Source organism: Puma concolor, chromosome B4, assembly GCF_028749965.1.
Source record: "Puma concolor isolate L17-30 chromosome B4, mPumCon1.1.hap2, whole genome shotgun sequence".
Taxonomy (NCBI): domain Eukaryota; kingdom Metazoa; phylum Chordata; class Mammalia; order Carnivora; family Felidae; genus Puma; species Puma concolor.
In genome coordinates this window covers 61242891-61314979 of record NC_141673.1, presented here as the reverse complement: position 1 = coordinate 61314979, position 72089 = coordinate 61242891, and the positions used below count along the sequence as shown (strand labels likewise).

The 72089-nt window shown below is 35.8% G+C and overlaps 3 protein-coding genes and 2 pseudogenes across 3 annotated transcripts; 3 read left to right on the top strand and 2 right to left on the bottom strand.

Annotated features, from left to right (window-relative positions):
- Positions 1-16512: 16512 nt before the first annotated feature.
- Positions 16513-17451, top strand: LOC112863848 (olfactory receptor 9K2-like). Its single transcript, XM_025926964.2, has one exon. It carries the CDS (start codon positions 16513-16515, stop codon positions 17449-17451), a length of 939 nt encoding a protein of 312 aa, XP_025782749.1.
- A 10686-nt stretch (positions 17452-28137) lies between these two features.
- LOC112863724 (olfactory receptor 9K2-like) lies at positions 28138-29115 on the bottom strand. Its single transcript, XM_025926869.2, has one exon. It carries the CDS (start codon positions 29098-29100, stop codon positions 28138-28140), a length of 963 nt encoding a protein of 320 aa, XP_025782654.2. The 5' UTR covers positions 29101-29115.
- Positions 29116-37925: 8810 nt separating this feature from the next.
- LOC112863925 (glyceraldehyde-3-phosphate dehydrogenase pseudogene) lies at positions 37926-39115 on the top strand (annotated as a pseudogene).
- A 3603-nt stretch (positions 39116-42718) lies between these two features.
- LOC112863489 (olfactory receptor 6C75-like) lies at positions 42719-43657 on the bottom strand. Its single transcript, XM_025926610.1, has one exon. The coding sequence runs from the start codon at positions 43655-43657 to the stop codon at positions 42719-42721; it is 939 nt and encodes a 312-aa protein (XP_025782395.1).
- Positions 43658-69493: 25836 nt separating this feature from the next.
- LOC112863725 (olfactory receptor 9K2-like) lies at positions 69494-70371 on the top strand (annotated as a pseudogene).
- Positions 70372-72089: the final 1718 nt, after the last annotated feature.

Genomic DNA, 72089 nt, shown 5'->3' with positions numbered 1-72089 from the left:
TCTACTAAAACAATTAAATTTTTATTAACAATTTTCCCATGAACAATGATTCTCTTGTAATTGGCTCCACTAGTGTTTACTACTAAACATTTAAGAAAGAAACAAGACCATTGTTACAAACCCAAGAACGATCATAAAGGCAATATTTCTTAGCTGTATTTATGAGTCTCTCATAGTTATAATTTAGAAATTAAAATACAAATTATAGTTGTGTCTATCTCATAAATTTCACTCCAAAACCCTTAAACAAAAATAAACAAATAAAATATATCAATATATAAAGAATAGTAAACTCTCACTGAAATGTCTATTGACATTACAAATATAAATGTCTTTTAGTATTTAAAAAATAATGAATTTAAGGTATTTACACATCTAGTCATTTTTTGTGAATTTTTATAGAGTAAAATTATTAAACACCTGCTATGGAACATATTAATTAACTGAATATTGCATTGGTTAAATGAAAAAGAAATATATCAAGGGACAAAATAACCTGTCCAAAAATAAACATATATATTGATATGTATGTGTAAATAAGCCTATCTGTCTATCTATGTTCAAATAACTCTTGATTCTGTGTTTTTTACATTTGTTTATTTATTTTGAGAGAGGGAAAGAGAGAATTTCAGCAGAGGAGGAGTGGAGAGAGATGTAGAGAGAATCCCAAGCAGGCTCTGCGTTAATCTTGCAGAGCCCGATGTGGGGCTCAAACTCACAAACTCATGACCTGAGCCCAGATCAGGAGTTGGACACTTAAGTGAGTCACCTAGATGCCCTTATTCAATAAACTTTTGAAGTAGGTGCCAAGGGAATTCAATGACAACACATTATTTTTCTACAATTGGTCCTAGAAAAATAGGCTTCTCTAAGCAAAAGTCTGAAGCCTACATGTTTCACGAAGTACAAAAGACAACTCAAAACAACTTCTTCCTAAATATGAAACCTGAAGTTTTATAATTTCCATCAACTGGTGAATCTGTGTATCTGTGCAATGACGTACTACTCCAGCAAACAAGGAATAAACCAATGATATATACAAGTACATGGATGAATCTTAAAAGTATTATTCAAGGTGAAAAAAGGGACACTCAAAAGCTACCAACTATATGATTCTTGTTCTGTGACAATACCAAATAAACAAAACCATAGGACAATGTGGGTTTTTCAAGGGCTGTGGGTGAGGAGTAGGGATTGACTACAAAAGTACATAAGGAAATGTTTTGGAGTCATGAAGAAATTATTTATTTTGACTTGCCAAATTTATAAAAGCATGCAGCTGAAATTTACTGTTCGCAATTTAAAACCCTAAACCTGACCAAAAACCCCCAGGAAACAAAACAAAACCGTAGTGTAATTTTGGTGGTGTGAAAAGTCAGTATAGTTGATGTGTCTTTTGAGATCTATATTTTTGGGGACAGAAAAACTGGGAGTTTCTGTTTTAGTCTGGTGTTTGCTGTGTTAGCCTGGGAAGTGGATGGATGTAAATAGTTTTTAGTTATTTTAATTAATTAATTAATTAATTTTTAAAATTAATTTATTTTTAAATTTATATTTAATTTTTTAAAATTTATATCCAAATTAATTAGCATATAGTGCCACAATGATTTCAGGAGTAGATTCCTTAATGCCCCTTACCCATTTAGCCCATCCCCCCTCCCACAACACCTCCAGTAACCCTCTGTTTGTTCTCCATATTTATGACTCTCTTCTGTTTTGTCCCCCTCCCTGTTTTTATATTATTTTTGTTTCCCTTCCCTTATGTTCATCTGTTTTGTCTCTTTGAGTCCTCATATGAGTGAGGCCAGATGATTTTTGTCTTTTTCCGACTAATTTCACTTAGCGTAATACCCTCCAGTTCCATCCACGTAGTTGCAAATGGCAAGATTTCATTCTTTTTGATTGCCATGTAATACTCCATTGTATATACATACCACATATTCTTTATCCATTCATCCATCAATGGACATTTGGGCTCTTTCTATACTTTGGCTATTGTTGATAGTGCTACTATAAACATTGGGGTGCATGTGCCCTTTCAAAACAGCATACCTGTATCCCTCGGATAAACACATAGTAGTGCAATTGCTGGGTCATAGGGTAGTTCTATTTTCAATTTTTGAGGAACTTCCATACTGGTTTCCAGATTGGCTGCACCAGTTTTCATTCCCACCAGTAGTGCAGATGTGTTCTTCTCTGCATTGTTGCCAACATCTGTTGTTGCCTGAGTTGTTAATGTTAGTCATTCAGACAGGTGTGAGGTGGTGTCTCATTGTGCTTTTGATTTGTATTTCCCTGATGATGAGTGATGTTTGAACATTTGGAAAAACTATTACAGTGTGAACATTAAATACAGGCATAAATTCTTTTTGAAAGCCTCTAAAAACATGACCACCGACATATATCTGATACATTTCTCACCAAAATTACATTTGCAATGAAAAGTTCATTATTTTATAAGACTTCTAAATAATATTTCAAGTTAAAGCATTTAATATTTATTTTGGAAAGATTTATAGGGATTTTATCTTACCGATAATGTGAATGTTAGAATCAACTTCTTTGGAGAGTTTTTTGTCAGTCAAGGTTTTATCCTCTTATTTCCCTCCTTCTCTCTGCTGTCTTCCTACTTAGCTTCTATTATACTTACCACACATATAATATATATTTGTTTAGTTAACATTTGCATGTTGTTTTTCCACATTCCTGTGTTTCACTTTTGCATTTCTGCTTACTTGGTATAGTCTCACAAGGGCAAACTTGTATAGCTTCATTTCTTTACAAATTGATCTAATAAATAATTTGTAATCAAATAAAATCAGTTAATTTTCACTTCATGATAGTATTGTGTTCAGTCTGTTTGAAAAAACAATGTAACTCATTCCATGAAACTACAGTGGTAAGAAATAGATGACTGCTCCCAGAGAGTCTCATCAATGAGCAATCAGGAAGGAAAAGTCTCTACTTAGAGACTTGTATGGTAGAAGTCTTTACATTAACCTATATATCAGACCAAGCCGGAAATCAAGAAACTAAAGTCAAATCCCCTTACCCAGTATGTAGTTAGACTCATAACTATTGTTCCAAGACAGACATTCTTGTTAGTGATACATTGGAGCTGAGGAGATCATTGAGTGCAGGAACCAGGCTTGGACACATTTTTACAGTTACCTGCCAGAGCCTTTTTTTTTTTTTTTTTTTTTTTTTGGACATGGATGTGGGAGGGAGAGTCTGCTGTGAAAGAGGCAATGGACAGATAAATATAGTATGTAGATATGCTAATAAAGGAAAGCTAAGGCATAAATGAGTCATATGTCATTGTTTCCAAGACAGTTTCTGAAGTCTACAGCTCACAGTGTTCAAGTTGCTAAGTTTCCTGTTTTCTTCATGTCAGTAGAAAAGGCCATTTTTTGTATCAATTGAAAAAATATGATTATAAAAATGAATTTTTAAATTTGCCTTTATAGACCATGGTTTTCGTTTTTAAATATGATTGGAAGAAATAGGGAAACCTTCAGTGAAAGATATTCTTCTCTTGGTGAAAAGAAGAAGAAATTTTTGGGATACTAATTAAGATTCACATTTTTACTTATTTAACATAAAATAAATTTTGTATATGTATATATATTTCGTAAGCTTTCTATTGTATAGCCATTTGCATTTTATTTTATTTTTTATTTTTTAATTTTTTTTTAACGTTTATTTTTGAGATAGGGAGAGACAGAGCATGAACTGGGGAGGGTCAGAGAGAGGGAGACACAGAATCCGAAGCAGGTTCCAGGCTCTGAGCTGTCAGCACAGAGCCCGACGCGGGGCTAGAACTCACAGACCGCGAGATCATGACCTGAGCTGAAGTCGGCCGCTTAACTGACTGAGCCACCCAGGTGCCCCGCCATTTGCATTTTAGTACATGTTCTTAGTTATTTCTAAAATAACTTAGCAGTCCCTGCACAGATTATTTTTTTCTTGAAGGGTAAGAAAAAGGAATAGTCCAACGTTCAGGCTAAGTTTTGGGAAGCTTAGTTTATTATTAATTTTTCTTTTATTTTTGGTTCTAATACAACTCTGGGTGTTATTCAGGATTTGTTTGCTTTTCCTGTTTAAAGTTATTATTTTCCATAAAAGCTTTAGATGTGCTGTCACCTAAGATCATTTTTAAAAAATATTTAACTGTCCAGACAGCCTGTCTATGCCTGTATTGCCTTATTCATTTTCTATGTTTCAGAGGTTTAAGAGTTTTCAAAAGAAATGATGTTTTCTGAGGGTTTGCCAATTAATTTAATATGTTAATGAACTTACTAAAATCTTTTACCTGCATAATTGCTGGGTGGTAATAATTCCTACTTTCCATCATGTGTCCTCTTTGTTGTCATAAGATATGCATTTTTTTTGGCTTCTGCCTTTACTTGACAGATGCTAACTTTTAGTATGTATAAATTCACATTGTGTAAAACTAAAACATAAGGTATATCTGCTCAGTGTTAAGATACATGAATTAAACTGTTTTGAATCTTGCAGAAAAAGAATACATTTTGTGTCCTGAAACTGATTATATTAAAATGATATTTGGGGCATCTGGCTGGTTCAGTCAGTACAGCATGTGACTCTTGATCTTGGGGCTGTCAGTTTGAGCCCCATGTTGGATGTAGAGATTATTTAAAGAATAAAATCTTGAGAAGGGGCAAGATGGTGGAATAGCATCAACACCAAACCATCTTGCACACCTAGAAAACTGATCTGAGGGTTACCTCAACCATCTGCACAATGATCTGAACCACAGAACTTGCCAGGTATATGGTGGGGAGAGGTGAACTGGGGAAGAGAGAAACCATGAAGGGTAGGGAGCTGTTTTTGCTTGCAGAGAGAGGATGGAGAGAGAGGGGAGAGTACAGGAAAGGCACTCCCCCTGAAAGCAACTGGAGAAAAAGAGAAAGAGTGGAAAACACATAAAAGAATTAACAAGAAAGAAAGAAAGAAAGAAAGAAAGAAAGAAAGAAAGGGAAAAGGAGAGGATTTGGATACCATTAAGACTCTTATGAACAGGGGAGCACAGAGTATGAAACTCTGCAGCTCGATAACCTGGTAGAGCTCTGGTGGGAAAGTGAGTCTCCGGCAGCAAACAGTGAGGTCCAAGGGGTCCTTGTGCCACACAGGGAGAAGTGGTTCCCATGATGTGAAAGCATTTGGTAGAGGCTGTGCGGCTCCCCAAAGGCCAAAGACCCAGCAGACCAAAGATGTTATGAGGTGGTGAAGCCTGGCATCAGATGTTGATGTGATGTACCGTAAGCCCTGAAATGCTGCTGCTACACAATCCCATAAAGTTTTCTGGGAGGGAGCTGGCACAGGTCTCAGTCTCTGGGCATCTGCAATGGTGTGGTTCCATGAACATTCCTGGGGGTGGCCCAGCACTAGTCATTGCTCGGTGAGACGCTCCCCAAGAGGGTCTGAGTGGGTCGAAGATGCAGGGCCCTCAGAAGTGAGGGGTTTGGAAATGCAGCCCCATCTGAGATAAACTTGGGAGGGAGGTGCTGCCTGAAAGGTGATGACTTGGTCCCTGACAGGGTAGAAGCAGAGAGTGGATAGAGGTGGGAGACAAAGGAGGGGTGGGTGCTTGATTGCCAGTTGGTGAGAGCACAGAGTTCTGAAACCAGAGACTGGGTAGTTGTATGATGAGATTTTCACCTTTTCTGTGTATGTGCATACACATGTACCAGTGCCATAGTGATCCACCCTAGTGGGCTAAGCAGCACCCTCTAGTGAAGAATGGAGCCGTTACACCAAGCCCCATCCAAGGGTGTAAACAGTGCTCTAGAGAAACACCACAAGTCTCACTGAACCACAAGTCTAGTTTATGGATTATAAAGTGCTTCAGAATTTGACTTCTAGGGGGAGTGATGTAATTTCAGTGGTATTCCATTTTGTTTTCTGGTCCATCTATTCAATTTTTTCTTTTTCTTTTCTTTTCTTATTCTTGAATACAGAAAGAGAAAAAAAATTCTATTTTCCATTTTTATAAAACATATTTACCTTTCATTTTTCTCCTCTATTTTTTACTTTTTTATTTGACTTTCATCATTTCATTTTCTCCTATTTTATTATTTATTTAAATTTTCATCATTTTCATTTTTCCATTTTTTCCCCTTTTTCCTCTATTCTATCAAGTTTCTTTCAACAACCAGACCAAAAAACACCTAGTATCTAGCATCCATTATTTATTTATTTTTGTGTTGTTTTTTATTTTTATTTTTTATTTTATTAATTCTTTTTCTTCCTCCAAAATGATGGAACAAAGGAATTCACCCAAAAGAAAGGACAGGAAGAAATGACAGCCAGGGACATGACCAACACAGATACAAGAAGATGCCTGAACCAGAATTTAGAATCACGATAGTATGAATACTAGCTGGGGTTGAAGAAAGCATAGCATCCCTTTCTGTGGAAATAAAAGATGTAGAATCTAGTCAGGACAAAATTAAAAATGTTATACCAGATATGTAATCTCAAATGGGTGCCAGGGCAGCAAGGATGGATGAAGCAGAGCTGTGAATCAGTGATATAGAGTACAAATTGTGGCGAATACTGAAGCAGAAGAAAATGAAGGAAACTAAGGCAAATGATATAAGAATTAGAGAACTCAGTGACTCATTCAGAAGGAATAACATCTGAATCATGGGCTCCCAAAAGATGAAGAGAGAGAAAAAGGGGTAGAAGGTTTATTTGAGCAAATCACAGTGGAAAACTTTCCTAACCTGGGTAAAGACACAGACATCAAAATCCAGGAAGCACAGAGAACTCCTATTAGATTCAACAAAAACTGACCATCAATAAGGCATCTCATAATTAAATTCACAAAACACACAGACAAGGAAAGAATCATGAAAGCAGCAAGGGGAAAAAAGTCCTTAACCTAAAGAGAAGACAGATCAGGTTCACAGCAGACCTATCCACAGAAACCTGGCTGGCCAGAAAGGAGTGGCAGGATGTATTCAATGTGCTGAATCAGAAAAATATGTAGCCAAAAATTATTTATCCAGCAAGACTGTCATTCAAAATGGAGATGAAAAGCTTCCCAGACAAATAAAAACTAAAGGAGTTCATGACCACTAAACTAGCCCTGCAAAAAAATTTTAAGGGGACTCTCTGAGGGGATAAAAGATGAAACAAACAAACAAAAAAAGACCAAAAGCAACAAAGACTAGAAAGGACCAGAGACCACCACCAGAAACTCTACAGGTAACACAAGGGCAATAAATTCATACCTTTCAGTACTCACTCTAAATGTCAATGGACTAAATGCTCGAATCAAAAGCTATAGGGGAACAGAATGGATAAGAAAACAAAATCCATTTATATGCTGTTTACAAGAGACGTATTTTAGACCTAAGGACACCTTCAGATTGAAAGTAAGGGGATGGAGAACCATCTATCATGCTAATGGTCAACAAAAGAAAACCAGAGTAGCCATACTTACATCAGACAATCTAGATTTTAAAATAAAGGCTGTAATAAGAGATGAAGAAGTGCATTATATCATAATTAAGGAGTCTATCCACCAAGAAGATATAACAGTTGTAAACATCTATGCCTCCAACAGGAAAACACCCAAGTATTTAAATCAACTAATCACAAACATACAGAAACTCATTGATAATCATACTATATAGTAGGGGACTTTAACACTCCACTTGCAGCAATGGACCCATCATCTAAACAGAAAATCAACAAGGAAACAATGGCTTTGAGGGATACACTAGACAGATGGACTTAACAGATATATTCAGAACATTTCACCCTAAAGCAGCAGAATATACATTCTTCTCTAGTGCACATGGAACATTCTCCAGAATAGATTTTTTTTCTGGGACACATTTTAGCCCTCAACAAGTACAAAAAGATTTGAAATCATACCAGGCATATTTTCAGACCACAACGCTATGAAACTTGAAGTCAACCACAAGAAAAAATTTAGAAAGACAACAAATACTTGGAGACTAAAGAACATCCTACTAAAAAAATGAATGGGCTAACTAAGAAATTAAAGAGAAAATTAAAAAGTACATGGAAGCCAATTAAAATGATAAAAGCACAGCCTGAACCATCTGGCACTCAGTCATAAGAAGAAAGTATATAGCAATCCAGGCCTTCCTAAAAAAACAAGAAAATTCTCAGATACACAACCTAACCTTATGCCTTAAAGAGCTGGAGAAAAGAACAGCAAGTAAAAACCAAAAACAGCAGAAGATGGGAAATAATAAAGATTAGAGTAGAAATCAATGCTATCAAAAAAACCAAAACAAACAGTAGAACAGATCAATGCAATCAGGAGCTGGTTCTTTGAAAGAATTAACAAAATTGATAAGCCCCTAGCCAGCTTGATCAAAAAGAAAAAGGAAAGGACCCAAATAAATAAAATCAAGAATGAAAGGGAGAGATCACAACCAACAAAGCAGAAATAAAAACAATAATAAGAGAATATCATGAGGAATTATATATCAGTAAAGTGGACACTCTGGAAGAAATGGACAAATTCCTAGAAACATATAAACTACCAAAACTGAAAGAGGGAGAAATACAAAATTTGAACAGACCCATAACCAGTAAAGGAATTGAATTAGCAATCAAAAATCTCCCAAAAAACAAGAGTCCAGGGCCAGATGGCTTTCCAGGGGAATTCTACCAAACATTTAAAGTAGAGTTAACACCTATTTGCTTGAAGCTGTTCCAAAAAATAGAAATGGAAGGAAAACTTCCAAACTCTTTCTATGAAGCCAGCATTACCTTGATTCCAAAACCAGACAAAGACCCCACTAAAAAGGAACACTACAGACCAATATCCCTGATGAACATGGATGCAAAAATCCTCAAAAAGATACTAGCCAACCAGATGCAACAATACCTTAAAAGAATTATTCACCACGACCAAGTGGGATTTATACCTGGGATGCAGGGCTGGTTCAATATCTGCAAAACAATTGACGTGATTCATCACATCAATAAAAGAAAGGACAAGAACCACATGATCTTCTCAATAGATGCAGAGAAAGCATTTGAAAAATACGGCATCCTTTCTTGCTAAAAACCCTCAAGAAAGTAGGGATAGAAGGATTATACCTCAAGATTGTAAAGCCATATAGAAAGACCCATCGCTAATACCCTCCTCAATGGGGAAAAACTGAGAGATGTCCCCCTAAGGTCAGGAACATGACAGGGATGTCCACTCTTGCCACTGTTATTCAACATAGTATTGGAAGTCCTAGCCTCAGCAATCAGACAACCCAAAGGAATAAAAGGCATCCAAATCAGCTAAGAGGAAGTCAAACTTTCACTCTTCACAGATGACAGTATACTCTATATGGAAAACCCAAAAGATTCCACCAAAGTATTGCAAGAACTGATACAGCAATTCAGCAAGGTTGCAGGATATAAAATCAATGCACAGAAATCCTTTGCATGTCTATACACCTATAATGAAACAAAAGAAAGTGAAATCAAAGAATCAATTCCATTTACAATTGCACCAAAACCCATAAAATACCTAGAAATAAATCTAACCAAAGAGGTGAAAAATCTGTACACTGAAAACTATAGAAAGGCATTAAGGAAGACATTTGCTGGGATGAGCACTGGATCTTATACATAGGGGATGAATCACTGAAATCTACTCCTGAAAACATTATTGCGGTATATGCAAACTAACTTGGATGTAAATTAAAAATAAATAAATAAATAAGAAAGAAAGGAAGGAAGGAAGGAAGGAAGGAAGATTAAGATTGAACAAGTAAAAAAATAGAAAGGTAGAAAGGCTTTCTAGAGGACATAAGACTAACCTTCGACTTACTGAACAAAATAATTTTGAAAATACCTTTGGATAAGAAGTACTTGATTCTTTTTTTAATATCATAATTTTCATAATTTGCACAGAGGAATATTCACTATTTCTCATTTGAGTATACAGAAAACCTTACTTTTAGAAACTCATTTTCTTATCTCTACTGTTAATACATCATGCTGATATTAGAAGAAAATATTATACAGAGAATAATCTAAACAGTTGAAGCGTTGGGGAAAAAGGGGGAATTTTGAAGAAACACAGAGATTGGCAAGAGCAGGCAGTCATACCTCCATCTATGATTTCAAGACAACAGAAGAGGTAGCTTAAAATATCCCAGAAGCCTGGGAATTGCTTCAAGAGTGAGCACCAGGGTGGGGTGTGCCCAACTGTGCCAGAACCAACAGAGAAAAACCCGAGGAGCACACTGAAAGAGAAAGAAATTTCCCCTCCTCACACATCCTCAGTTCTGCTGTTAGTGTGAAAGCAGCATCTCTAGGATCCTAGAGATCCTTCCCACTTTTTCCTGGTAAGGTTTCCTTTAGTGAGGACACCTTTCTTTGGTATTTATTATGGTGCAAATTTGGCATGACACATTCTCTTAGTTTTCCTTGTACTTGTGGTTTGGTCTCCCCTCCTCCTAGCTGGCTTTTGTTTTGTTTTGTTTTGTTTTTTTGAAACACAATTTTTATTTATCTGTAATAAAAATTTTGAAAAGTACTAAAACATCATAGTTGAGGATATTACCTAACCTTGAGTTAAAAAAAAAAAGAAACACAAGCAAATAGTTTTAGTGAGGTATAATTTTGCACAATCTAATATCATCCATTCTAAGTGTGTGATAGCATAGTTTTTAGTCAATTTATACTTTTTAAACCAATATTACATTACAATATAATTGTAGAGCAATTTTATTATCCAAATTTTTTAAAATTTACATTTAATCCCTGCTCTCCCCTCCTCCTAGTTTTAAGTGCTTTAAAGACGTTGTTTCATTGTCTCTGGTTTGAATTGTTTCTGATGAAAAGTGTATGCTTTAACTTTTATATGCTTATGTGTAATATGCTTTTATATGCTCTCTTTTCCCCTCTTGCTACTTTATACTGTCTATTTTTCACTCATCTTCGGATTTTTATTCTGATATGCTTTATTTGGTTTTCTCTCTGTTTATCCTGCTTGGGATTTTGCTCATTTTCTTATATCTGTGTGCTTAAATTTGTCATCAACTTTGAAAAAATTTTTCCTTACCATAGTTTCTGTTATTTCTCTGGCCCCTCTTCTTCTGATTACATGGATATTTTCTTAGTTGTCATTGAGCGTCTGTTCTTTTCTTTTTTCCTTTTTAACTCAATCTTAAGTTTGGTTTGTTTCAATTGCTATGTATTCAAGTTTAAAATCTTTTCCTGGGGCGCCTGGGTGGCGCAGTCGGTTAAGCATCCGACTTCAGCCAGGTCACGATCTCGCGGTCTGAGAGTTCGAGCCCCGCGTCAGGCTCTGGGCTGATGGCTCAGAGCCTGGAGCCTGTTTCCGATTCTGTGTCTCCCTCTCTCTCTGCCCCTCCCCCATTCATGCTCTGTCTCTCTCTGTCCCAAAAATAAATAAACGTTGAAAAAAAAATTTTTTAAAAATAAGTAAATAAAATCTTTTCCTTCTGATTGTTTCCTGTTTCTTAGGAATTACAGTCATTCATTGCTTATTGTACAATCTCTGAAAATAGATGAGTCATATGGTTTCTCCAGAAATTAGTTTTTTTGTCACGGAAGGCAAACCTTGTATGAGTTGTTCTTTCATGTCTAGAAGTGGAAACATCTTAAATTCATTATTTTTTAAAAAATTAAATGACATTTCATTTGTTGTGTAAAGACACATTTCAGTGAGAGTTTGACATTCTTTATAAATTGACATATTGTATTTGTTTATATTCTGTTTAAAGCTTTTGAAGTGAAATTTATGAGTCAGACTTACCTATAATTTGTATTTTAGTTTCTAAATGAGACTTAAGACAGACTCATAAATATGGTAGGAAATATTGTCTTTATGATGATTCTTGGTTGTGTAAGAATGGTCTTGTTTCTTTCTTAAATGCTTAGTAGTAACCAGTAGTGGACCCATTTAAAAAAGAATCATTTTTCATGGGAACATTATTAAAGTTTAATTTATTTAGTAGATATTGTAAAATTTATATTTCTCTTTTATACATCATCTTGACCTATTTAAAAATTTTTTATTTTAAAAAATCATCAATTTTTGGTGAATGTATTATTTATTATACAGTTGAAACCCTGAGCAGGGGTTGGGAACATAGAACTCCCATGTAGCCAAAAATCTGCATGTAACTCTTGACTCCCTAAAGTTGAAACTGCTAATATCTTACTAACAACCAGAAGACTTACTGATAACAGAAACAGTTGACTAACATATATTTTGTGTGTTATATGTATTTTATGCTGTTTTCTTACAATTAAGTAAGCTAGAGAATAGAAAATTATTAAGAAAATCAAAAGGAAGGACAATACATTTGCAGCACTGTACTGTATTTATTGAAAAAAATGTGCATGGAAGTGGACCCATGCAGTTCAAGTCCATGTTGTTCAAGGGTCAACTATATATATATTTTAATATCAGGAGTATCTGTCTGTAGTGCTATTCCGTTTTCTTTCCTGATACTTGTGATTTAATGTTGCTGTTTTTCCACTGTTATATTGGTTAGAGTTTTATACATCTTACTAGTCTTTCTGAGAATCAATGTTAAGCCATATAATCACCTCACACCTGACAGAATGGCTAAAATCAAAAACAAAAACAAAAAACAACCAGTGTGGGTGAGGTTGTAGTTCTCCATGAAAGAACCTTCATGCGCTGTTGGTGGGAATGCCAACTGGTGCAGCCACTATGGAAAAGAGTATGGAGTTTCCTCAAAAAGTTAAAAATAGATCTACCCTATGATCTAGCAATTACACCACTGCATATTTTCCCCCAGAAAATACAAAAACACTAATTCAAAGGGATACACACACCCCTATGTCTATTGCAGCATTGTTTACAATAGCCAGATTAAAGAAGTGACCCGTTTCCATTGATAAACGAATGGATAAAGAAGATGTGGTCTACATATACAATGGAATATTATTCAGCCATAAAAAGAGTGAAATCTTGCCATTTGCAATGACATAGATGGAGCTAGAGAGTATAATGCTAAGTGAGATACTCAGTCAGAGGAAGACAAATACCATATGATTTCACATATATGTGGAATTTAAGAAATGAAACTAAGTAGCAAAGAGACAGAAAGAGAGAAACCAAGAAATAAACTCTTAACTGTAGAGAACAAACTGATGGTTACCAGAGGGGAGGTTGGGAGGTGACTGGGGGCATGGGGGAAATGAAGGAAGGGGATCAGAGCAGATACTTATCATGATAAGCATTGAATGAGGTATACAATTGAAGAATCACTATATTGTACACCTGAGACTAATATGACATGTATGTCAACTATACTGGAATTAAAAATAAAAACTTAATAAAAAATACTAAAATGGCCAGTAGAAAAAAAGTGTTAAGCCATGTGAATATCCTATATTCATATTTGTCTATTTCATGAATTTTTATCTGTATTATTTACTTTCATTTTTTTCTGTTTTGACTTGTTGTTTTTCTTTCACTATATTAAAATAGAAGATTAGTCTAGTTGTTCCTGTTTTTCTTGTTTATAGTATTTACCTATAGTGCTTTGTATATATTCCTCTAAGTACTTCTTCTTCTGTATTGCAGAAGATTAGACATAACAAACTGTACTATTTAGTTCAAAGTTAGCCAAAATTTAATTTGATTTCTTTTTGATCCGTTGAGTTTTAGGAAGTATCTTTAATGTCCATGGCAATAGACTCTTCTTAGCTAATTATCTAATTGGTTATTGACTTCTATATTAAGCTGACCTTCATCAAAAAATACACACTGAATGATTTCAACCGTTGAATCCATGGAGGGTTTCTTTATGCCCAACTATGGCACATTACAGTAAATGTTCTTACGTATTTTGAGCCCTAGCATATTTTTATTGCTAATGCCATTGTGGGCAGTTTAAGGAATTGGATTCTGGTACATTGTAGAGACTGGATAGCCAAGTCCTATTCCATGTGCTTTCTAGTTGGAGATGTTGGAAAGTTCAAATGTCTCCTGCTACTACGGTTCTTGGCACAAAATTTGTTCTACCAATGAGATCCCCACAAACTCAGAATTGGAAAGGGCAAAGTGAGCTGGGGATCAACTTTCTGGTCCTTTTGACATTTTCTATCAAGGAAGTGTCACCTTTGGAAGCTTGTGAATACATGTGGGTTATTTTCTGAAGCATTGTTGAGTCCCCAACGTCCTAGAGAAGCTGTTTTGATGGATGAGGAAACAGTGACATCTTTTTGCTTCCATGTATCTGATCCATAGACCACAGTTAAGGTTCTTTATTTTTAAATTGAATCACCAATGGTGGCCTATCTCTGTGAATTTTTCTATATTGTTCTAAGAGTCCTTATAAGAGTGTCACCGGGAAGTTCCTCCAGCCTTTCCAAATTTCACAGGCCTCAATTCACCTTAATTAATCATTTCCTGTTCAAAATACTTAAACTGTTTGCTCTTCTTACACTTACCAAACTTCTACTAATACTGCATTATAATAAGGAAAAGCTCTTGTCCCATATGATTTGCTATCTACACACTAAAAAAAGTCCAGATAATTCTAGAAATAATTTTTAAATAAAAAAAGATTTTTCTAAAAATAGAACTATAATTAGGTTATGGAAATATTCAGGGGAAAATGGCATTCGTATAATATTAGTTTCATTATATAGAGTATTATGTCTCTGGTTTTACTGTAGTCTTTAGTCACACATAATTATTGAGGATTTTTAAATGCAGATCATGATCTTTTATACAATTTCTTATTAAGAATTTCTAAAATATTTTTAAAACTATAATTTCTTCCATTATATTTTCTAACTATTTACTATTTACACATAAGAAAGCTTAGAATTAGTGAAACTTTATCTGGCTTTGTGACAGAGTACATTTGTCATATCATGAAATACATCGACATCAGGAAGTACAGGCAAATCATAATTTGGAGCTAATTTCTATCTTTTTTTAAAGCATGGTAAATGTAATTTATGATAATTTAATATATTCACTCATCTTAAACATATCTATATAGCACAAACATTTAAATCTGTTTCCTTATGCTTACCAATATGTATGCTTTGATAATTACCAGAAAGTTTTTCTTATCAACAAAGAAAATAAAATATAGAGAAGTTTCCCAAAGGAAACACACAACCAGAGAAGGACAGCTCCTTATATTTGGAATATTATTAGATAATTTGCTTATGTCTGAGGTTACTGCAGTCCTCATGGACAACAGCCCTTGAGCCTGCACTTCTGTCTCCATAATTGACTTTATGATTGCTCCTCTCCCAATGGAATCCGTCACAGAGGATGAACAAAACCTCAATGTGGAAAACTCCTGCAGATAAGAAGAAAGTAAGTACTGTTGATATTCTACCAAGTGATCATGGACTCTGGAGATCCAAGGTTGCTATGGTCCTCAAATATCCATGGTTATCCTATTATCCTTATATTAAGATATATAAGGCATAATAGAATACAAGAAAGGAACTCTCCTTCCTTAAGGAGATCAGAACAGAAGTCTGTTCTTCTGTTAAGTCTATATTTATGACTTAAGTCTATATTTATATATATATGTCTATATATATGTCTATATTATATATATATATATATATATATATATATATATATATATATATGTAACCTACGTCTGTTTTCTCTGACTAAACAGTGAAAGCCTTTGAATTGATGCAGCTTTGATAAAAAGTTATTCATTGTCATGTAAGGACTGGAATGGTTATCAGCTTATTTCTCTGCTTCAAAGAAAATAGTTAAGTTAATATGTAATATATTAAATCACACAACTAGCAAGGGAAAGAAAATATATGTAATGAGGCAATAAAAATGCATTTATTTGGGAGTGATATCCTCGAACTGAAAAAATGAACATAGGTTTGGAAAGAGCTTTAGAAAATGATATCTAGGTTTAGGGATTGTTTTGATGTTATTAATTTTAACATACCAGTAACTTATCACTTTTTATTCAATTTTTAGAGATGGCACAGTAATAATGGAAATCAAATAGATGGAGGTAAAAGAAGGTAAAAATATTTCTAATTATATTTGTTACTGTCTTTTAATGATTCAGACACTGACAGGCAAGTGATGGCTATAGCACTATCATACAGATCATATGTATTCCTTGTATTTTAGGTTATATTCTTTAGGTAAAGACAACTATTTAATGATAAATGTATTAGGAATAGAAATTCAAAATGTGACTAACATTAGACAATATATTATGTTACTTTCTTGGTGAATGCTCAGCAAAATAGTGATCTAAAATAAAATAACCCCTTAACTTCTCTCACTGCTTAACAGAATAGCAGGCTCATGGACCTAGTATTATGTGATTCAAACTCCTAATTCTTCATGACATTAACATGGCTTTGTATGCAATATTTAATTAAGATATAACTAATTTATTTTACACTTAAGAAAGTAATTGTGTCACTAGAAACAAAGCCCAGGTTTCATTTATTTTTCCTTGTGCCTCTCAGCAGGTTTCTGCCATGAGTGAAAGGGGAACAGACAATCACTCCGAAGTGACTGACTTCATCCTTGTAGGCTTCAGGGTCCGCTCTGAGCTCCACATTCTCCTCTTCCTGCTCTTTCTGCTTGTGTATTCCATGATCCTTCTGGGTAATGTTGGGATGATGACCATTATTATGACTGATCCCCGGCTGAACACACCGATGTATTTCTTCCTAGGCAACCTGTCCTTCATTGATCTCTTCTATTCGTCTGTTATTGCACCCAAGGCCATGATCAACTTCTGGTCTGAGAGCAAGTCCATCTCTTTTGCAGGCTGTGTGACCCAGCTCTTTCTCTTTGCCCTCTTCATCGTGGCGGAGGCATTTCTCCTGGCAGCCATGGCCTATGACCGCTTCATTGCCATCTGCAACCCACTCCTCTACTCTGTCCAGATGACAGCACGTCTCTGCATGCAGTTGGTGGCTGGTTCCTATTTATGTGGCAGCGTTAGCTCAATTCTTTTGACCAGCGTGACATTTACTTTGTCCTTTTGTGCTTCCCGAGCCATCGACCACTTTTACTGTGATTACCGTCCACTTCAAAGGATTTCTTGTTCTGATCTCTACTTTCTTAAGGTGGTTTCTTTTTTCTTATGCAGCATTATTATTTTGCCTACCATAATTGTCATTATTGTGTCCTATATGTATATTGTGTCCACGGTTTTAAAGATAAGATCCACTGAGGGACGTAAGAAAGCGTTTTCCACCTGCAGCTCTCACCTGGGAGTCGTGAGTGTGCTGTATGGTGCTGTGATTTTTATGTATGTCATCCCTGACAGATTTCCTGAGCTGAGTAAAGTGGCCTCGTTATGTTACACCCTAGTCACTCCCATGCTGAATCCTTTGATTTACTCCCTGAGAAACAAAGATGTCAAAGAAGCTCTCAAAAAACTTCTAAAGAAAAATCCTATTCTTTGATTATTATCTCTTTTTCTCCATGGATACATGGATTTTGTATTTCTTTCATACTCCTTTTGACCATTAATAACATTTATTCTATTAAATATCATAAATAGATTAGCAGAACCTTTTCCTGGAGAGGTACCTGGGACATTGTTCATCCTGATATTGGAGATGTCCTGGATATCAGAGAAGCATTTTTCAAGATTTCCCTTCCCATTATCTCAAATAACATTCTATTTCACAGTATTGATTTGTATTTACTTAATGGCTTGCTGCTGGGCACGACTTTTATATGTTAATATAGTGTATAAACTGTTTTGTGAGCTGTTTGTTTTGGGCTTTCTCCTTGCTTTATAACATAATCTCCAACATTGACAAGAATGTCCAACTTTTTTTTTTTTTTGAGGAGCAGGTAAAAATTTATTAGACTATAAGATTAGAAAGGTAGAATAGTAAGAAAGCTCTCTTTACAGAGAGGGAACATTCAGAAGTGAATGCCCCTCCAACTTGTTTTTTAAAATATTATGTTTTCTAATTATATAACTACTTTGTTTTAGCATGTTATATAGTTATTGAATTTTCATTTTGAATCAAGTATCTGAAATGTATTATATTAGGAGGAAGTAATAATAATAAAATACATATAATAATAAATAATAATAAATAATCTTAGCTATAAAGATTAATTTGGGAAATTTTATATCAAATTAACAGGCATTGTAGCATGTTCTGAGACATTGCTAGTTGCTAAATCCTAATGTAAAGAACCAAAATGGTAGACAGAGAACTACAAACATTTTTGAGCAACCAGTGACTCAGTTTGGGTTTTCATACATTGTTTTCCTGGGTTAATTATTGTGAAGAATATTTAATAAAGGTATAGAGCAAGTTAGCCATTAACATTGTGTGTTGTCCAAAATTTACTCATCTATACCTGTGAATATTCACTTATTTGATTAATTTATTGGGTGTGTAATATGTCTTGTGTAGGCTCAGGTATAAATAATCTTATTCTTTAGGGAGCTTATAGTCCAGTGTGAGAATCACATCCTGCATGCAAAACCAATCCAAATCCACAGAATTTTATGCCGAGGATAAACATACAGATTACAAAGTAGGGTGCTTGAGAGGGTGTCCTGACAATTAGGGAAAGTCTTTAGACTGTATTGAAGATCTATTTAAAGGGCTAAGTTTGGAGGCAGTACACTACTATATCAGTTCATGTTATTGATGTGGGCTTGAAGTATACCAATGTAATAGAAAAAAAAAGTTTATTTGGAAAAAATTGTGGGTTAAGTACACAAAACAAAGTAACTGCTTAGTATGTGAAGAGTACACCCAGGAGGTGTGTTTCATAATATTTGGTCTTATATGATGTTTCTGGTGATGGTGCCAATGGATAAAAAGTAAAGGAACTCTTAGCAAAGTAAGAATAAGGGAGCATTTCCTTAACTTGAAAAAGAACATCTATAAAAACCATTATATTTAATGGTGATGAAGTAGAAGCTTTCCCACTAACATAGGAATAAGGCAAAGATGTCCCTCCTCACCACATCTCTTCAGCACCCTGTTGGATGTCTTAGGTAACGTAATAGACAAAAAGGACGTAAAAGTATTATGGGCTGAATGATGTCTTCCTAAACTCATATGTTGAAGCCCTAACCTCCAGTACCTTGGTATGTGACTATATTTGGAGATACAGCCTTCAAAGAAGTAATCTAAATAAGGCTGTTACAGCTGGGTACTAATATAGTTTGGCTGGTGTGTTTATAAGAAAATATTAGGACACACAAAGAGACATAGAGGTGCATATGGACTCAGAGATGACCATATGAAGAGGGAACAAGAGGGCAGACGCCTGCAAGTCAAGGACAGGAGCCTTAGAATATTTACTTATGGCACCCTGATTCTATACTTCGAGTCTTCAAAACTGGGAGAAAAATATTTGGCGGTTGGGGAACCAAGTCTTTGGTATGTTGTTATGGCAGCCCTAGCAAATTACTATAAAGCATTATACAGAAATGAAGAATACATCAATCTTTGTTCACAGGTGACATTTGTCTATGTAGAAAATCTGAAAGAATTTCCCAAATACCCTCCTAAAACTAGTAGGAAATATAGGAGTGTTTCAGGATACATGGTTACTATACAAAAGTTCATTGCTTTCTGTATACTAGCAATGAGCAAGTAGAATTTAAAATAAGAAACACAATGCTATTCATATTATCACTTTTGCTAATAAAATACTTAGGTATAAATTTCACAAAATATGTATAAGATCTCTAGGAAGAAAAGTATAAAGTTCTACTGAAGAAATCAAAGAAGACCTATAAAAATGGAGAACCATTGAATGTTCATAGAGAGGAAGGCAATATTGACAAGATGTAATTTCTTCTCAACTTGCTCTACATATTCAATGCAATCCCAATAAAAACTCTAGCAAGTAACTTTTTGTTATTGACAAACTATATATTTATTTATTTATTTATTTTTATTTTTTCTTTTTCTTTTTCTTTTTTGTTTTTTTTTTTTTGACAAACTATATATTTAAAATGAAGCTATATGAAAAGGTAACAAGCCAGAATAGCCAACACAATATTGAAGGAGAAGAACAGAATTGGAGGACTGATGATACTGCACAACTTCAATTATACACAACTACACATCTACACTAATCCAGATAGTGTGGTATTGATGAAAGAATAAACAAATAGATAACTGAATAGAACAGAGAAACTAGAAATAAAGTCACATTGATAGACTCAACTGACCTTTGCCAAAGGAGGAAAGCAAAGAGGATACAATGGAGGAAAGACAGGATGTTCAATAAAGAGTACTAGAACACCTGGACAGCCACATGCAAAACTGTGAGCATAAACATAGACTTTACAGCATTCACAAAAATTAACTCAAAGAAGCCATAAATTTAAGTATAAAACACAAAATTACAAAACCCTTAGAAGATAATTGAGGAGAAATCTGGATGACTTTGTGTTTGGTGATGCCTTTTTAGATACAATACCAGGGCATGATCCATGAAAAGCATAACTGATAAATTGAACTTCACTAAAATTATAAAATTATGCTCTGTAAAAGCATTTTTAGCAATTAAAAAGAAAAGACATAGTCTCAGGGAAAATATGTAGAAAAGATGTATTTAATAAACGTTATGCAAAAATGCAAGGAGCACTTAATACTCAAGTATAAGAAAACAAACAACCCTATTACAAACTAGACAATGACCTTAACAGACACCACTCAAGGAAGATATGCAGGTGGCAGATAAACATAGGAAAACGTGTTCCATACCATATACAATGAGGGAATGTCATGTAAAACAACAATGGGATACCACTATGCACCTATCAGAATAACCAAAATGCAGAATACTGACAACATCAAATCATTGCATGTGGAGCGACAGGAACGCTTAAGCATCACTAGTGGGTAATGCAAAATAGTACAGCCACTTTGGAAGACAGTTTGGCAGTTTCTCACAAAACTAAACACATTCTTACTGATCTATGATCTACCAAGTATGCTGCTTGGTATTTATCCAAAAGAGCTGAAAATGTATGTCCATACCAAAACTAGCACATGGAAATTTACAGCAGCTTTATTTATAATTGCCAAAATTTGGAAACAACCAAGATTTCCTTCAGCAAGTGACTGGATAAATAAACCATGGTATATTCAGGCAATAAAACATTATTTAGTGCAAAAAAAAACCCCACATTGAATTATCAAGCTGTGAAAAGACCAGGAGGAATCTTAAATACTTACTACTGAGTGAAAGAAGCCACTCTGAAAAGAATACCTATGTATGAGTCCAAATATGGCATTCTGGAAGAGCCAGAACTATAGAGCGAGGAAAAAGTAAGTGGTTGCTAGGGCCGTGGGTGGAGGAAGGGATGAACAGCGGGGTAGAAAAGATTTTTAGGGCAAAAGATTGTATGGCTCCATCATTATGGATACATGTCATTTATATTTGTTCAAACCCATAAAATATATGACACCTAGGGTGAAACCTTAAATAAACTGGATTTTGGATGATGATAGGTGTCACCATAGGTTCATCACATACCAATCTGGTGGGGAATGTTGGCAATGGAGGAAGGTATGCATCTGTGGGGGCAAGGGATATCAGGTAAATGTCTCTGTACCTTAAACTTCTCTAAAATGTAAAGTCTTAAATAAAAAAGAAACAAAAAGAAAGAACAGTATACTACTACTACTACACCCCTATTAGAATGGCCACAATAGAAACCACAGACTCTACCAAATGCTGGCAAGGATATGGAGGAACAGTAATCCTCAGTCATTGCTATGGTGAATGCAAAATAGTATAGCCACTTTGGAAGACAGTTTTTCGATTTCATGCAAAACTAAAAATCCTCTTACTATACAATCCAGTAGTTGTGCTCCTTGATATTTACCCAATCAAGTTTAAAACTCTCATGTCCACACAAGATCCTGCACATGAATGTGTCTAGCAGCTTTATTCATAATTGCAAAAACATGGAAATAACCAAAATATCCTTTGGCAGGTGAATGAATAATGGACCGTGATGGAATAACATTCAACCCTAAAAAGAAATAAGCTAAGGAGCACCTGGGTGGCTCACTCGGTTAAGCATCAGTCTCTTGATTTCAATTCAGATCATGATCCCAGGGTCCTGGGGGTGAGCCCCATGTCAGGCTCTGTGCAGGGTGGAGAGTCAGCTTAAGATTCTCTTTTTCTCTCTCTCTCTATCTCTCTCCCTCTGCCCCTCCCCCGCTCATTCTCTCTCTCTCTCTCTCTCTCTCTCTCTCTCTCTCTCTTTCAAAAGTAAAATAAAGTAAAAAAATAAAAAAAAATGAGCTAACTCTCAAGTTGTGAAAGGACATGAGGTGGCTGTAAATGCATGTGATTAAGTGAAAGAAGCCAATCTGAAAAGGGTACATACTGCATGATTCCCACTATATAACATTTTTCAGTTATTGTACGTTTAAGCTGCCGAATATGTGCTTGAAATAACTTTTGTATTTTTTTGTGTTTTGGCTTGTTTAGTTTTTTACCTGTATCATTCAATCTGTTTGCTCTGAGAAATGCTTCGTGTCCCTTTCCAGAGGCACAAGCTTAGGCTTGTGTGTACTCTTGGATGACAGCGGATTTATTGGGTAAGCTTTGGCTGTGTCCTCCCCTGATCATTTTCTTGAGAGATGTGCCACTGTAGGTTTCCCACTGAGCATAGAGACTCCACAAATTTTCTTGTTCTATTGCTTTAACAAAATTGTGTGACATCTATTTCTCTATTGTCTCATCCAATTGTTTTGGCCCCCTCTGCAAGGATGATCTTTAAGGCCAGTCTTTGAGGTTTGCTCTAATCCCAGAAGGGCCTTCTTAGCTGTCTCCTTACCTGGTTCTCTCTAGTAAACATCTAGTTGGTCTGCAGTTTGTTTTTTTCTCTCATGAAGCTATCAGCCTCCTCTTAATTTCTTACCACCAAATATGCATTGTGTTTCAAAGTCACTTATGCTAGAATTTTCCCACACTTTGTTCCAAATAAAGTCAGTTCACCTGAGGAGAGTTTGGAGCCTCTGTTATTTTTTTTTTTTTAATTTTTTTTTCAACGTTTATTTATTTTTGGGACAGAGAGAGACAGAGCATGAACGGGGGAGGGGCAGAGAGAGAGGGAGACACAGAATCGGAAACAGGCTCCAGGCTCTGAGCCATCAGCCCAGAGCGCGACGCGGGGCTCGAACATAGGGACCGCGAGATCGTGACCTGGCTGGTCGGACGCTTAACCGACTGCGCCACCCAGGCACCCCTGGAGCCTCTGTTATTATTGCCTACCTTTCATTCCAGGTATAGCCTGTTCAACTGTTCTCGAACTGGAAAAGAAGCAGTGGCCCATTTCTCTCAGAGAGACACCCTGGTTTTATGAGCAGATTTCTGCTGAGTTCAGTAGCCTATGGTCTTCTAAGCTTATCTCTCCTGGCAAAAAACCTCTATCCTTTGAACCAATGCAATTGAAGTTGGAGCCTTATAATTCTTGGCCTATCATGCTTGGGGTAGACCTTCTATATTATGAATGGTTCCTGAGTAGAGGTAGAGATCTCTAGACATTTTAGTTACTCTTGCCTTGAGTAGAGCTTCTGCAGCATGGAGCTGGAGGGGATAAGAAATGTTTTCAGCCTGCCACTCTCAAGGTGATAGGGTAGCCCTTGATTGGGATCTAGGGGAAGAGGAGTCTGCACTTGCCTGTGTGCTTCTTATCATGCTGGGCTGGGAGAGGGGGGAGACAGACTAGGCCCTGGTTCAAATACATGTCATGTGAATGTTCATATTGCTGTTATTCACAATATCTAAAAGGTGATAGCACCTCAATTGCCCATCAGTTGTGGGAGGGGGGATGTTCTAAATGGGTAAGGGGCATTAAGGAATCTACTCCTGAAATCATTGTTGCACCATATGCTAACTAACTTGGATGCAAATTAAACAATAAATAATATTTTTAAAAAGCCCATCAATTGAAGAGTGCATAAACAAAATTTGGTGTTTGTGTACAACAGAAAATGGAATGCTACTGAACAATGAAAAGAATGAGTTACTTATACACATGACAAAATGGCTAAATTCAAATTCATTTTACTCAGTTAAAGAAGCCTGCCAGGAGAGAGTGCATATCATATGCAGACTAAATAGGTAGATAAATAGATGGATGTGCAAAAAAACCAAAACAAAACAAAACAAAAAAAACAAACAGATCACTGGTTATGTGGGAATGGGATTGGAAGGAGACATGATTTAAATAGGGACATGATAAATCTTTCTGAGGTGATAGAAAACTTCTGTATCTTGGAGTTCCTGGCTGGTCCAGTAGGAGGAGTAGGCAATTCTTGATCTTAGGGTCATCAGTTCAAACCCCATGTTGACTGTAGAGATTACTTAAATAAATTTTTAAAAACTTTAAAATAATAGTCTGGTATCTTGGTCTGGAGAGGGTTTCATGATGTATAAAACTGCCAAAAGTCAGAATTGTGTACTCTGAATGAATACAGTTGATTTCACACCAACTATTTCTCAATAAAGTGATTGAAGAAAGAATTGGGCAGATCTTTTTTAGGTTGAAGGAGTTGCATTTTAGAGCAATGACTCAGAGGTGTCTCTCTCTCTCTTTCTCTCTCTCTCTCTCGTATCTGGATTGAAGTTTTAATTTTGGCCTAAAAACAGGAAACTACTGAAGGCATAGAAAATGTTTATGATATAAAAAATCTCAATGATAAAGTAGGCACAAACCTTTTACTGTAATTGTTAGCATAGCAGGTGTGGAGTGAGGATTCACTACCATTAACACTATCATTTAAATTAAGAAAACTTTACTAGTTATTGACAGTGCAGTCATCTGTAATGATACTTTAATGGGAAGTCGTCAGATGAGTTTGAAGAAGTTCCTTTTGTGCATTATGTTTTAGACAAGAGGGTGGGTGAAATAGGTGAAAGGGATTAAGAGTACACTTATTATGATGAGCACTGATAACGATGTATGGAAGTGCTGAATCACTATATTGTACACTTGAAACTAATATAACACTGTATGTTATAAACTCTACTGGAATTAAAATAAAAACTTAATAAAAAATCATATATCTCAAAATTAAAATATTAGCGATATGTTATTATAATGGTTTTGTATATGACTCAAACTACAACACTGATTTGTTTATAAGTGGTCCTATAATGCATATCATATTCAAAGAATTACATATACATATATATTTATGCATTTCTGAATCTATTTTGATTCATTATATTAACATGAGAGCTAATATTGTCATTATTATTCAATATATCCCTCCTTTAAGAATTTACACTGTACAGCACATGTATCCCTCTTGAATCAAAAGTAAAAGGGTAAGAGTAATTTCCTAACAGGAGTGAGAATAGAATATACCTGAATGCAATTCCTATAGCAACACAGAAATTACTTGACGTCAGGAAAAGGGAATAGGTCAGAATTGAAAAATTATTGTGCATATCTTGCCATGGTGAGGTCTGTTAGCTTCTACATCAGCCTGAGGATTCTTTCCTGAGTCAGCTGCATGACATTAGACATATATTGTTATAGGTTCAGTGATACATCCAGTGATCTTTCTGGGTGTTCTGATCAAAGATATCCTGGTATGAGCATGCGTGTGTGTGTGTATGTGTGTGTGTGTGTGTGTGTGTGAGAGAGAGAGAGAGAGAGAGAGACAGAGACAGAGACAGAGATAGAGATAGAGACACTATGTAAATGTTTGCATATATGTGCATGCGTGTCCGATGGTGGTTGTGGGGTGCAGCACATGGTGAATATAGAGGAACATTGTTCTCCCATGGCAGTCAGCTCTATTGGTAGGGTCTTTTTTTTTTTCTCAGTTTGATAAAGGATTACTAATATCATTGGATGAAGATTTAAAAAGTTAGGATCCTCTCTCATTTCAGGTTTATTCCAGAGTGTTACTTAAGGGTATCTGCATTTTATTCATAGGGAGGGTTAGTAAACTGTGCCTCTTTCAACCTAAACATGTTTCTGCTTCATCTCAGGAGACACAAGACACAGTGAGTCCTGTATTTTCCCTAGTGATCTGCATTTTTTAAAATGTGGTTGAAGAGATGACATTTGTTAAAATATAAGAGAGGATTCTTAGAGAAAGACATGGGTAGAGAGATGAATAGATACAGCATTTGATGATTAGATAACTATTTTGCATTTAATTGGGGAATGGGCTAGATGGGTGATGGGTATTAAGGAGGGCACTTGTGATGATCAGTTACTGACTTCTACTCCTGAAACCAATATTACACTGTATGTTGGCTAGTTAAAATGTACATTAAAAAATAGCACTAAATAGAAAAAAAAATAATTGGGGCTTCTGTTGCCTTTTTGATCATTTTACAATTTTTTCCCTTAGTTTTCTGCAGAGAGAAAGGTAAAGACTGAAATAACAAAGTAGTAAGTGTTTCTCAAGCTCTGTCTATGAAAATGAAAACAGATATGCTTGGAGAGCTGGAGACACATCATGGCACAGAGGGAAGACAGAGGGGCAGAGAAAGTTAGTGTCTTCCTCTCTCAGATGTAACAGGAATAGTGTTGAGAGCAGGAGGAAAAGACAAATCTGATGTGGGTTTAACAAACATATGAAATTTACATAATTCAATCATTCAAGTGACTCTATGGTGGAGATTCTCTTATACACCCCATTTTTCAGGAGGAAATAACAATGCGGAGATACTATGTAACTTACCCGAAGCTACAGGGGCAAAAACAGAATTTGAAAGCTCTGTCTGACACCTGAGCTTATTTTCTTAACTCTTACCAATGAACTTATCTTACCCTTATATTTCCTTCCTCATTATGAGGTAGCATTTCTCCAGCACAGATGCTCAAACATTAGCATCATTACTCACTTCTAGGTCATTCTCATGTGATCAACCAGCAATCAGTATTCAGCTTACTTTACCTTCAATTCTAAAGGTCATCTCTTTCTTCACTGTCCCTAATAAGACTCCCTCCATTAAAGCCACCATAACCTCTTGGATGACCACACACTTTCTGGGATTACCGTCTTTCTCCCAAAGAGTACTTATCTTCCTCAAAGCTACCAGTATGATTTTCATATAACGACAATTCGAATACAATACTGTCTTTCTAAAAATTCCCAGTGCTTACCCCCGTCTACAGAATAAAGGTCAGCTTCCTTGGCCTGACATATATGTTAGTAAATCTGTATGATTTCCATGAATTTCCCTTTAAGTCTTATGCTTCACTCTTTGTCTTGTGTGTTACAAATCACTTATAAACCACATGAAGTTCACCATAGAGTTATTTTCTTCATTTGCACAGAAAGCTATTTATTTCATTTGGCTTAATGCTATTTGTTTTAAAATGTGCTTAGGAAGTGTTCTGTGACCATAGAACCACTCACCTTTAGAGACTACACTTTCTTTGTATTTTCCATAAATGTCTTTTTCACTGGACTAATATATGGCAGTTTAGTTCTCTATAGCTATTTCCCCCAGATTTCATGGTGAGCTAGGACTGAAATTATTTATACATAGGGAATTTCATAGGACAACAAGGCATCAAAATTCAATAATTATCAATGTGATGAATTAACTCTCACTAGCCATATATAACAAAAAATGAATTGTCTTTATTTTTGGTTCAGTTTCATTACAGTTATCTTGTGAAAGGGAGGATTTGCAAGAATAATTGGTCTAAGTCAGAGAAACCATTAACTAAGTGTTTCACTCACTCAGTTCTTACACAGTTGAGTGACTCACATGTCACCCTTAGGGTGACCTTATATCATAAGGTTATCTACCAATTATACACATTATATAATTATACACATTATATAATATTTGTTACTGAATCAAGAGGAAAATAAATCCTAACATCATCCTTATAGAGCCAGCAGTAAATTTGGAATATATTTTCCTTAAAATCAAATTACATGGCAATCATTGTCTTTACTCAAATGAAGGTGAAGTATGGAGAAAGCTCTTCCACCCCAAAATCAACAGCTAGGCAAAATATAGACCAAATGTATTCTTCAGCTATAGGTACAAGGGATTCAAATAAATAAACTTTCTAAAATTGAGAATTTCAAAATCATTGGGTGCATTGTTTGCATCGATGCCTCCCAGACTGCCATAATGCCCCTTCCTTTCAGTTATGTCACTGTTAAGATAGAATTAAGTAAAAGTATTTTTTTCCCCAGAATCTTTCTCAGAGCTTCTTTGACATCTTTGTTTCTCAGAGAGTAAATCAAAGGATTCAGCATGGGCGTGACTAGGGTGTAACATAACGAGGCCACTTTACTCAGCTCAGGAAATCTGTCAGGAGTGAGATACATAAAAAACACAGCACCGTACAGCACACTCACGACTCCCAGGTGTGAGCTGCAAGTGGAGAATGCTTTCTTACGTCCCTCAGAGGAGCGTATCTTGAGAACTGTGGACACAATATACAAGTAAGAAATAATAATAACTATGATGGTAGGCAAGATGATGATGCTCGATAAGAAAAAGGAAATCATCCTATAGATGAAGAAGTCAGAACAAGATATCCTCTCAAGTGGGCGAGTGTCACAGTAAAAGTGGTCAATGGCCCGAGAACCACAAAAGGACAGAGTAAATACCATGCTTGTCTGAAGAACCGAGCTAATGCAGCCACAGATATAAGAACCAGCCACCAACTGAATGCAAAGACGTGTTGACATCTGGGAAGAGTAGAGGAGTGGGTTGCAGATGGCAATGAAGCGGTCATAGGCCATAGCTGCCAGGAGAAATCCCTCCGCCACGATGAAGAGGGCAAAGAGAAAGAGCTGTGTCACACAGCCTGCAAAGGAGATGGACTTGCTCTCAGACCAGAAGTTGATCATGGCCTTGGGTGCAATAACAGACGAATAGAAGAGATCAATGAAGGACAGGTTGCCTAGGAAGAAATACATCGGTGTGTTCAGCCGGGGATCAGTCATAATAATGGTCATCATCCCAACATTCCCTAGGAGGATCATGGCATACACAAGCAGAAAGATCAGGAAGAGGAGAATGTGGAGCTCAGGGCGGACCCTGAAGCCTACAAGGATGAAGTCAGTCACTTCCGAGTGATTGTCTGTTCCCCTGTCACCCATGGCAGAAACCTGCTGAAACGGACAAGGAAAAATGAACAAATGAAACCTGTGCTTTGTTTCTAGTGACACAAATACTTTCTTAAGTGTGGAAAAAATTAGTTATATCTTAATTAAATATTGTATATGAAACCATGTTAATGTCATGAAGAATCAGGAATTTGGATTAGATAATATGAGATCCATGAGACTGTTTTTCTGTTAAGCAGTGAAAGAAGTTAATGGGTTATTGTATTTTAGGTCATAATTTTGCTGAGTGTTCACCAAGAAAGTAACATAATATGTGGTCTAAAATTCATCACTTTTTGAATTTCTATTCCTAATATATTCATTGTTAAATAATTAGCTTTACCTAAAGTAAAAATGTAACCTAAAATGCTGGGAATACATATAATCTGTATGATAGTGCTATAGCCATCATGATTCACTGTCCGTGTCTGAATCATTAAAAGACAGTACAAAATATATTTAGAAATATGTTTACCTTCTTTTATGTACAATCTTTGGTTTCCATTATTACTGTGCCATCTCTAAAAATGGAATAAAAATCATAAGTTATTGGTATGTTAAAATTAATAACATCAAAATAATCACTAAACCTAGATATCATTTTCTAATGCTCTTTCCAAATCTATGTTCATTTTCTCAGGTCAAGGATATTCCTCCCAAATAGATGCATTTTTATTGCCTTGTTATATATATTTTACTTCCATTAGTAGGTGTGTGAATCACACAGATTCACTTAGCCATTTTCTTTAGAGCAGAGAAGAAGCTGATAAACATTCTAATCCTCACATGACAGTGAATAACTTCTAACAAAGCTGTGTCAGTTCAAGGGCTGTCACTCTTTAGTCAGGGCAAGCCAATTAAGGAATACATATTAAAGGAGAGTTCCTTTCTTATATTCTATTATGCCTTATATATCTTAAAATGAGGACAATGGGATGACCATGGATATTTGAGGACCATAACAACCTTCGGTCTCCAGAGTCCATGATCACTTGGTAGAATATCAACAGTACTTACTTTACTTCTGATACCTTTCTGCAGGATTTTTCCACATTGAGGTTTTGTTCATCCTCTGTGATGGATTCCATTGGGAGAGGAGCAATCATAAAGTCAATTATGGAGGCAGAAGTGCAGGCTCAAGGGCTGTTGTCCATGAGGACTGCAGTAACCTCAGACATAAGCAAATAATCTAATAATAGTCCATATATGAGGAGCTTTTCTTCTCTGGTTGTGTGTATCCTTTGGGAAATTTCTCTGGACTTTATTTTCTTCATTGACAAGGAAAGACATTCTGGTAATTATCATAGCATAGATATTGGTAAGCAAAAGGAAACAGATTTAAATGTTTGTGATATATAAGTTTAAAACGAATGAATATATTAAATCATCATAAATTACATTTGCTATGCTTTAAAAAAAGATAGAAGTTAACTCCAAATTATGGTTTACCTGTTTTTCCTGATGTCGATGTGTTTCATGCCATGACAAATGCCCTCTAAGTCACAAAGTCAGATAATGTTTTGCTAATCTAAGCTTTCTTATGTGTAAGTACTAAATATTTTGAAAATATAGTGGAAGAAATGATAATTTAAAAAATATTCTAAAAATTCTTAGCATGAAATTGTATAAGAGATCATGATCTGTATTTAAAATCCTCAATAATTATGTGTGGCTAAAAGACTACAGTAAAACCAAAGACATAATACTCTATTTAATGAAACAGCGTATTATAATTATGCAAATGCCATTTTCCCCTGAAGATTTCCATAATTTAATTATAATTCTACTTTTAGAAAATCTTTTTTATTTAAAAATTATTTCTAGAATTATCTGGATTTTTTTTAGTGTGGACATAGCAAAACATATGGGTCCGGCACGTTCCTTTATTATAATGCAGGATTAGTAAAAGTTTGGTAAGTGTAGGAAGAGTAAATAGTTTAAGTATCTTAAACTGGAAATTATTAATGAAGGTGAATTGAGGCCTGTGAAGTTTGGAAAGGCTGGAGGAATTTCTGGGTGACACTCTAATAATGACCCTTAGAGCAATATAATAAGATTCACAAAGATAGGCTACCATCGGAGATACAATTTAAAAACACTGAACCTTAACTGTGGTCCAGAGATCAGATACATGGAAAAAAAAGATGTCACTGCTTCCTCATCCATCAAAATAGCTTCTCTAAGGAAGTTGGGGACTCAACAGTGCTGCAGAAAATAGCCCCTATGTACCCACAACCTTCCTAAGGTGACATTTCCATGGTAGAAAATGTTGAAATTTTCTACCAAATTCTGAGTTTGTGTGGATCTCATTGGTAGAACAAAATCTGTGCCAGGAACCATAGTATTAGGAGACATTTGAACTTTCCAACATCTCCAAGGGGAAAACACATGTGGTAGAGCTTCGCTATCCAATTGATCAAATGTACCAGAATCCAGTTCCTTAAACTGCCCATGATGGCATTAGCAATAAAAACATGCTAGTGCTCAAAATACATAAGAACACTTACTGCCATTCTCTAGTCTGATGGGACATAAAGAAACCCTCCACAGATTCAACGATTGAAATCATTCAGTGTGTGTTCTTTGATGATGGTCAGCTTAATATAGAAATCAGTTAACTATTAGATAATTAGTTGAGAAGGGTCTAATGGCATGGACATTAAAGATACTCCCTAAAACTCAATAGATTGAAAAGAACTCAAATTAAATTTTGACTAACTTTGAACTAAATAGTGCACTATGTTATGTCTAAACTTTTGCAATTCAGTGAATGAAGTACTTAGAGGGATATATACAAAGCAATATAGGTAAAGACTATAAACAAGAAAAACAGGAACAACTGGAGTAATCTTCTATTTTAATATAGTGAAAGAGAACACAGCAAGTCAAAAAAATGAGAGTAAAATTTACAGGTGAAAAAAATCACGAAACAGAAAAATATCGATAGTATAGGATATTCACATGGCTTAACATTTTTTTTTCTACTGGCTATTTTAGTATGTCTTATTAAGTTTTTAATTTTAATTCCAGTATAGTTCACATACATGTCATATTAGTCTCAGGAGTACAATATAGTGACTCTTCAATCGTGTACCTTATTCAACGCTTATCATGATAAGTATACTCTCTAATCCCCTTCCTTTATTTCTAGGAACTCTCCAGTCACCTCCCCTCCTCCCCTCTGGTAACCATCAGTTTGTTCTCTGTAATTAAGAGTTTGCTTCTTGGTTTCTCTCTCTCTGTGTCTCTTTCCTTTTTCCTTTGCTATTTGTTTTTGTTTCCTTAATTTCACATATAAGTGAAATCATATGGTATTTGTCTTTCTCTGACTGAGTCATCTTGCTATCTCCATTATCCTCTCTAGCTCCGTTGATGTCATTGCAAATGGCAAGATCTCATTCTTTTTTATGGCTGGATAATATTCCATTGTATATTTAGACCACATCTTGTTAATCCATTCATCTATCGATGGACACTTGGGCCACTCCATAGTTTGGCTGTTGTAAATAATGCTGCAATATACATAGGGTGTGTGTATCCCTTTGAATTAATGTTTTTGTATTATTGAGTAAATACCCAGTAGTGTGACTGCCAGATCAGAGTGTAGTTCTATTTTTAACTCTTTGAGGGAACTCCATACTCTTTTCCATAGAGGCCGCACCAGCGTGCGTTCCCACCAACAGTGCATGAAGGTCCCTTCATGGAGAACTGCATCCTCACCCACATTTAGCCATTCTGACAGGTGTGATCACATGGCTTAACATTGATTCTCAGAAAGACTAGTAAGATGTATAAAACCCTAACCAAGATAACAGTGGAAAAACAGCAACATTAAGTCACAAGTATCAGGAAAGAAACGGGATAGCACTACAGACAGATACTCCTGATATTAAAAAATATATACAGTTGACCCTTGAATAACATGGACTTGAGCTGCATGGGTCCACTTCCATGCACATTTTTTTTTTCAACAAATACAGTACAGTGCTGTAGATGTACTGTCCCTTCCTTATGATTTTCTTAATAACATTTTCTTTTCTCTAGCTTACTCAATTGTAAGAAAACAGCATATAACACATATAACACACAAAATGTATGTTAATCAACTGTTTAGGTTATTAGTAAGTCTCTGGTTGTCAGTAAGCTATTAGCAGTTTCATTTTTTAGGGAGTCATGAGTTATATGCAGATTTTCGGCTACATAGGAGTTCTATGTTCCCGACTCCTGGTCAAGGGTTCAACTGCATAATAAACAATATTTTTACCAAAAATTAAGGATTTGTTAAAATAAAAAAAATTGAAGAGATGAGGGTGATGTATGAAGGAGAAATATACATTTTAAAATGTCTACTAAAACAATTAAATTTTTATTAACAATTTTCCCATGAAAATGATTCTCTTGTAATTGGCTCCACTAGTGTTTACTACTAAACATTTAAGAAAGAAATAAGACCATTGTTACAAACCCAAGAACGATCATAAAGGCAATATTTCCTAGCTGTATTTATGAGTCTCTCATAGTTATAATTTAGAAATTAAAATACAAAATATAGGTGTGTCTATCTCATAAATTTCACTCCAAAACCCTTAAACAAAAATAAACAAATAAAGTATATCAATATATAAAGAATAGTAAACTCTCACTGAAATGTCTATTGACACTACAAATATAAATGTCTTTTAGTATTTAAAAAAATAATGAATTTAAGGTATTTACACATCTAGTCATTTTTTGTGAATTTTTATACAGTAAAATTATTAAACACCTGTTATGGAACATATTAATTAAGTGAATATTGCATTGGTTAAATGAAAAAGAAATATATCAAGGGACAAAATAACCTGTCCAAAAATAAACATATATATTGATATATATGTGTAAATAAGCCTATCTGTCTATCTATGTTCAAATAACTCTTGATTCTGTGTTTTTTACATTTTTTCATTTATTTTGAGAGAGGGAAAGAGAGAATGTCAGCAGAGGAGGAGTGGAGAGAGATGTAGAGAGAATCCCAAGCAGGCTCTGCGTTAATCTTGCAGAGCCCGATGTGGGGCTCAAACTCACAAACTCATGACCTGAGCCCAGGTCAGGAGTTGGACACTTAAGTGAGTCACCTAGATGCCCCTATTCAATAAACTTTTGAAGTAGGTGCCAAGGGAATTCAATGACAACACATTATTTTTCTACAATTGGTCCTAGAAAAATGGGCTTCTCTAAGCAAAAGTCTGAAGCCTACATGTTTCACGAAGTACAAAAGACAACTCAAAACAACTTCTTCCTAAATATGAAACCTGAAGTTTTATAATTTCCATCAACTGGTGAATCTGTGTATCTGTGCAATGATGTACTACTCCAGCAAACAAGGAATAAACCAATGATATATACAAGTACATGGATGAATCTTAAAAGTATTATTCAAGGTGAAAAAAGGGACACTCAAAACTACCAACTATATGATTCTTGTTCTGTGACAATACCAAATAAACAAAACCATAGGACAATGTGGATTTTTCAAGGGCTGTGGGTGAGGAGTAGGGATTGACTACAAAAATACATAAGGAAATGTTTTGGAGTCATGAAGATATTATTTATTTTGACTTGTCAGATTTATAAAAGCATGCAGCAGAAATTTACTGTTCGCAATTTAAAACCCTAAACCTGACCAAAAAACCCCCAGGAAACAAAACAAAACCGTAGTGTAATTTGGGTGGTGCGAAAAGTCAGTATAGTTGATGTGTCTTTTGAGATCTATATTTTTGGGGACAGAAAAACTGGGAGTTTCTGTTTTAGTCTGGTGTTTGCTGTGTTAGCCTGGGAAGTGGATGGATGTATATTGTTTTTAGTTATTTTAGTTAATTAATTAATTAATTTTTAAAATTAATTTATTTTTTTAATTTATATTTTATTTTTCAAAATGTATATCCAAATTAGTTAGCATATAGTGCCACAATGATTTCAGGAGTAGATTCCTTAATGCCCCTTACCCATTTAGCCCATCCCCCCTCCCACAACACCTCCAGTAACCCTCTGTTTGTTCTCCATATTTATGAGTCTCTTCTGTTTTTTCCCCCTCCCTGTTTTTATATTATCTTTGTTTCCCTTCCCTTATGTTCATCTGTTTTGTCTCTTTAAGTCCTCATATAAGTGAAGCCGGATGATTTTTGTCTTTCTCTGACTGACTTATTTCACTTAGCATAATACCCTCCAGTTCCATCCATGTAGTTGCAAATGACAAGATTTCATTCTTTTTGATTGCCGAGTAATACTCCATTATATATATGTGTATATATAATGTGTATACACATATATATATGTATATATATATATATATATATATATATATATATATATATCACATCTTCTTTATCCATTCATCCATTGATGGGCATTTGGGCTCTTTCCATACTTTGGCTATTGTTGATAGTGCTGCTATAAACATTGGGGTGCATGTGTCCCTTTGAGTCAGCACACCTGTATCCCGTGGATAAATGCCTAGTAGTGCAATGGTGGGTCATAAGGTAGTTCTATTTTTAGTTTTTCGAGGAACTTTCATACTGTTTTCCAGAGTGGCTGCACCAGCTTGCATTCCCATAGTTTTTAGTGATTTTAAATTGACATCACTGACTTCATATGCTCTTCTATATGTAGGACACATTTAACAATGAAAACAACACAAATAATGTAAGAATTTTATCATAAAATGTCAATATTTCCATTTTATCCAGATTATCTAATCTCAGATCTATTATATTTTTGATAAAAATGTCAAATGGTAAATTAATCTTTGCAGTGCGTTACATGGTTTATTTTCAAATTATTTTTAGATATAACGAATTAAAAATTGTAAAGTTACTGTTTTTCACCTATGAGTGTGAGTGCTTCTTTTGGCTGTAGAAAGCTAACTTTGAGATCAAGCTCTCCACTTCTGAACCAGACACCTGTTGGAATTTAATTGCTGTCCCCTCGAAGCCTTTGCAATACTGTATTATTACAGAGACATAATAGTACCATTGGGTTGGTGGTTAAGGGGTGGCGAACATAGGAAAGGCAAGCCTGATTTTACTTACCTGAAACACAGCAATGATGGTAAGATGCCTGTGAGGATGAAATGTGATAATACATATGCAGTGATCAAACAGGTATAAATGCTCTCTGCTTTGTTAACATTCAATGTATGGAATTTACTGTGACTGATACCAAAGGAGAGTTTGGATTAGTGTCTCATGCTTCGGCCCAAGGTTTTCTTGGTTATTGCCATCAAACTAAAAATGAAACTTCTGAAGTGCTATTTCATGAGTAATACTGTCCCTTATATAGTTACGAAGTTGACTACATAATATTGTTCCAAGGCTTATGATGTGCCCAGATCATGTAATTGGTAGGTGACTTTAGCCTCCAGGATGGACACTGATTTTTATGAGTGTATGGAAGACTTTTTCAGTACATAATAGGTTAATTCCTTGCTCAGTATTTTAAAGAAATCAGGAAGCAGCAACATAAGGAATGAAACAGTCCTGGGTAAAGGCCTCTGTCCCTGATAGCTCCTTCTGTCTACCTCCCATTTTCTCCTATTAGTTCTGAGATCAATGCTGTTTTCAAGCATGTCCTCCATATTAATTTAAATTTTTAATTTTTTAGGGCGGCTCAACAAATGACTGTAATGACAATCTCAAATGTACAGAGAGACTTCATGGGACTCAGTCTTTAGAAGAAGAATAAATTCAACCCCAAATATGGCCAAGAACTAGTATTAAAGAGATATTTTATGTATTTAAATTCATTCCACAACATTCCTCGCTTGATATCATAATGTTTTTTTTTAACTTTATCTTTTTCTAAATTTTTAAAAATATTTATTTATTTTTGAGACAGAGAGAGAGAGAGAGAGCATGAATGGGGGGAGGGTCAGAGAGACAGGGAGACACAGAATCTGAAACAGGTTCCAGGCTCTGAGCTGTCAGCACAGAGCCCGACACGGGGCTCAGACTCACGGACCGCGAGATCATGACCTGAGCCCGAGTCAGACGCTCAACCGACTGAGTCACCCAGGCGCCCCGATATCATAATGTTTTTGAAATCCTTGCACGTAGTATTTCTTCTTACTGTTTCATCCTAAAATGGAGCATGACAGCAGTTGGCCTTCTTTCATTGTTTCTCTGCACCACCTGTCTACTCTCCTTGCATTTCCTGTCTTCACTGCAAAGCTCACAACAAGTTGTGTCTCTTAAGCCCGATTCCTGGATGTCATTGCTTTCTCTATTTTCTTCCTGTAGGCTTGCATTTTTTGCTTCACTCTTACCTCAAGACAATGTCAAGTTTCTTGAAAATGCATCATTAGATGTCTTTTTACATCCCCAGTACTAATATCTTAGATATGGATCTTACCTTTTTTGTTTGTTTTAACCATGGCAGACCCTGACTTCCTTCAGTCTATTTTATGCATTGCAATCAGAGTTATTTTCTTGTCTGCTAACATTCTTCAATGACTACTTGTTACTATAGTACAAAAATCCAAGTTGATACTTGGAAACACTTTTAGGGATTAATTTTGAAATTCAGAATGACAATTTTTGATGTTAGACTTCAGTGTGGGGTAAGGATGGCATTTTTGTGACCACTATGATCATGCTAATGAGTGACTCACAGTATATACAGATGAGTCATTCATGTCCTTATTTAGAAGCTAAGCATCTGTTGTATTAAAATCTTTAATTCATCTAAAAAATCTGAAAAATACATGCATGTGCTGTCTCTGTTCTTCCTCACTTGACAGACAGCTGCATCTCCTTGTGTAGTGCCTCCCAGGTCCCAGAGACACGATGGTGAAGGTTTGAGTAAACAGATTTAGCCACATTGGGTGCCTGGTCAGCATGACTGTTTTTAACTCTGGCAGAGTGGATTTTGTCATCATCAGTGACACCTTCGATGACCTCAACAGCGTGGTCTACTTGTCTCAGTATGATTCCATCCATAACAGATTCAATGGCACAGTCAGCACTGAGAACAAGACACTTGTCATCAATGGGAAGCCCATCTCCATCCTTCAGGAGCAAGATCCTGCCAACATCAAATGGGGTGATACTGGTGCTGAAGTCACTTCACTACCATTGAGAAAACTGGGCTTATCTGAATGGAGCCAAGAGCATCATCATCTCTGCTCCTTCTCCTGATGCCCCCATGTTTGTGAAGGGTGTGAACCCTGAGAAGTATGGCAACTCTCTCCAGATTACCAGAAATACCTTCTGCACCACTAACTATTTGGCCTCTGGTTAAGGCCATTCATGACAACTTTGGCATCACGGAGAGACTCATGCCCACAGTCCATGCCATCACTGCCACCCAGAAACCGTGGATGGCTTTTCTGGAAAGCTGTTGTGTGGTGACTGAGGAGCCGTCCAAAACATCATCCCTGCCTCTAATGGTGTGGGCAAGGTCATCCCGGAGCTGAATGGGAAGTTTGCTGGCATGGCCTTTCATGTCCCCACCCTCAATGTGTCAGTTATGAATCTAACCTGCTGCCTGGAGAAAGTTGCCAGAATGATATCAAAAAGTGATGAAGGGGCGCCTGGGTGGCACAGTCGGTTAAGCGTCCGACTTCAGCCAGGTCACGATCTCGCGGTCTGTGAGTTCGAGCCCCGCGTCGGGCTCTGGGCTGATGGCTCAGAGCCTGGAGCCTGTTTCCGATTCTGTGTCTCCCTCTCTCTCTGCCCCTCCCCCGTTCATGCTCTGTCTCTCTCTGTCCGAAAAATAAATAAACGTTGAAAAAAAATTTAAAAAAAAAGTGATGAAGTAGGCATCAGAGGGCACTTTCAAGGAAATCCTGGGCTACACTGAGAAGCAGGTTGTCTCTTGTGTCTTAAACAGTGAAACCCACTCTTCCACCTTTGATGCTGGGTCTGGCATTGCCCTCAATGACCAATTTGACAAGTTCATTTCCTGTTACCACAATGAATTTGGCTATAGCAACAAGGTAGTAGACTTCATAGTCTATATGGCTTCCCAGGAGTAAGAGCCCCCTGGACTACTATTCTCACTGACCATATAAGAAAAAGAGAGAGTCTCTCAGCTGCTGGAGAGTCCTTGCCCCAAATCATTCCTCAACACACTGAGAATCTTCTGACCTCTACATGGTTTCTATCCCAGACCCCCTGAAGAAGGGGAGGGGCTCAGGTTCCCCTATTCTGTCATGTACCATCACGAAAATATACTATATCCAGCCAGAAAAATACCTGTGTATGTACAGATGCTGTTATCAAATTTTTATATAAAGATTTAATTTGTTTTAAAGTGTTTTTGATCATGTACACACACACACACACACACACACACAGACGTGTGTGTCAATGAATATACTTAAATACAAATATTTTATGTAAAAATGGATATATGTTGTGTGTATAACTAGTTGTGTCTATGTCTAGGAAACTTTGGATAATTTATTTGTGGAATGCCAGTTGAAACCATAAAAGACATATACACTCTTGTGGATCTATATATTCTGGAAAACGAAAACTAAAGCAAGGAAAATAGCAGTGAGAATCACACCTTAGGAAACTGGAGAGAAAGAGATGGTACTAAGTATGGTTCATTTTTGCTCTTGCCAGCACCAATAGCCTTCCAACCCCTCATTCACTCATTCACTCATTCATTCATTCATTCATTCGTTTGCTAAAAACATAGTCCAGTAGATTTGTGGACTCTAGTAGCAAAGTTAATGATATAAAGTTTTACCTCATTCCAATTGTACATTACTCTCAACACAGAGTGCTCACCCCTTATTAAAAATGTAGCAAATCAGTAGAGCACTCAACTATGAAATCAGTGAATTAGTTAAGATAATATCTAAATGTCTTTTTATCATCTCCCTAGTAAAAACAAAAGCAAGAAAATTTAAGCGATTGAATATGCTATAAAATCTAGCCACATTTCTAGCTAATACATAGTTTCTAGTATTCTTTTCACGTGGAATTCTGGAGAATAATATACTTGGTTACATAATGGGAAAAAGCAGACCATGCTTTGTCCAATATTCTCTGATATTTCAAACGGCAGTTAATTTTACTTGGGTATCCAACCAAAATCCTTATTCACAGCAAAACTAGACATTCTTTTTGTACTCTTAGGTAGGCATTTCCTCCCCAGGCTTTTTATCCGTCTCTTCCCTTCTCCTCATTTAACTTTGTTTATCAGAATTAACTCTCAAAATGTTAACTTACCAGTGAAAATAAATGACTATGTTTTCTATAACCACAAATATACATATGTATACATATATATATATACATACACACACACACACATATATATCCAGTGGAATACTGTTCAGTCATAAAAAAGGATAAAATCTTGCTATTTGCAACAATGTGGATGGAGCTAGGGAGTATTATGGTAAGTGTCGGTCAAAGAAAGACCAATATCAAATGAAGTCACTCATATATGAAATTTAATAGCAAACCAAACGAGCAAAGGGAAAATCAGAGAGAGAAAGAGATGCAAACCAAGATACAGACTTTTAACCATAAGAAAACAAAACTGATGATTACCAGAGGGGAGGTGGGTGAGGGATGGATAAAATAGGTGATGGGGATTAAGGAGGGCACCTGTGATGTGCACCAGGTGACTTATGGAAGTGTTCAATCACTATATCGCATACCTGAAACTAATATTACACTTCATGTTAACTAACTGGAATTTCAATAAAAACTTAAAGAAAGGAAAAGTGTTTTTGAAATATTTCAGTGTGAGCATAAAATATGGGCATAAATACTTTTTGAAAGCTTCTAAAAACATGACCTCAGGTATATGTATACCTGATACATTTCTCACCAAAATTACATTTGCAACAAAAAGTTCATAAGTTAATAATAATTCTAAATATTATTTCAATTTAAACCATATAATATTTGTTTTGGAAAGATTTGTAGGGATTTTCTTATCTTACTGACAATGTGAATGTTAGAATCAACTTCTTTGGAGAGGTTTTTGTCAATCAAGAGGATGAACTTTCCTTTACCCTCTTATATCCCCCTTTCTCTCTGCTGTCTTCCTACTTAGCTTCTATTATACTTACCCCACATATAATATATATTTGTTTAGTTAACATTTGCGTGTTGTTTTTCCACATTCCTGTGTTTCACTTTTGCATTTCTGCTTACTTAGTGTAGTCTTATAAGGGCAAACTTGTATAGCTTCATGTCTTTACAAATTTATCCAATAAATAATTTATAATCAAATAAAATCAGTTAATTTTCACTTCACGATAGTATTGTGTTGTCTGTTTGAAAAAACAATGTAACTCATTCCATGAAACTACAGTGGTAAGAAATAGATGAGTGCTCACAGAGAGTCTCATCTATAAGCAATTAGGAAGGAAAAGTCTCTACTTAGAGACTATGTATGGTAGAAGTCTTTACATTAATCTATATATCAGACCAAGCCAGAAATCAAGAAACCAAAGTCAAATCCACTTACCCAGTATGTAGTTAGACTCATAACTATGGTCCCAACACAAACACCCTTGTTAGTGAAACATTGGAGCTGAGGGGCTCATTGAGTATAGGAACCAGGCTTGGACACATTTTTTACAGTTACCTGCGAGAGTCTTTTTTTTTTTTTTTTTTTTTGGATGTGGGAGGGAAAGCCTGCTGCGAAAGAGGCAATGGACAGATAAACACAGTATGTAGATTTGCAAATAAAGGACAGCTAAGGTGTAAATGGGTCATATGTCATCATTTCCAAGACACTCTCTGAAGTCTACAGCTCACAGTGTTTGAGATGCTAAGTTTTCTGTTTTCTCCATGTTGGTAGCAAAGACCATTTTTGTATCAATTGAAAGAACCTGATATAAAAATGAATTTTTAAATTTGCTTTTATAGACCATGGTTTTCCTTTTTATTTTTTATTTATTTTTTTTTTTTTAAATTTTTTTTTTTTTTTTTTCATCGTTTATTTATTTTTGGGACAGAGAGAGACAGAGCATGAACGGGGGAGGGGCAGAGAGAGAGGGAGACACAGAATCGGAAACAGGCTCCAGGCTCTGAGCCATCAGCCCAGAGCCTGACGCGGGGCTCGAACTCACGGACCGCGAGATCGTGACCTGGTTGAAGTCGGATGCTTAACCGACTGCGCCACCCAGGCGCCCCTGGTTTTCCTTTTTAAATATTACTGGCAGAAATAGGGAAAACTTCAGTGAAAGATATTCTTTTCTTGGTAACAAGAAGAAGAAAATTTAGGGATACTGACTGAGACACATTTTTACTTATTTCACATAATATAAATTTTATATTTGTATGTGGTTTTAGTAAACCTCCTGTAGTATAGCCATTTGCATTTTTGTACAAATTTATAACCTACTTGCTCTGATAGGAGAAATAATAAAGATTATTGACATCTAAAATTTAGCTACACAGGTGAAGACTGGCCATTTTCCCTAGAACATAAAATACATAGGACTCAGCTTTCAGGCTAATAAGAAAAAGAGATACTGACAATATATAAAATGTCTAACTGAAAGAATGAAATGGGGTGTTTAAAGAATTTATGGGGGAAAATCCAGAGTTTTTCATTCAGTTTTGCTTTCAGGGGTATGTATATATTTTTTGCATAATCCCATTCATTTATATAAAGAAAAGACCATTCTCTGGACCATGTTCTTGAAGGCTTGCTTTACCTGCTGATTCCTTAGTGAATATATGAAAGGATTCAGGAGAGGAGCAACTGAGGTAATGATTACAGCTACCCCTTTGTTTAAAGTCACCCTTTCCCTTGCAGAAGGCTTAATGTACATGAAGATGCAGCTTCCATAAGAGAGGGAGACCACTATCATGTGGGAGGAACAAGTGGAAAAGGCTTTTTTCCTTTGACTCTTGGAAGGAATTTTCAGAATTGTCCGGATGATGTACGTATAGGAGAGCATAACTAGTGTTAAGGTGACCATAAGTGTTACCACTGCTAAAATAAATGCCATGAGTTCTAAAAAGCGAGTGTTTGTACAAGAAAGCTGTAGAATCGGAGAAGAGTCGCAGATAAAATGATCAATTACATTGGAGGCGCAGAACTCCAACTTCTGCAGCAGAATTACTGGTGGAAAGATGATCAGGAATCCTGCAAGCCATGAGCTAAAGACAAGGAGTATGCAGACTCTGTGATTCATGATGGTCATGTAATGGAGAGGCTTGCAGATGGCCACGTAGCGGTCATAGGACATGGCAGCCAGAAGGTAAAATTCTGTCACCCCCAACAGGATGAAGAAAAACAACTGAGCCACACAATCATTGTAGGAAATAGTTCTGTTTCCCGTCACTATAGTGACAAGGAATCTGGGGATGCAGACAGATGTGAATGATAATTCTAAGAATGAGAAGTTTCGAAGGAAGAAATACATTGGAGTCTTTAAGTGGGGATCTGAAAGTGTGAGAATGATAATGATCAGGTTCCCAGTCACACTAAGCATGTAGGTAGCAAGAAGAAATACGAAAAGTACAACCTGCCATTCTGGGTCATTTGTCAATCCGAGAAGAATAAATTCTGTTACTGCTGTGTAATTTCTCATTATTTTCCTTCTTTATGATGGTATTTCTTGTTTTAGCTGAAAAATAGATGAAAAATATAAATTATTACATCATAAAAGAAACTCAAACACATACACACACACATGTTAAAAAAATCATTGCTGTCTTTCACTTTTAGAGGAAAATGACTTTGTACTAAAAAGAAACAAAATACTTTTAACATTTCTTTATTATGTGATATATTGATTCATTGTTTCTATATTGCTTTCATTTTATTTTCACATATCTCAATATAAATCTGTCTTCTGAATGTTTCAATATATTCCTGAAAACAAGAAAAAAAGGGAAATTAAAACCTCTGAGATTAAAACCTCCTCATATAAGATTATGAGTTTACTCCCAGCATACCACAGTACTCTTTGAAGGTATTTTTTGTTGTTGCGTTCCTCTTCACATCTTTAAATTTTTTTCTCTTTTGAATAAACATTTCTTTCTTTTTTCCCATTCAAACTTTTACAATCCACAGAGACCACTCCCTTGCCCATCTGGTAGAATAATGTGTCTCTGATAACAGTATACAGAATCCAGAAATATTTAACAGATGGGAGGGTAGCCCCAATCTAATTCCAATGGCTATGCCAAAAGGCATTCTAATTTTAATTACTAATTGGTTATAATGGTCTTGTCTAAGATTAATATGTTTTTCTTATATATTTTTTTCATTTATTGCCTACCTATAAGGAATCTCTGACATATAAAGCAGGATTTTTCTTTAAGACCTAATTTTATTTTTGTAAGCTGTAAGTGTTCTTACTTTTTTTTTTAAATAACACTGCTCCACACATTGCTTATTCTTTTCTTGAGGGGTGATAAAAGGGAATAGTCAAACATCCAGCTAAGTTTTGGGAGGCAAAGATTATTACTATTTTTTCTTCTATTTTGTTTCTAATACAACTCTGGGTATTGCTCAGGATTTGTTTGTTTTTCCTGTTTAAAGTTATTATTTTCCATAAAAGCTTTAAATGTGCTGTCATCTAAGATCATTTTTAAAAATACTTACTTTCCAAAAACATAAGAGACTCTTAAATGTGGAGAACAAACAGAAGGTTACTGGAGGGGTTCTGGGAGGGGGGATGGGCTAAATGGGTAAGGGGCATTAAGGGATCCACTCCTGAAATCATTGTTGCACTATATGCCAACTAACTTGGATGTAAATTAAAAAAATAAATTAAATAAAAATTTAAAAGAAAAAAAGCAAAAATAAAAAAAAAAATACCTACTGTCCAGACAGCCTGTCTACACCTGTACCATCTTATCTGTTTTCTATGTCCTTCAGAAGTTTCAGAGCTGTCAAAATGAATGACATTTTCTGAGGATTAGCCAATTAACTTAATATGTTAATGAACTGACTAAAATCTTTTACCTACATAATTGCTGGGAGAAAATAATTCCTACCTTCCATTGTCTGTCCTCTTCTTTGTGGTCATAAGATTTGCATTTTTTTGGCTTCTGCCTTTACTTGACAGATGCTAACTTTTACCATGTATAAATTCACATTGTATAAAACTAAAACATAAGGTATATCTGCTCAGTGTTAAGATATGTCAATTGAATTGTTTTGAATCTTGCAGAAAAATAATACATTTTGTGTCCTGAAATTGACTATATTAAAATGATTATTGGGGCACCTGCCGAGTTCAGTCGGGACAGCATGTGACTCTTGATCTTGGGGTTGTAAGTTCGAGCCTCACGTTGGATGTAGAAATTACTTAAAAAGTAAAATCTTTAAAAAAATGTTAAATTAAAAAGATTATTATTAAAAAATAACTAAAGATAGCTAGCTAAGAACACCAAAGTCATGTAATTCTATCAATCACAAAATATCAATGTTACAATAAAAATGTTGCATAAAACTTTTAAATTATAGTAGTTTTAAGTTTTTCTTTATTTACATATTTCATATAAATTGTGCAGTTTAATTTGATTCATATAAAGCATTGTGCATTAATTAAGAATACTTGTAAAAAGTGTAAACATATACTATAAAAGCAAAAATATAATCCTGAAAGAAAAATTTAAAGGCATACTTACTTTTATGGTAAATATCATTGGTTTACTCAATGGTATTTTTAATGGCTTCTTTAATTTGTTTAAATGTAAGTGCTTTGGGATTTTTCAAAGGCCTTTGCAATCTGTTTCTCCTCTGTCATTTTATATTTGTAACCAAATATTCAAAATACTGATCATAAAGAATAATTTCAAGAGCTCCTCTACTGTGTTAATAAAAGGGTATACATTAACCTATTTCTGTACATCAACCTCAATTTCTCTAAGGAGCTGAGGTCTTAGAAGATCCTACCTGTTACTATTTATTATTATCTTGATACTTAAAATGAAATAAGTTGTAGTTGAAATAAAAGCTAATGTATTGTCTTTCCAACCTTAGTGGACAAAATGATGTGATCTTAGTAATGTTATTGAGGCTAGCCATAATTTTATCTGCTCCATTCCTAATAGACTCAGGGGGATTAGTTGAATGCATAGACAAAAGGTACTATAGTGATTGGTGTTCTCAGGACACCAGCATTAAACTATAGTCCAAATTAGTACCCAATTTAGAACAAATATTTAGGTGAGAGTGGCCTGAAAGCAGAACAGAAAAATATATACAATCGTTTGATTTTTTTTTTTATAACAAATTTGTGGAAGCTCTTTCTTTCTTTTTTTTTTTTTTCTTTTTTAAAATTTACATCCAAATTAGTTAGCATATAGTGCAACAATGATTTCAGGAGTAGATTCCTTAGTGCCCCTTACCCATTTAGCCCATCCCCCTCCCACAACCCCCTCAGCCACCGTCAGTTTGTTCTCCATAATTATGAGTCTCTTCTGTTTTGTTCCCCTTCCTGTTTTTATATTATTTTGTTTCCCTTCGCTTATGTCCATCTGTTTTGTCTCTTAAAGTTCCCATATGAGTGAAGCCAGATGATTTTTGTCTTTCTCTGACTGACTAATTTGACTTAGCATAATACCCTCCAGTCCCATCCACGTAGTTGCAAATGGCAAGATTTCATTCTTTTTGATTGCTGAGTAATACTCCATTATATATATATATATACACACACATACCACATCTTCTTTATCCATTCATCCATCAGTGGACATTTGGACTCTTTCCGTACTTTGGCTATTGTTGATAGTGCTGTTATAAACATGCGGGTCCATGTGTCCCTTCGAAACAGCACACCTGTATCCCATAGATAAATGCCTAGTAGTGCAATTGCTGGGTCATAGGGTAGTTCTATTTTTACTTTTTTGAGGAACCTCATACTGTTTTCCAGAGTGGCTGCACCAGCTTGCATTGTCACCAACAATGCAAAAGAGATCCTCTTTCTCTGCATCCTTGCCAACATCTGTTGTTGCCTGAGTTGTTAATGTTAGCCATTCTGACAGGTGTAAGGTGGTATCTCATTGTGGTTTTGATTTTACCAATGGAATAAAGACAGTCTCTTCAGCAAGTGGTGCTAGGAAAACATGCAGAAGAATGAACCTGGACCAGTTTCTTACACCATACACAAAAATAAACTAAAAATGGATGAAAGACCTCAATGTAAGGCAGGAAGCCATCAAAATCCTCGAGGAGAAAGCAGGCAAAAACCTCTTTGATCTCGCCTGCAGCAACTTCTTACTCAACACGTCTCCGGAGGCAAGGGTAACAAAAGTAAAAATGAACTACTGGGACCTCATCAAAATAAAAAGTTTCTGCACAGCAAAGGAAACAATCAGCATAACTAAAAGGCAATGGACAGAATGGGAGAAGATATTTGCAAATGACATATCAGATAGAGGGTTAGTATCCAAAATCCATAAAGAGCTTATCCAACTCAACACCCCCCCCCCAAAAAAAAAATAATAATCCAGTGAAGAAATGGGCAGAAGACATGAATAGACGCTTCTCTAAGGAAGACATCCAGATGGCCAACTGACACATGAAAAAATGCTCAACATCACTCATCATCAGGGAAATACAAATCATTTAAATTTTTTGTAATAATTTCTAACTTCATAAGGAAAAAAACTTAGTAATGGAGTAATCAAGATTAACAATTTATCAAGAGCAACTCGCTAAGTTGTCAACAGTGGGCTTCTCTCCAATCTTAGGGAAAATATTAAGAATTTTTAAAAACTGTGTCTGAGGTCTCTATTATTCTATACCATAAGAGATGTCAGGCTTAACTGTAAGCTTTTACATTTTTTCACTGAATGATGACATAAACTTGATCATTACAATGAGTACCATATACTCATTCAATAATTAATTTTATTTATTTGTTTATTTATTTATTTTCTCAAAATAACTTTTTAAAGTTTTTTTAAATTTTTTTTTTCAGAGAGAGAGAGGGAGAAAATTTGCTTAAGCGGTGGAGGGGCAGACACAGAGAGAGAGAGAGGAAGCCAGGAGCTGCACCAGGGACTTGATCTCATGAATTGTGAGATCATGACCTGAGCTAAGAGATTAAGAGTCAGATGCTTAACCAACCAAGCCACCCAGGCGCCCCAATAATTAATTTTTATTTTATTTATATATTTGTATATATGTATTTATTCACTCATTTTAAAGTTTATTTTTTTTCTGGGGGGGGGGGGTAGGGTGGAGAGGCAGAAAGAGAGGGAAGCTAAGCAGTGTCCCCACTGTCCGTCCAGACCCGATGTGGGACTTGAACTCACAAATGATGAGATCATGACCTGAGCTGAAGTTGGACACTTAACTGACTGAGCCACCCAGCCACCCCAATATGCTTATTTATTTTTGAGAGAGAGAGAGAGAGGGAGAGGGAGAGGCAGAGAAAGATGGAGGCAGAGAATGCAAAGTAGGTTCCTTGCTGTCAGTGGAAAGCCTGACCTGGGGCTCCAACTCCCAAACTGTAAGATCGTTCCCTGAGCTGAAGTCGGGCACTCAACTTTTTGAGCCACCTAGGCGCCCCTCAATAATTACTTTTTATATCTCATTATGTGTTGGGCTCAAGCTTAGATTTTGAGAATACGAAGATAATAAAGACAACTTTCTGCATAATTTTCACTTACAGAAATATGTGAGAATTAGTTTTGAAATCTCATATTCTGTATTTAATGTCCAATTGAAGCAATATCCTACCCTCACACCTGCATCATCTTATTTCTCACTGCATTGATCTGAAATGACATGTACAATATCCCTTTCACATTCATTATTTGAGACTTGTAATAGTTGCTACTTAAACAAGGAGGTACAAACACATATAAACAGTTTATAGTAAATTGAATTTGGGATTGTTTAATGACCTTAAAATGCTACACACTATCTGAACAAAGATTTTAAGATATTTTTACTGTTTCTTTGGGAAACATGAAGTTATTCAGGGTATATGATTAAATAATACAGAGTGCACAGTATAGAGACTGTGAAAGCAGAACAGCTATTTTAAACTAAAAGTATATTAATCTATTAACAATAAAAGTCAATAATTTGAATAGTGTGCCATAAACATATTCCTATTTCATTACAAACATTGTTGCAATTGTATTATGTGATGTTTATGTGTAGGCCAAAATATTATTTAAAATTATACATTGTGGTGAACCTGTTACTAAGTAAAGATAGGTGAAAATTTGCTTTATGTAGGGGAGGGAAGATAATTTTGATTATGTAGTGGAGGTAAGATAATTGTCCCTCTATTTTTCTAGGTTCTTGAGTAAGACCACCCCCTGTAATAAAAGACTGATTAACAAGATAAAAACAAACAGAAGTTTAATAACACGTATACCTCCTGTGTACATGGGAGAGATACAGGAAAACTGAGTAACTCCCCCAAATGGCCCAAAGCTACTACCTTAAATGACTTCTTCAGCTAAAGCCAGATGTGTGTGAGGTGGGGTGAGAGGTGGATACAACCAGTTACAGGAAGTTTTCAGGGGAAGCACAAGAATGAGGGTATGTTGTTATTCAGATTTAAATTGCTGCCTGTCCTTTGAGGAGAAATTTTAGGGATTTGATCATCCTCTCCTTCTTGGTACAGAGAGGTACAGAGACACCCTTGCCAATAGAGATTTCCCTTATAAATGTAAACATCTTATGAAAGAGTAACTTCTACTCAGTTTTCAAATCTTTTCTTTTGCTTGTTTTTTTTCTTTTTTTTTTTTTTTTTTGAAAGAGAGAGAGATGCTGCATGCAAGCCAGGCAGAAGGGCAGAGGGAGAGAATTTTTTTTTAAAACTTTTATTTATTTTGAGAGGGAAAGATAGCTGCAGGGGAGGGGCAGAGAGAGAGAGACGGAGAATCCTAAGCAGGCTGCACACTGTCAGTGCAGAGCAGGACATAGGGCTTGAACTTACAAACTGTGAGATCATGGCCTGAGCAGAAATGGACTCAGACTCTTAACTAACAGAGCCATCTAGGTGCCCTGGGAGAAAGAGAATCTTAACCAGGCTTCATACCCAGTGAGGAGCCTCAAGTGGGGATCTCTCAGGACCCTGAGATCATGACCCTACGATCATGACCTGAGCTGAAACCAAAAGCCTGCTGCTCCAACCAACTGAGCCACCCAGGTTCCCCCGTGTGCTATTTCTTAAAAATGACTACCTCAGAGGTGCCTAGGTGGCTCAGTGGGTGGAGCGGCCAGCTCTTTATTTTGGATCAGGTCATGATCACATGATCAGTGAGGTCAGCCCCATGCTGGGCACTGTGCTGACATGCTGGAGGCTGCTTGGAATTCTCTCCCTCTCCCTCTCTCTGCCTCTCTCTCTCTCTCTCTCTCAACATAAATAAACATTAAAAAAACTTTTTAAAAAAGTTAAAATCTATCAAAACTTACTTATACACACAAACACTTGAAAACTATATATGGCACCATTCAAAGTGGAGAGAAATGCAAACAAACGTAAAGATGCAGTATTAAATCATAACTGCATAAGATGAACTGTGGTACACACTGTGGTACTGTATATCTTCATAGCCACTTCCTGTTGCTATTGTGGTGAGCTCAGGCATTGCGTGTATCTGCTTAAAACACCATGCGACCCTGATATCTCAGTGTGAGTTATTCATCTACCCAGGAAACTGCTTATCACAATAAAATGAACTCGTGAGGTTTTTGATGTTTTCTCATTGTGTCTAGTCCAGTACCATAAACCCTAAATAACACCAGCGGAACCTGAAGTAAGTGCCACTAGTGATACTGGATATGCTCCAGAGAAGGTGGGAAAAGTCATAACATTACAGGAAGAAGTTGAATTGCTTGGTATGTACTATAGATTGAGGTCTGCAGTTACAGTTGCCCATTTCAAGATAAATGAATCTAGCATTAAAGACTGTTGTAAAAAAAGGAGCAGGGGAATTCATGAGACTGTCACTACAGCTATGGCAGCAGCCATGAAAACATTGCACTTTTTGCAAAATACCTTTGTATCTCATATTAAAAATGCAGGTTTTGTGTGGGCACAGGATTGCTAAGAAAGGTATACCCATAGACTCTAATATGATTGAAGAAAAAGCATAGTCATTACATGACAACGTCGGTGAAGTGTGTAAGATGAGAATTTAAGGCCAGTGAATGATGGTTTGATAATTTTTAGAAAGAGCTGTGGCTTATAAAAACCTCAAAATAACAGGAGAAGTGGCTTCTGCCAATCAAGAGACAGAAGATGAGTTCCCCAATGTCATTAAGAAAATCTTTGAGAAGAAAAGATATCTTCCTTTTTTTTTTTAATTCTTGAGAGAGAGAGAGACAGAGTGTGAGTGGAGGGGGAGCAGAGAGAGAGGGAGACACAGAATCTGAAGCAGGCTCCAGGCTCTGAGCTGTCAGCACAGAGCCCAACCCAGGGCTCAAACCATGAACCATGAGATTATGACCTGAGCCCAAGGCAGACACTTAACTGACCAAGTCACCCAGGTGCCCTGAAAAGATATTTTCCTGAACAGAGTTTTAGTGCGGACAAAAGTGCCCTATTATGGGGACAGTGTGTGTGGGGAAAGCCACAAAAGATTTGTATTAGTAAATAAGAAAAGTGAGCACCAGAATTTAGCAAGAAAGGATTAGGCTAATTCTACACTTTTGTTACATGCAGGCAAGTTTTTGTCCAAGACCGTTTTTATCCATAAAGTTGCTAACCCCTGAGACTGGAAGGAAAAGATAAATAACAGCTATCAGTCTTTTGTTGGTACCACAAGAAGGCCTGGACAACAAGAACCCATTTTCTGGATCGATTCCATTGATGTTCTGTCCCTAAAGTCAGGAAGTACCATGCCAGCAAGGGACTACCTTTTGAAGTTCTTTTCATATTGGACGATGCCCCTGGCCACCCAAAACCCCATGAGCTCAATACTGAAGGTGTTTTACTTGCTCCCAAACACAATATCTCTAATTCAGCTTCTAGATCAAGGGGTCAGAGGACCTTTACGGCTCATTATACACCATATGCCAGGGAAAGGATTGCCAACATTATGGAAGAGAATCCTCATGGAACATCATGAAAGTCTGGAAGGATTACACCACTGAAGATGCCATTGTTCTTACAGAAGGATCTGTGTGAGCCATCGAGCCTGGAACCATAAATTCCATCTGGAGGAAACTGTGTCCACATGTTGTGGATGACTTCCCAGGATTTAGGACAGAGCCAATGAAGAAAATCACAAAAGAGATTGTATATTCAGCACAAAGGTGGGGGCAAAGGGTTTCAAGATATAGATCTTGGGGAAATTCAAGAGCTAATAGACACCACACAAGAGGAAGTAACAGATTATGATTTGATAGATTATGATTTGATAGAGTACCAAACCACTATCAGGAGATGAGGAAGAAGAAGTGCCAAAAAACAAATTAACATTAGACAGTCTGGCAGAGGAGTTCTGATTATTCAAGACTGCTTATGACTTCTTTTACAACATGGACCCTTCTATGATACAGGCACTGAAAGCAAAGCAAGCAATGGAAGAAGGATTAGTATTGTATGGAAACACTTTTAGAGAAATTATAAAGCAAAAAATCAGACAGAATTACAATGTATTTCCGTAAAGTTGCACCAAGTGTGCCTCCATCTCCTGTGACCCCTCCCACTTTCTCTCTGTCATCCACTTCTGTCCTCCTTGAGACAGCAAGGCCAACCCTTCCTCTTCCTCCTCAATCTGCTCAATGTCAAGATAACAAAGATGAAGACCTTTATGATGATCCGCCTCCACTTAATGAATAGTAGTCACCATGACATATAGTTAATAAATTTATGTGTTGTATATGTCCATATCTTCACGTGAAAATATAATCACTGTATAGCAAGAACTCTTTGAGACGTTTGTGTTATCATTATCATCATCACCTAAGTATTCACCATGTAGGGCAACACGTGTAAACCTTGTTTTTAACTGGATAGCCTATATCCATAGGAATAAGGTGAGTAATATTTAGCTTAAAATTCATAATGGGCTAGCTTTCTTAACCTTTTATAACTTTGCTTTCAAAGAATTGCATTGCCCTACAGTATGCTTCTCCTTCTCTGGTAATCGGAGAAACTGTGTATCAGCCTATCAGCACAGGTAAGTGGTTTCTAAAAAATGTGACAGTGTTTCCAAAAGTGTATTATGAATGACCACAAAATTGTATGCCAGAAAAATTTTACAGTGATTCATTCATTAGTGACTAGTCTGGGTTACTGTGAACAATAGTATCAATCGCACTAGGTTACCATTAAGCAATCATACGACTGCTTTTTCCTATCAGTGTTTGAATCATTGTAAATAAATCTGAGTTTCTTTTTCATCTTATCTTTCTCACTTTTGAAAAGTAGAGAGAGACAGAGACAAGGAGAGAAAGAGAGAGAGAGACAGAGGTAGAGAGAGGTTTGCTAATCTGAAAACAAGTCAGTGACCTATAACTGAGGGAATAGCGTAAAGTTAATCTATGCCCCCTTTAACACGTTGGACACTGATCAATAATACAAACACACCACAGCTCTTAGGAGGGAGGCTTTAGTCTCTTAAGAGGGATTTTTATCATTTTGTTTTTACTAATACACAGATTTTATTTAAATTGTGTTTAGTGTGTACATTGCATGTTTGTCTCAATGCGACTGCACAGTGTGGATTTTTGACCACATCATGTCACTGACATCCACAAGGAGTATTTGATGAATTCATCTGAGCTGCCAACCCAGAGACTCTTTCCAAGGCCATTGCAGTGTTCACTGAAGGAATGGTCAGAGCAGCCACACAGAGTAACAGGTATCGTCCCCTCAAATGCTCCCAATCTCACTCCCTCTGACTGAAGTGCAATGAAAGTCAAGTTAATTGGAAAGCCACTCTCAACTGGTAGTACATTTTAATGAGAATTTTCTTTTTAGCAAATGCTCAAAAGAATCTTACATACCAGAAACAAGGAATACTTTGTTACTCTTTCAATGATTTCAGGAATATCCCAGGAACAAAATCTCCATTATTCAACTCCATTCAAAGAAACAAACAGGATGCTTGGGTGGCTCAGTCAGATAAGCAACCAACTCTTGATTTTGGCTCAGGTCATGATCTCACTGTTCATGGGATTGAGCCCCACATGGGACTCTGCATTGATGGGGCAGAGCCTACTTGTGACTCTCTCTCTCTCTCTCTCTCTCTCTCTCTCTCTCTCTCTGCCACTCCCCTGATCATGCATGCCTGCTCTCTCTCTCAAACGAAACACATAAACATTTAAAACAAATGCAAAAACAGTTTATGAGCATTTCCTCTTTATTTCATTATGAATACATGTGTGAATGTTAATGCAATGTAAGATATATTGACTTTCTATCATAATATCTGAATATTGGCTTTTGTTGTTATCATTATTTTCCAGTATTATTGAAATATGCTTGACGTGTAACATTGCATACATTTAAGGTGTATAACATAATGATTTGATATATGTATACATTATGAAATGATTACCACAATAAGAATAGTTTAAAAATCCATCATCTCACACAGTTATTCTTTGAAAAATGTTCTCTGTGTGTGGTAAGAACATTTAAGATCTATTCTCTTAGTATCATTCAGGTATACAGTAGAGTACTGGTAATTGTAGGCAGCATACTGTATAGAAAGCCCCCAGAACTTACTCATAACCAGAAGTTTGCACCCTTTGACTATCCTCAACCATTTCCCCACCTCTTTGCACCTGGAAACCATCATTCTACTCTGTTTCTATGAGGTTGCCTTTTAAAAATTCCATATTACAGGTGAGATAATACAGTATTTGTCTTTGTCTGCCTGACTTATTTCTCTTAGCATAATGTCCCCACGGTTCATCTATATGGTCACAAATGGCAGGATTACCTTCCTTTTAATGGCTAAATAATATTCCTTTGTATATATGGGTCACATTTTCTTTGTCCATTCATCTGGTGATGGACATATAGATCCAAAGGAAGCATAGGGGAGAGATATTCAGGAGCTGGGGAGGGTTTATGAAGAGACCCATCAGTGAAATAGTCACTTTTCAAGATTTACAAGGCATGTGAGCAGCTTTGGTGGATCATAATAACAGTATCCATTAAATAAGAATTTCCCTGCTCTCCTTTTGCTTTCCTGCACTCTAGTTATGGAATATGAGCAAGATGGGAGAGAAGAATTCCTACACAAAGAAAAAGAATTGAAGCTTGGTCCTGTTCTGCTACTGTAGGAACTTTGTTCAACAAGTTCCATATATGTGATGTGTGATAAGTTGTAACACAGGTATTTAACCATTTCTTTGGTGAACTTTACATCATGATATCTATTTTGATATGTGGCGTATATTGTGTGTATGCTTCTAGCTGAAATATCCATGACACTAGCTTCATACACCAATCCTTTTCTTTAATATGCAGATCTAGGGGTGCCTGGGTGGCTCAGTCGGTTAAGCGTCCAACTTCGGCTCAGGTCACGATCTCACTGTCCGTGAGTTCGAGCCCCGCGTCGGTCTCTGTGCTGACTGCTCAGAACCTGGAGCCTGTTTCGGATTCTGTGTCTCCCTCTCTCTCTGACCCTCCCCCGTTCATGCTCTGTCTCTCCCTGTCTCAAAAATAAATAAAACGTTAAAAAAAATTTAATATGCAGATCTATATTTAACCATCAGTACTATCATGAAGAGATCTTCCAGGGAGGATCTAGGTCTACAACTCTATTAGCCTTTTAAATAATTAATATTCCAGTTGCTATACTATTAAAGGAATAATATCTTATGTAAAAGTTGTTCCTATTCAAAACATGAAAACACTACATATATAAGCTTATTTTCCAGAGGTATCTACTATTAACATTAATGTGTCTGCATATATCTGCATAAAGATTATTTTTCCTCTAAGAGGAATTATGCAAAATAAACAGAGACAGGTTTTATAATCATTTTCACCTATTTATTAATTTTATTGGTTAGTTACCTTATTTTTTATCATTTATTTTCTATGACTTATCTGTCATTGGCTTTTTACTTCAGATGTGGGTTAAGCTGCATAATCTCAACATAATTTTTAGGATCTTAATTACATAAAACTTTGGTGAACTCATTGTGTGCTGAGATATTGTTTATTCTGTTTCAAAGTCTCTGTTTTATATTTTGTATTCACCCCAATGCAAGGTCTTCATCACATCAGATTTAGGTTTTAGCTGTGATAGAATAGAACTACAATTTTTTTCCTTCAAATCTAAATTAATGTCATCCATTCCATTATCTGGAGATATTTATTTATAACTAACATATTCAAGTAGGCATTTAGAAATGCACGCTGCTCAGAAAAGTAGACACATCAGAGGAAGTGACTGCTTACATGTATTGCAAAGTTTCCAATATCAAGAAAGGTCTCCATGATTTTGCTCCAGGACTCTATGTTATAAATCTGAAAACAGGTTATATTTGGAATAGCTCCAAAACTAATAAAAAAAAAATTCTGCCTTTTTTTCCTGAAGATATTGAAGTCCTACCTCCATGCAGACGTACAGTAAGTTTTCTCACAAGTATGAATTTTGAGTAAGTTATTCAACTATAAGTAGGGTACCACCTCACCTGTTCCTGTGATTTTCGTATGGGATTTATATTGGGGACAAGAGGCCTTTAAACCTGGATTACCCATGTAGTGTAAACATAGGGAAGACGAGATGAATCTTGGAGAGATTTTCTTTTTCTTTCTTTCTTTTTTTTTTTTTAATTTAAATTCAAGCTAGTTAACATACAGGGGAGTCTTGGCTTCAGGAATAGGACCCAGTGATTCATTTCTTACATATACATCCAGTGCTCATCCTTAAATGTGCCCTCTTTAATGCCCATTTAACCCATCTCCCCCCAGCAACCCTCAGTTTGTTCTCTGTATTTAAGAGGCTCTTATGGTTTGCCCCCTCTCTATTTTTAATCTTATTTTTACCCCCCTTTCCCTATGTTCATCTGTTGAGTTTCTCAAATTACACATATGAGTGAAATCATATACCTCTCTTTCTATGATTGATTTATTTCACTTAGCATAATATCCGATAGTTCCATCCATGTTCTTTCAAATGGCGTGATTTTCATGTAATAAAAAAATCAATGTTTTTATTGATGAAATTTAAAATAAGGAATGGAGAAAGTTTAAATATCACTCTTTCAGTCTTTTGTTAGAAAGCACAATATAACTTTCCAGCTCTGAAAAACTTTACTGTTCTAAATAAATGATTAGTACCTAAGCTATTAACACCACTGTAGTTAATACAAATTTTATATTTGATCAAGTTGAACCCTAAGAGTGTGCAAAGCAGCCACATTATTTTAGTCTTCTACAAAACTTTTAGTGCAATATCCTTGGCTTTTATAGAAAGCTGCTACTGTATGCAGCTATGTTAAATCTTCCTTTGCACATAGCATAAATGTTTTATTTTGTCCATAATAATAAGCCCTGCATGTAGAGTTGTCTTTAGAATTTAATGCTAAGAAAACTTTGCTTTTTTGAAATGTTGGTATAGTATTTTTTCTCCAATAATACAAAATTTTTAAAAAAATAATCCAGAGTACTTTTCTATTCTGTCCTGATTGTCATACCTTCAGAGAAAGTATTTGAAGTTAAGTCATAGAAAATATGTCCTAGTTAATCTATGTAAAGTTTGTACTTTCACTAATTTTGTATCATGTCATTTTTATTTTGCTATTTGTAAATGTATTATAGTTGTTTAGTGTTAAAACTGTTGTTTTGAAGCCAAAATTCCTGGATTCGAATTTGGGCTCCTCCCCTTGGTATTAAATGGCTCTGCACCTCAGTTTTATCATGTCTACAATGATAAAAATAGTACATAAGACATTGAGACAAGTTGGTGAAATTGATTTGAGAAACAAAATATGCAGTCTATATAAAGTGCTTAGAAAAATGTTTGACAGAAATTGAGTTTTCAATACATTCAATAACTTCTTTTTTCACTACATTTGTTGCAAGTTATTCCAAAATATTTTAGAATAAGAATATACAAATGCACTTGATAAACAATAAATGAGCATCCATAATGCATACCAAATTGTGATAAGTGTTAGAGGGCCTTATAGAGAAATTTATTCCATCTTATGGCAGCAGAAAATTTGTTAGGATTGTAAAATGATATGCATGAGATAATCAAAGTATAAATAGGTACAACCATATATAAGGATAACTATAATTATATTGAAAAAGTATGTGAAGACGTGGTGCCAAAGTTGTTTACTGTAACAAGAAGATAGTATATTTTGGACAGATATGAACTGAGTATTAGATGTAGGTAGAATTTAGAACTAGACTGAAGGAGAGAGAATTGTGGGTAATTCATGTCAGGGTGCTAAGTCTAGACTGAGCAAGATGAGTGGATGCAAAGTGAGGCGGCCCATTGATTTCATGAGGTTATAATTTGGAGAGTAGTAGAAGGCCTAATTTGCTAACTAGAAATTGGGAACTAGCAAAATCTTTTAAGAAAAGAGTGACATGCTGAAAATAGTGCTTTAGAAAACAATAATCTGGAAGCTTAAAAAACGAATGCTGAGAAGGCCAAGATAACCATGTAAGATTTTTAAATTATTATTACTATACTCAAGTTGAGATGAGGAGGTTTCAAATTTGAAGTATAACTATAGCAGTGAAAAAAAAGAAAGAAAGATGAATGTGAGGATTATTTCAAGCACTAGATTAAAAATATTTCTTATATATTGAAAACATAGTGTTATTAGTTACAGAAGTTTGACAAGTAGGAATGGAGCTTATTAAAAGTTGTCACCATTAGTGACAGGTGGGAAAGAGCTAAGATGGCAAACAAGTAGGAGGGCCCTCGGCTTGCCTCATCCCTGGAACACAGCTACATAAATGTCAAATCATTTTGAATATGCAACATATTGACCTGAGGACTGACAGAACAAATTGTACAACTAGAGGGAAGGAAGAGGCCATATTGTGGAAGGTAGGAAGTGAGGGGATGTGGTTTGGGTGATAAATGGATCATGGGTGCTGTGGAGGAGAGGGACCCTGGTTATGGACAGAGGAGAGAGAGAGAGAGATTGAGAGAGAGAGAGAGAGGGAGGGGGAGAGAGAGAGAGAGAGAGAGAGAGAGACGTATACAGGGGATTGCACAAGGGAAACACTTCCTTAAAGCCAGTGAGAACATAAAAATGAGAGGGGCTGGTTTTTGTGAGATTTTTCAACCAGTGGGGTTCAAGGTCTGGAGTTTTAGAGGTCCACAGTATGGCTGGTATAGAGCCCAAGGGTACTGCAGTGCTCCTGTGGAAAAGGCCTGTAGAAAACCTGGGGGAAGAAGTTGCAGTCTGAGGGTCTCCTGGGACACATAGCAAGAGATGTTTCCCCCTTCTCCAAGTGCATCTGGAAGATGTCCCTCTCTAGGGACAAAGTAGCTGGTGGGTGCCATATCCACCTCCCACCCCTCAACATAAACTAACTACAGTAAGCAGCATAGCAGTAACAGTGATGGCCTAAACTGCTTATAACAAGCCCTGTACACCGGTTCTATGCAGGTGCTTCTTTTCTTGGGTAAGTGTGCCTGGGAACCAGCACAGAAGACCAGCACAAATCCCCACAGGTACACGTTTATTGTCCATGAAGTTCTTCAAAGCTTCAGTTCTAGTGGAAATAGCATCAGGTCTGTTTTAACAAGCAGACCAGAGCACACATAGTTAAAATTTGACACACTCTGGGCAGGGTCCAAATACTCTCCATGGAAAGCAAGGAGAAACTCAGTAGAAGACTGACCTGAGATATAGAGCAGCCAAAACACAGGAGCAGAGTGCACCCAGGATACAGCACAGACACTTCCTGAAGCCCCAGGCCCTGGACCATATGTGTTATCTTCTTCATAAAGCCATTACTTTTAGGAATATGAAACATAACAGGCTTTCCAAACACAGAGAAGAATACAGAAACCTAGATAAAATGCAAAGATAGAGGAATTCATTCCAAAAGAAATAACAACAAAAGGTCATAGCCAGGGATCTAATCGAAACATATATAAGTAATGTGCCTGATCCAGAATTTAAAACAACAAACAAGGATCCTAGCTGGGCTTGAGAAAAGCATAGAAGATACCAGGGAGTCCCTTACCACAGTGATAAAAGAGTTAAAACTAATGAGGGCAAACAAGAATGCAATAACTGAGATTTGAAACCAGCTGAATATAATCATCACAAGGATGGAAGAAACAGAGAAATGAATAAGTGATATAGAAGTCAGAATTATGGAAAATCATGAAGCTGCACAAAAGAGGGAAAGGGGGATAGAAGGTTTACTCAAGGAAATTCTGGCTGAAAGTTTCACTAGTCTGGGAAGGAAACACATTCAAATCTACGAGGCACAAATAACTTCCATCAAAATTAAGAAAAGCAAGCTAACACCAAGACATATCATAGTTAAATTTGCAAAATAGAAATATAAAGAAAAAAATCCTAAAAACAGAAAAATAAGCCTCTAACTTGAAAGAAAAGACAAACCATTTTAGGAGCAGATCTCTCCATAAAAACTTGTTAGGCAAGAAAGGAATGGCATGATATATTCGACATGCTGAATAGGAAAAATATGCAGCCACAAAAACTCTATCCAACAAGACTATCATTCAGAATAGAGGAAGAGATAGAGTTTCCCAGACAAACAAGAACTAAAGGAGTTTGTGACCATTAAACTAGAGCTGCAAGAAATATTAAAGGTGACTATTTAAGTGGGAAAGAAAGACCAAGAGTAAGAAAGTGTCAAAAGGAACAGAAAAAATCTCCAAAAACAACAACAAAACCAGTAATAAATGGCAATAAAATAATATCTATCAGTAGTTATACTGAATGTAAATGGACTAAATGCTCTAATCAAAAGACTTAGGTTATCAGAATGGATAATTAAACAAGACCCCTCTATATTCTGCCTATAAGAGACTCATTTTAGGCCTAAAGACACCTCCAGATTGAAATGAAGGGAGGGAGAAACATTTACCATGCAAATGTATATCAAAAGAAATCTGAAGTAGCAATACTTATATCAGACAAACTATACTTTAAAACAAAGACTATAACAAGAAGTGAAAAAGGGCACTCTATCATAATAAAGGGGTCTGTCTAACAAGATCCAACAAATAAATATTTATACCCCAAACTTGGAGTCACCCAAATATATAAAACAATTAATAACAAACATAAAGGAACTCTTTGACAATAATACAATAATAGCAGGGGCCATTAACATCCCATTTACATCAATGGACAGATCATCTAAGCAGAAAAATCAACAAGAAACAATGGTTTGAATGACACACTGGACCAGATGGACTTAATAGATATAATCAGAACATTTCATCATAAAGCAGCAGAATACACTTTCTTTTTGATTGCTCATGGGACATTCTCCAAAATAGATCACATACTGTGTAATATTTGGGCCTCAAAACATCAAAAAAAAAAAATGAAGTCATACCATATTTTCCAACCACATACACAAGAAAAAAGTTCAGAAAAACTACAAATACATGGGTACTAAAAAAACATTCTACTAAAAAATGAACGAGTTAATCGGGAATTAAAGAAGAAATAAAAAGAAATATATGGAAACAAATGAAAAACACAACAATCCAAAACCTTTGGGATACAGCAAAAGCAATCATAAGAGGGAACTAGAAGCAAGAAGTCTCAAACACACAACCTAACCTTACACCTAAAGAACCTAGAAGAACAACAAATGAAGCCTAAAGCCATCAGAAGAGAAATAATAAAGATTTCAGCAGAAATAAATGATATAGAAACAAACAAACAAACAAACAAAAAACAACAATAGAACAGATCAATGAAAACCGGAGCGGGTTCTTTGAAAAAAATAATGAAGTTGATAAAACCCCTAGCCAGATTTATCAAAAAGAAAGAGGAAAGTATCAAAATAAATAAGATCACCAGAGAGGAGAAATCACAACCAACACCACAAAAGTAAAAGTAATTATAAGAGAACATTATGAACAATTTTATGCAAACAAATTGGGCCATCTGGAAGAAATAGATAAATTCCTAGAAACAAATAAATTACCAAAACTGAAACAGGAGGAAATAGAAAACTGGAACAGACCAATAACCAGCAAAGAAATTGAATCAGTAATCAAAAATCTCCCACGAGTCAAAAGTCCAGAGCCAGATGGCTTCCCAGGAGAATTCTACAAAATATTATTTATTTATTTATTTATTTATTTATTTATTTATTTATTTATTTCAACTATTTAAATTTTTTAAATTGTTTTTATTTATTTTTGAAGGAGCGAGAAAGACAGAGCATGAGTGGGGGAGGAATAGACACACACACGCACACACACACACACACACACACACACACACACAAAGAATTTGAAGCAGGCTCTAGGCTCTAAGCTGTCAGCACAGAGCCTGATGCAGGGCTCAAACCCATGAGCTGTGAGATCATGACCTGAGCCGAAGTTGGATGCTTAACTGACTGAGTCACCCAGGCACCCCAATATCTACCATTTAAAGTTAATATATAATATAAGAAAAACTTCCAAACTCATTCTATGAAGCTAGAATTACCCTAAATCCAAAACCATCAAAAACCCACTAAGAAAGAGAACTACCAACCAATATCTCTGATGAACATGGATGCAAAAATTCTTAACAAAATGGTAGCAAATCAAATCCAATAGTACATTCAAAGAATCATTCACCACAGTCAAGTGGGATTTATTCTTGGGTTGCAATGGTAGTTCAATGTTTGCAAATCAATCAGTGATATACCACATTAATTAAAGAAAGGTGAAGAACATTATGATCCTCTCAATAGATGTAGAAAGAGAATTTGATAAAATATAGCTTCCATTCTAAATAAAACTCCTCAACAAAGTAGGGATTGAGGGAATATACCTGAACATCATAAAGGCCACTTACGAAAAACTCACAGCTGATATCATCCCCAATAGGAAAACCTTAGAGCTTTTACTTTAAGGTCAGGAACAAGACAGGGATGTATATTCTCACCACTGTTATTTAACATAGTACTTGAAGTCCTAGTCTCAGCAATAAGACAACAAAAGAAATAAAAGGCATCCGAATCAGCACGGAAGAAATCAAACTTTCACTATTCCCAGACAACATTTTATTCTATGTGGAAAACCCAAAGGACTGTCACCAAAGTATTGTTATAACTGATACATGAAATAAGGAAAGTCGCAGAATACAAAATCAATGTAGAGATATCTGTTCCATTTCTATACACCAATAATGAAGCAGCAGAAGGAGAAATCAAGAAGTTAGTCCCATTTACAATTGCATCAAAAACTATAAGATACTTATGAGTAAACCTAACCAAAAAAGTGAAAGATCTGTACTCTGAAAACTATAAAACACCGATGAAAGAAACCAAGGATGATGCAAAGAAATGGAAAAACATTCCATGCTCATGGATTGGAAGAAAAAAAAATTTGTTAGAATATCTACTACCCAAAGCGATATACACATTTAATGCAATCCCTACCAAAATACCACCAACATTTTTCAAAGAGCCAGAACAACCAATCCTGAAATTTGTATGGAAGCACATAAGAAAGCCAAAAAAATCTTTAAAAAAATGCAAAACTGGAGGTATAACAATTCCAGATTTCAAGTTATATTACAAAGCTCCAGTGATAAAGACAGTATGGTACTCTTAAGAAAACAGACACATAGATCGATGGAACAGAAAAGAAACCCAGAAATGGACCCACAGCTATATAGTTAATTAATCTTCAACAAAGCAGGAAAGAATATCCAGTGGAAAAAACCCAGTTTCCTCAACAAATTGTGTTGGCAAAACTAGACAGTAACATGCAGAAGAATGAAACTGGACCACTTCCTTACATCATACACAAAAATAAATTCAAAAGGGATGAAAGATATAAATGTGAGACAGGAAACCATCAAAACTCTAGAGGAGAACACAGGCAATAACCTCTTGACATCAACCAAAGCAAGTTCTTACTAGACGTGTCTCCTGAGAAAAGGGTATCAAAAGCAAAAATGAACCAGTGGGACCTCATCAAGATAAAAAGCTTCTGCACAGTGAAGGAAACAGTCAACAAAATTAAAAGGCAACCTTTTGAATTGGAGAAGATATCTGATTAAGGGTTACTATCCAAAATGTATAAACTTATAAAATTGAACATCCAACATCCAAATAGTACAGTTAAGAAATAGGTAGAAGACATGAATGGGCATTTTTCTAAAGAAGACATCCAGATGGCCACCAGATACAAGAAAAGATGCTCAACATCACTCATATTCAGGGAAATGCACATCAAAACTACAATGAGATATCCCTGACCCCACCTGTCAGAATGGCTAAAGTTAAGAACACAGGAAACAACAGATGTTGGCGAGGATGTGGAGAAAGGGGAACCCTCTTACACTCTTGGTGGGAATGCAAACTGTGCACCCACTCTGGAGAACAGCATGGAGGTTCCTCAAAAAGTTAAAAATAAAACTACCCTATGACCCAGCAATTATAAATACCTAGGTATCTACCCAAAGGATATAAAAATACTGATTTGAGGGACACGTGCACCCCAATGTTTACAGCACCATTATCAACAATAGCCAAATTGTAGAAAGAGTCCAAATGTTCATCAACTGATGGATGGAAAAGGAACACACACACACACACACACACACTCAAAATGGAACATTACTCAGCCAACTAAAAGAATGAAATCTTTCCACTTGCAATCATGTGGATGGAGCTAGAGTGTATTGTGCTAAGCATAATAAGTCATTCAGAGAAAGACAAATACCATATGATTTCACTCATATGTGGAATTTAAGAAACAAAACAGATGAACATAGAGAAACAAAGACAGAGAGAGAGAGAGAGAGAGAGAGAGAGGCAAACCATAAAACAGACTCTTAAGTATAGAGAACAAACTGATGGTTACCAGAGGGGAAGTTTGTGGTGGATGGGTTAAATAGGTGATGGGTATTAAGGAATGCATCTTGTGATGAGCACTGGGTGTTGTATGTAAGTGAAGAATCACTAAATTCTACACCTGAAACCAATACTACACTCTATGTTAACTGACTGGAATTTAAATAAAAACTTGAAACTACAAAAAATAAAAAATAAAACACAAAAGAGTACAAATATATATAAATCTCTGAAAAAGGAAAACAAAATAATGGGACAAAATAAACACTGAAAAAAAGGTGTCACCATTAGCAAATGTAGTGTGTGTGTGTGTGTGTGTGTGTGTGTGTGTGTGTGCATGTGTGTGTTGGATGAGAAGGAGAGGAAGCTAGACCTCTGTGTTTAATATTTGACAAGGTAAGCACCTAAGAGTAACATAATTTCATCTTTTGTACAAGTGTATTTGTCTTATCACTGGTGTTTCCATCAAGATGATTTCTTGGTTTCACTCTATACAGTCTAAATTTTTTTTCATGATTTTTCATGACTTTTATCGTTGATAAAAATCCATTACTTTGGGAGACAAGTAATTATTCTTTGTGTTTACTCTTGTCTTGACTATTCACTTGTATGACATTAAGTCAGGATTGAAAGAGGGATTGGCATGAGTTTGTTTGATATCCTTAGGACATCCACATAGGCACTTACGTTTTACATTCTGTACACAAAATTCAAATTAACCATGGCATTTTAAGTAATGGTGGTAGATGAATATGTGAAGAGAAGAGTTTAGACGTATTTATGATGGTATTAACAAGTAATTTCAGTACAGAAGTGAGGTAAGAGATATTCAGGGAACAAAGAAAGGCAAGAGTAACATTGGGGAGTCATGAAACTTCAAGATCTATTCAAGTGTTATGGAAACTGAGTATAAGTTTAAGGAGATGAAAGGGTAAGACTTGAAGCTGGAAATATACATTATGGACCCAGATTATTAAAACTAATACATGAAACTAGATTGTGAAAACCTCTGGATTCTCTGCTTTATGAATTAGAACTATGATATTCATCTCACACATATGAACAGTTTCTGAGATGACTATTGAGCCTATCCATAGACCAACTGACTAACACATAAAAGGTTATTTTATATATTAATTTTGTAGTTCTGAATACATATCACAAGGCTTGGACTATATCTGATAATTTGCCTGATATCTTCTTAGATTTCACAAAGTTGTTTGGTGAGTCCAGAATCAGGAGAAGTGAACTGAAACTTTTTTCTGATTAAGGTAATATTCAGAAGATTATCATATACTGAGTTTTTATTTTAATGAGATATTTTAGAGTCTGTGAAAAAAGGTGACATTTACAGTGCTTTATGAAGTGTACATTTTTAAAATTAATGAATGGATCTTCATAAATCTGGAGGGGGTCTTTACTAAGAAATCTTGATTTTTTTCTGCACCAAAATTATTTCAGTGAAAATGTAGAAGTCTGTATGATATAACTTCCATTTGTGTAATAGTAGAGGATCCACAAATGTATTAGAACTGACTTTTATAACATAGGAAGCTAGGCTACATCCAATAGACTAAAATATAAAAAGAGGCTAAGTATAAAATACTACTAACTGGTGTGTGGAAAAAGAAGGTGTAGGAAAAATCCACAGAACAAGATGAGGAACATCTAGCTTAGAAGCAATTCACATAAGGCCAAAACAGAACAAAGGAAAGAAAAAGGTTGCCCTTGACTGCAAGATGAATATGAGGCAACATGTGAAAAAATCTTTCAGTCTTATATGCCTTAAAAGAAGTATAAATTGCAAATAGAGAGTGATATTTCAAGGAGATAGTTTATAGGAAGAGTGATGTCAAACGTTGACAGTGGATTATTTGACAGTGGCAGGATAAAAATCACCTAATAGCAGCTTGAAGGGACAGCTTAATAAAAAAATAAAGACAATAAATCCAGAAATGAGAAAACTATGGGTCAAGAGTGTATCTGTCTTTTTAAATTTTGAAAGGATGTCACTTAGAGGATCAAGTAGAGATAGTCAATGTCCTACCTTAAATTTGGCTAAAGTCTCTGCCAATCAGACTGATAAGAGTTCCAGAGAAGTAAACTTTAGCTTACTGTAAAGAAAAATACTTTCTAACAAGGAGTCTTGTACAAAATAATTTTGTAATTTTCCCAAGAGTATTTAACAGGTTAAGAAATAATACTGAATGTTCACTCCTCCTGTAGCCCTCATGGGATGACCCTGGAGTTTGCCCTTATTAAGAAATTGTAATTAACTTATTTTCAGTCCTCTCTCAGGGGGACTGTTTCCTCCAAACTTCAAAAAAACTTCATGCTGCTATTTTCTGAAATAGTTTCACAGGATTGGAAAAAACTACCGCTACCGTGGATTTTAGCTGCTACTATTTTTGCAGGTTGTCACAGACTGGGAAATCTTGTTACTGGTCTTAAATTTCCATTTTGCTCCCATCTTCATTCAAAGGTTTGCAAAACATGTCAGCATGGAGGCAGAGATTTTTGTGCAGCTTGATTTCATAGATCTATTGGCACTTACTTTAATTTTGGTAGAGAAATACCAGTAATTCTCTAGGGGAGCCAAGGAGATTCCTAGTCCATCATGTTCATTGGTGTTCCGGAAGACAGACACAACAGGTTTTCAAACAAAATTGTACTAAAGAAAGAGCAAGCTTTATTTTATTTTATTTTATTTTTAAAAATTTTTTTTTCAACGTTTATTTATTTTTGGGACAGAGAGAGACAGAGCATGAACGGGGGAGGGGCAGAGAGAGAGGGAGACACAGAATCGGAAACAGGCTCCAGGCTCCGAGCCATCAGCCCAGAGCCTGACGCGGGGCTCGAACTCCCGGACCGCGAGATTGTGACCTGGCTGAAGTCGTACGCTTAACCGACTGCGCCACCCAGGCGCCCCAAGCAAGCTTTAATAATAGGTAATAAAAAATTATGGCTCCGTAGGCAATGCCACCAACAAAATATATAGTCATGTTGTGCTTAAGGAGGTTGTTATTTTCTTGGGGATTAAACATTATTTGAGATGTTTAATTTTGGCATTGTCATTGATAGATTTATTTATTTATTTATTTATTTATTTATTTATTTAAGGTTTACTTATTTTTGAGAGAGAGAGAGAGAGAGACAGAGTTCTAACGGGGGAGGGGCGGAGAGAGAGGGAGACACAGAATCCGAAGCAGGCCCCAAGATCCAAGCTGTCAGCACAGATACTGATGTGGGGCTCGAACTCATGAACCATGAGATCGTGACCTGAGCCAAAGTCAGATGCTCAACTGACTGAACCACCCAGGCACCCTGATAGTTTTTATTTCTTAAATGCATTTTCTTTTCTAGATTGCAATAAAAAGAATTTGGACCTCTGAAGTTTTCCATGGAAAAGTTCATAAAATAGAAAAACAATATAAGTTTAGGTAAGAATAATTAAAAAGGAATCACACCTATTTTAGATATATAATAAGACAGCCAAGAACATTTCCTACATGTCTAAAAGATATTTTCCTTGCATTTCAAAATGCTTTCCTTAATGCTTATTTATTTTTCAAGGAGAGAGACACAGAGCATGAGCAGGGGAGGGACAGAGAGAGAGACAGAGGGAGACAAAAATTTGAAGCAGGCTCCAGGCTCTGAACTGACAGCACAGAGCCCGACACGGGGCTCAAACCCACCAACTGTGAGATCATGACTTGAGCTGATGTTGGACACTTAACCAACTGAGCCACCCAGGCGCCCCCCAAATATTTATTCTTAATACTAATGAGCTCCAACCATCAATAAACTTTGCTATCTAATCAATAAACTTTGCTATCTAATCTATTCTTTTACACAGTTGACCTTTTTTTATTGGCTCCTTATTTTGAAGTTTTAATTTTTTCTCAAATCTAGAAAAGTTTGAGATGACATGAATTTCTTGACAGATTTATGTGGAAAAAATACAGTGTTAATAAACTTCACAGGATAAAATATATAAAGGCATCACTTACATTTTAGTTTTGCACTTAAATAAAATTAGACTATTTCCAGAAGTTGAAGGCAGATTGCATTTTAAAAGATCTCTAGATGAGACAACTGGGCCTTTAGAAATTTACCTGTACTTGTAAGAGGGTTTTTTTGTTTTTTGTTTTTTGTGGGTTTTTCTTTTTTTTTGGTAGAAAATTCGTATTATCTTGAAATGTACTTTTAGCTTCTTTGTCTTACATTTACTTATTTTTATACTGTAATGAAGCAAAATATTATTATGAGAAAAATAAATACTAAGTGATAAATTCAAGGAAGTGTCTTTTTCTTACTATGAGGAGTTTATCAGATTTTAATGTTTGAAATCACAAATGACATCTAACAATTACAGAGTCATGTGTGTAAACTTAATGGGGTAATGAATATGAAGATGTTTTTTCAGCTATCAGGTCTCTTTTAATGTGAAGTGTTATATGTGATAATAGAGAAATAGAATTTGCCATGGGTGGTAAGGGAGGAGACAACCACTCAGAAGTGACTGACTTCATTCTTGTAGGCTTCAGGGTCTGTCCAGAGCTCCACAGTCTCCTTTTCCTACTATTCCTGATTGTTTATGGGATGGTCCTTCTGTGGAACCTGAGCATGACTGACATCATTGTGATTGATCCCCGGCTGAACACACCAAAGTATTTCTTCCTAGGCAATCTGCTCATCATTGACCTCTCCTACTTCACTGTTATTGTACCCAAAGCCGTGGTCAACATCCTATCTCACAAAAAGACCATATCCTTTGAAGGTTGTGTGACTCAATTGTTTCTTTATGCATTTTTCATGGTCACCGAGGCCTCTGTCTTGGCAGCCATGGCCTATGACCGCTTCATCGCCATCTGCAATCCACTCCTCTACACTGTCCGCATGTCAAGAAGCCTCTGTATCCAGTTGGTGGCTGGTTCCTATCTCTGTGGCTGGGTCAGTTCCATCCTTCAAATCAGTGTAACATTCTCAATGTCTTTCTGTGCTTCCCGAGTCATTGATCACTTCTATTGTGATTCAAACCCAGTTGAGAAGATCTCCTGTTCCAATATCTTTATGAATAAGATGGTGTGGTTCAGTCTGACTGTCCTCATTATTTTGCCCACAATAGTTGTTATTGTGGTATGTTACATGTATATTGTGTCTGTAGTTTTAAAGATGCACTCCAGTGAAGGGAGGAAGAGAGCCTTCTCCACTTGCAGTTACCACCTGGGGATCATAAGTTTGCTCTGAGACTATTTCCTTTGTCAATTTCACACCTCCCAATAACCTTAAACTTTGTAAAGTGGCTTCAGTATGTTTTGTTCACACCTATGCTGAACCCTTTACTCTACTCTGAGAAATAAGGGTGTTAAAGATGCCATGAGAAAAGTCCTATGGAAGAAAAAGTTTTACTTTAAATCTGCTTCCACTTGTTTTACTGTTTCTTGTACCAATTTATTTTGTCTGCTTGATCTTCTAGACTCAGACATTTAAAGTTCAGGCTGATTAAAAGACAAAACAAAACAAAGCATGTTAACTCTTTTATTCCACAGCATTAATAATTTCCCATAAAGAATGCTCCAAATAACTTATTCACATTTCCTCGAGGCAATGTTAAATATGAAAATTCTGGACACCCATGAACATTGGCATATTTCTACAAGGAGTTATATATTTCTTAGTCTCCAGGTATTAATATGTTATGCAAATGGGGAAGTATAGAATTTTAATGTTTCTCTTCCCTGTATACCTAAGTAAAATTGAGATACAGAAAATACCTAGTACGATTAACTTAGAAACTGTGTGACCAGGTTTTATATGCAAATATATTCAGTATAAATGCTAATTCTGTGTTTTGTTTTTAATGTCATTCCAAAGACGTGAGTGCATGAAAATAAGATAACGAAAAAATGGAAAGGTAGAATAGCCAGTGATCCTTGTTGAATTAAAGGGACCAAAGAGGGAACAAGGGGAAATTGTAGTGATTTGGTAAATTACGACATTTTGTTTGGTTTTCTTTGAATGGGATGGTCATCCCTACTTTGCTCTAATACTGTGAGTATATTTTAGGATGCTTATGGTATTTTACAGCTGATGCCCTGTATCATTTGGATAATACAAATCATTGGTGGTGACTATGCAACTAGTAAAAACCCCATAGAGAAATAAAGTCAGGTTGAAAATCTGTTAAAAAAAATCACAATCCTGACAATAATATCTATGATTATTTGAAGTATATGTGTGTGCATGCATATGCGTGTTATTCTGTCTATGCATGAGAGTGTTTGGATTAGTTTGATATAGGGTAATTTTAAAATGCGATCAAGATGTCGAGGGAGGCCAAATTATGGAGAAATTCATGTCAGAGTTACTGATTTTACAACTGATATAAATAATACTTCAGCCAAACAGTTACAGTGCTTAATTCCAGTCTATATAAAACAGACACAAACTCAACCTAATATAAAATATTGATATTTTATCAGGTCTCTTTTTTTCTGGTTTTGTTTATGTAAAAGCCTCCTATGATGAATGTATAATGGCAAGCATCTTTATGGGTTAATGTTTATTAGAGTAAGAGACTTGATAAATAAGTTTTTTATTTAGGAAATAAAAGGAGAGAAGCAAAGTGATTGATTTTAGAAATCAAAGTTGTATTTATTCCCTCCTCCCTAAACTTGTGAATGAATCTACCATTTTTCTTGGTATTCGTATGCTACTGTTTAAATGATATTCAGAAAAACATCATTTGAGAGAGAAATAGGAATCCAGATCATCCTTGGGAAAGTGACTGTTGGCATTGGTTATTATTAGTCTGGAATTAATAAGTAGGCTTAGATTTTACTTATTTCCACTAGATGCCCCTTAGTATTAGAATGTCACTCTGTGGTAGATCTAACAAGTGTGAGTCACTAAAGACTGTTGGGAAAAAGATTTGAATATTGGATTAGAATACAGCCTGGATTTGTTTGCTTTAGTTTTTAGTCTGGTTGATTGTATATCCTGTTTTATAGTCATAACAGCAGTATTCCAATGCATAACCTCACGAGTGGCATTGCTGAAACCACTTCATATGCTTGAA

Coding starts and splice junctions, on each gene's coding strand:
- LOC112863848 (XM_025926964.2), top strand. CDS start 16,513: ATGAGTGAAAGGGGAACAGACAATCACTCCGAAGTGACTGACTTCATC.
- LOC112863724 (XM_025926869.2), bottom strand. CDS start 29,100: ATGGGTGACAGGGGAACAGACAATCACTCGGAAGTGACTGACTTCATC.
- LOC112863489 (XM_025926610.1), bottom strand. CDS start 43,657: ATGAGAAATTACACAGCAGTAACAGAATTTATTCTTCTCGGATTGACA.